Genomic DNA, 64,511 nt, shown 5'->3' on the forward strand with positions numbered 1-64,511 from the left:
AAAGATTATACCTCTGGGGCTGACACACACACACACACACACACACACAGTTGTTCATATACAGACAGAAACACACACACACACAGTTGTTCATATACAGACAGAAACACACACACACACGCAGACCTAAATCACACAAATGCACACAACCAAACAAATGCTGAACTTTGAACAGTGAGGTGAGACTCATGCAGGAAAACAGAGGACTTCACAGTAACACTGTTAACATAAAACTTTTTAATGCTGTTTGATTCCACTTTTCTACTGTGTGACCAACTTGTCTATTAACTTTATTGCAAGCATTAATAAATAAATAAAAAAAATAGAAGAAATCAGTTTTTTTCTCAGAAATGGGATGGCACCCTGTTCTAGCCCAGAACCATTGCCTCAGACTTGGAGGTGCTAATTCGCCTCTCAATTGCTTTACTTAGCTGCAAATCACAGCAAATCAGTGCAAGCAGGATGTCATGGCTTAATGAAACCAGCCAGAGGAACAAACAAATAAAACAAAAAGAAAAACTGGGCCAACACAGAGAGACAGCCAAGCATTCACACTCACATTCACACCTATGGACAATTTAGAATCACTAGTTAACCTAACCCCACAAACTGCATGTCTTTGGACTGTGGGAGGAAGCAGAGTACCCAGAGGGGACCCACACAGACAAGGCAATAACATGCAAATCTCTGGGCAGATGATGGATTCCAACAGGTAAGTGACTGTGCAAACCATCATCCCACCATCTTTTCCCCTTGTCACCACCATGCTGCCCTCTATTTGGAAATTTTAATTTGCAAAACCATTAGAATTAATGACAAGGACCACACACTGTTGTTGGTCCCTAAACTTGGTATAGAACCATTGTGTTTTTACAAATTCCCAAGCTTTCCATGATAAACTGTAGCTCAGGAATGGAGGATAACTTATGCCCAGACTTGAATGGCACATTTGGGGATTTGTTAGACTAACATTTCTAAAAGACCCAACTTGTCTTTGACTTAGTATTTATGACTTTAGACTTAAAGGAAATAATCAAAAGGACTTCACTTTTTTCTTCTTTTTATAAATTGAATACTTCTAAATATTTCTAAATATTAATAAGCTTGATGTTTTATTTATTTGCAAATACAATGTGCTTGTATTTGCAAGTATACAGCACCCCACTGGAGCACTGCTTCCCACAAACGATAATAACAAAACTACATTATTTTACTCCCCAGGAATGAGAACAACCATTAATAAACCTGTGCCTTTCCTGCTATTACATACTGTAAAAATTGCCCATCATATTAGTACTTTACTCACTGTAAGGAGTAATAAGAAATATCTCTGGGACTCTATGTCTCCATATGAAAAAGTTTAACACCTTGTTTTACATCAGGAAAAATGCTTAAAAAATCATCATCTCAGCTGACAATGCTCCTCCATTAGCTTCACACTGAGTGTTAATAACCACAAGACTCCTTGGTGTGTTTCCCATACATCTACATCTGCCAGGAGTTTATCTCCCCACCAGTTTTTAGTCATTGAGCATCATCTGGCTGGCAATATAGAATTGTTTGCTAATAAAATGAAATTACTGCATTTAGAAAATAATCTTGGTCTAACCGCCTGTGTCTGGATTCAGCGGTGTCTTTGCATGTAATATTTATTTAACTTTAATTGTTTTCTGGGAGCGGCAAGGTTCATCAACCTTATGGAAATTTTCCATGCATATAAATTCCCATTGTGCCCCTCGTATTCTCTTTCTATCCATCTCTCGTGTGTGCCTCTGACACAGAGAGATTTTATTCCTTTGTCTTGGTGAAATCTAATGACCACTCAAGCATGGTGGGCCAATCGAGAGCTGAGGTCAAAGGGTGAAAAAAGGCTCAGGGAGGGCGTGTTCGTGTGTGTATATGTATGTGTGGATATATAGCTTTATCTCGACACGCGACAGAGGACATCAGCATGATTGCTGACATACTGACAGCATCAATGGCACCGAACTCAGATCAGCTCTTGTACTGAAGGAGTTAAACTGTGACACAGCATGTTGACAGATGCTGTCACAACACATGTCCACACTTGCTGTTGCTACACTTCAGTGTTGGGTACAAACAGAGATGGGCAGTAACGCGTTACTTGTAACATGTTACTGTAATCCGATTATTTTTTTCAAGTAACGAGTAAAGTAAGGGATTACTATTGCAAAAACGTAATTAGATTACTGTTACTTTCCCGTAGGAACGCTGCGTTACTGCATTACTAAAACCGTGATTTTAGTAACGGCAAAGAAGCTGTGTGCAGATCAACAGTGGATAATATATCGAGTGCGGGAGAGAGTATGAGCGTGCAGCATTTAAAGCGTGGAAGTACTGACCTTACTTTGAGTTTGATTCCATAAAAAGTGACAAAAACATTAGTGTCCGCTGTGCGCTTTATACGGCAAAAAAAACCCCTAAACTTCCAAGCAAGCACCGAGTGTGCTACGACGTAATGGGAAAACACAGAGAAACTCGCGGATTCTTCAACTGACCGCTGCGGCACACCTGCACCAGGGCAAACCTCCGCCTACGCCAATCCTGCTTTACAGGTGAAAACAGAGCAACAGGACTGCTAGTCTTTGATGTTATTTATTTTCTGCTGTCTTTTACTTGCATCTATTTGAAAGAGTGAGAGTAAACACAAATTTTTTATTTTATTTTATGTGCTGGAATGTGTAGAAAATAGGTTTCAATGTTACACAAATTTCTTCCAGTCAGAGAATGTTGCATATAATTAAATTTGTGCTTGATACATAAAGTTAAAAGATTAAAACTAATAAAACAAGTTTTAAAAAAGGAGACTTTTCCATTTGATTACATTTTGTAAGATGGATTATGCAGAAAAAGTAGAATTGGGCTGAAAGATCTATCGCTTTATCACCTATTCAGGTTGTAAATCGTGTTTTTAAAAAGTAACTGAGTAATTAGTTACTTTTGAAAATAAGTAATCAGTAAAGTAATGGGATTACTTTTTGGGGAAGTAATCAGTAATTAGTTACTGATTACTTTTTTCAAGTAACTTGACCAACACTGGGTACAAAATGTTCCAAGAGTAACGCACTACTGTAATCACATTACATTTTGCGGCAATGAAAATAAATTCAATAATTACCCTTGTTACAATTAATTGCATTACAAAGGCTTTTCTATCACCACCTTTATTGTTTTTTTATTAGATTTGAACATTTATTGGAGTGGCTGTCATGAATTTTCGAGCCGAGTATATCATTCCTAATGTACGCCACAATGCGTCAAACTTCTTTGGTACAACTTATTAGTTTTTCCAATGTTAGGTTTTAATGTGTTAAGATTACGCGAACATAATTTTGTGGTAACATGTTTTCATGTCATATTTAACAACATATTTTAGGTGTTTTTCTTCTTCATTGTCTGTTTGGAGTAAAATTTGCAATTTTCATGATGCATGATGTGACAGACGCAAAGTAACAACATGATTCATTATTGAAGAAGATGGTTTGTGTTTTTTTTTTTCAAAGAAAATGCCTTTCTTTATTGAGTTTTTGACATTGTCCATTAAATGTTTCTCGTATTTAACTTTATATATAACCATTTCTTAGTTTTAGACTAGTGGGCTAGTCAAATTTTTTCCCCTGTTTAGTTGGCTAAGAAATCAGTCGCCAGGAGCATTGCAAGTTTTTACTTCCTCTTTGCATGTGCTGCAGTCAACTGATTTCAGTTCGTGTGGTGGTAAAAGAAGAATGGTGGAGCGGTCAACATCTACTGGAGAGTGGGGTTATAGACGCTACTTTTATTTTTATTGCACAAAATGACAGCATCCTAACATAGAGCTAAACCAAAGAAGGTGAGAATGAGCCCAGACCAACAACCAGAACCTGAACTTCAGCAGGTAACAAAGACAGCAATAAGCATCCAGGGTTGCAGCACTGCAGACTCCATTGCCACCATCACATGTTTCTATAGTAGAAACTGTTTTCAAATTTTGCATCATTTTGTTTGTAAAAACTAAAAGAATGACCGTATGTTTGCCCTCATTAGGACCGGGATTTGTGCTGGTGTGTCGAACTGTAACATATTTATATTGTTAGCTGATAATTATGGGACAATATGTTTTGGCCATCGAGTAACAAAAGTAACGTAATAAGTAGTGTGACAAAATACTTTCTTAATACGTTTTTAAGTAGCATACAGCGTTACTTTCATGAAAAATAACGAAAGATATGTAACTTGTTACTTTTTTTTGAGTTGCGAGACCAACACCACTCAAGAGACAAAGATGCAAATATAGAGTTGTCAAACCAGGCAAAGATTGATAATTTCTATATAACGTATCCGTTAAATCACCTAACAACTCTTCACTGCATTCACTCCATTTAAAGTGTACAAGTTTTACTGAGCTATTGCTTCCATCGTCTTCTACATGCATGTGTGCCATCATCCCAGAAAGCTACAGCCTGCGGCCTTTATTAAACTGTCTCACAAAGCTCAAAGAAAGTTTCACCTAATACTGAAAATAGCAATTACGTAAAAAAAAAAAAAAAAAAAAGTAAAACCTGTAATCCTTTCATGTAAATGTGGGACCAGTGAATGGAGAGCAAATGAAAGAAAATCTTTATTTTGTATTTTGTGCCAATTTCATTACTTTACGCTTTTTTAAAAAAATAGTCCACAGAGAGGTTTTATTTATTTTTCTACACCTTCATGACATTAAAGAAAAAACAGCTAGCCATCCAAATCTGAGTTCAGAGTTTTCTTCTTCATGGTCCGAACAAACAAGTGTTTTTTCCCCTACTTTTTTGTCTTACTTTGTATTCTTGCACTAGACTGTTTACATAGAGACATTTATTTGATTAAAGCTCTGATTTCTTTGTTCATAACTTTGATATAAGGATAAATTGAGACACAATCTCAAAAGACATATGTTGTTATTGACAAAATGAGATTCTTTAAATACAATTGTCCCTCACTTTTATGTGACAACAAAGAAAAGGAGAGGAGGTGACGTCCTAGCGTGGCACGACACTCCCACCCTCCTCTGGTCCCCATATGGACCCTCTCCTGAGAGAAAAAGCTATCAGGGAGGCGTGTATGTGTGTTTTTTATGACGTGAGTGTGTGTGTGTGAGCACAACAGAGGCCAGTGCACCAGTCTGGAAATAGGGGACACATTAATCTTATTTGTCATAACCTGTCCCTTGAGACGCTGGGACCCCCGTGTCCCAATACCCACCCAGCTACACGCACGCACACACAAACGCTGACCCCCTCCTGTGTGCTATCGGTATCTGCGACAGACAGAGAGAGTGAGGCTAATTACATGTGAGAGTTAAGACGGTGGAAACGAGACAAAGACCGCGCTGGTGTGTGTGCGTGTGCGTACGTGGCCTTTGTTTGGGTTCTGATATATTTCACTTGTCCTTGCTGTTGTTATGTCTGAGTAACACAAATTACTGTTACCTGTCATTAGTCCGTGCTGCTGTCCGAACTTTGCATGTCCGTGTTATTATGTCTGTGTGTGTGGGCAGGACAAAGGGGATATTATGCAGCACTCTACTTTTCCTCCGCACCCCACTCTGTTTTACCATGGTGCTGAAATACACTCAGACTAAAGGAGAAAATATCATCAGAAGTGCAGATTAAAGCCAAAGCTAAATCAAATGCAACAGTGAGGCTGCAAGAAAAAAATAATAATTAAGTGGTAATCTTACATCTTTATCCCAATATCTGACTCCTTTTTTGTTTTAAAATCTTTAAATGTTTTCTTTTTTCGGTCTCCACAAACAGGTTATAGAAAATTATTACTATCGATACATATATTTTTTTCCTCTTCTCAAACGATGCTAAATACGTGGTTGGATACTAAACACATGTTGAAAGATGATCTAATAAATTAGAAGTCCCCTAGCTCTCATCATTTCATCCTCATGATTAAGACAGTCCAGAACAACAGGGCAAAAATTAAACTTAATGGAGTAAAAACTGTATGAATATATGAAATAGCTATATGTCAACCAGCTTTGACCATTACAGCTAGTGGTTCCTTCACACTTGGGGAAAACCGTGGTGACCGTGCACGACCAAAAGTGCTCTATCTGAGTGACATGATACTATGAGCTCTTTAAGAGAAGATAAAACCTGATTATTCAAGACTGTGTTTAAGGAGAATGATTTAACATTTTTTGGTCAGCATTTATAAATTACTTATACTTATTATTTACAAACGTTTGGCAATCATCAGTTGTAGTCAGTTTGAATTGGATTTTTTGCAATAAGGTTTCCTCCCACTAGATAAAATGTGTCATCTTGGTATTGAAAGTAGTCCCCAGAGGTTGAATGTGATCAAATGCAAGCTCAGTCTTGCATTTGATCACCAAATGTGAAAAAATTCAATGCAATCATTGGGCAATCGCTGTTTTTTTGTAGTCGCAAGGAGGTTGCCTTCCCATTTTTACATTGGTGTGAGACATTACATGCTGTTTCTGCTGTTTCTGTTTCAATTTATGTTCATTTACAACAGCAGTGGCAGTCATTTGGAAATGGGTACCATCAGGTTCTCACATAAAATCAATAACTGTCTTTGCAAAAACTAAAAACTAAACTTATTACATAAATATTACATAAATTATTAATATTTATTTATTGAAGTCTTTAAACATTTGCAGAAGAAAAATAGAAAATGCACCAAAACTGTTGGTTCAGTAATTGTTTCTTAAAAATCTAGTTTTGCAGGTTCTTATTTCACCATTCATGTTTCTTTTTCCTTTGTAGGCTCTTCAAAAATATAGAAATGATTCTATGATTCTCATGTAGCTTTGATCAATAAGTTAGAGTACTGTATACAAGCTGCCAGTCAGAGTTTGATTAGATGGACAAGCTACAGCAACATGAAACAAATGTGAAAAGCCTGAGGAAGTACTCACAGCTCTGTTTGAGTCAGCACAGCAAAAGTGACAGCTGCACAGACGGGTCAGGTCAATTCAAGCCAAGCAGAACCTCGTTTGTCCTCAGAGGGAAAAGTTAGGATGAAGAACACGTAATGCAATTTAATACAATAGAACAGTAAAGGAAAAGCAAAACAAACGAGGGGCAAAAAAAAAGATAAAGTGCAGGGTGTATCAAAAGGAATTATCTGATTTCAAAGTGCTTTAATTCTGCAGTCGTTTTCCGGTACCAATCAGAACCATGTACAGTTAGAAAAAGGGGATTCATGAGTTTCAACAACAGTGGCTGCAGGTACTCCAGACATGCTAGCAAAAGTGTTGGACAAGCATCGTCACATGATACTGTGGAGCAGGCAGGTTAGGACCCAAATGCAGGACTTGGATGCAAAACTAAATTAAAACCACTTTAATTCTGGACTCAACAAGGGAACACACCATCAGAGGCTTAAACACACACACGGGGTAATCAGGGAAATAGAGAGAACACAGGTGAACTAAATCTGACTAACAAGACAGGGGAAGCAAAACTGAACATATGCACACAAAACAGAGGACTAACAAAATAAAACAGGAAGTAACACACACTGAGACTCAGATTAACACAGCAACCAGGACTATAGGTGTATTAACAGGCAAGACAGGGAATGCAGACAGCCACAGGGACATGACTGGGGAGACTGGAGGTAAAATAAACACGGACCCAGTGAGGACAGAACACGAAGACGAGACTAAGACAAACTATAACTATAAATAACAAAGGTACTAAAGAAATAACATACTCAGGAACTAGAACCTAAATTATCTTATACTTTCCAAGAATTAAGTTCAGAACAAAACTCAAAATACTGGGTCAAAGACTCCAGACCACGACAGAGGGGGCACACTGAGCATTTGTGAACATTGTAAGTTTTGTATGTAAAACTTATTTTCAGTCATATACTTTCAAATTTACCACAAGTTTCTACGTCATTACTTAAAAAAATAGCCTTTTGATTCATGATGATTGTTCAGCTTATGAACAAATGTTTTGTGTGTTGGTTTTGGGATAGGAAACCAAACAGACTGTAATACTTGAAACACTAATTATTTATTTAATGACTTTCTCTGCACACAAAGAGATAAATAAAAATCAAATAAAAAGTCAAAGCCTTTGTAACTCAATAGTAAAATAAGAGTTTTTAACACTACAGTTTGGTCCAGAGAGCCACTAGCACACTAAAACACTGAGTAACTTTGGTACTTAGTGTGACAGACTGAGGTCATTAGTAATGCATGGTGCATCCATGCTTTATTTGCAGTGCCCTTAGATGCATGTGTCACAATTATAATTCTCCTCTGATGTCCCACTTCATGGATTTAAACTACATAAAATTTGAAATACAGAAGTCAGTGGATAAAACGTTTATATTACATAAACAAACAGCTACAGATTCTGATGAGCCTATTGGGAATATCCAAACTGACTTTTATTTCAGTGTGAGTTAGACTTTAAGGTTAATAACCTGGATATTCCTTTTGTCTTTCTCTCATTCTCTGCCTGTCACCTCACCCGATCGCTTATCGCCTGCCCACCCCACTTCTCTCTCTTCCTCCCCCTTCAGGCCAAACTGCAGCTATCAGATTACTCTCTGCTTGGCTCTTTTCAATTAGACTTGCTCAATTTCAGCCCTCTGTTTGTGTGTGTGTGTTTTCCTGTGTTCAGTGTGTATGTATCAGTGTGTGACACTTTAGGAAAAGACACCATGGTGAATTCTATTAAGAAACCGCTCATTTTCCAACGCTTGCCACGCAGCAAGTGTCCACCCACTTTCTCTTCTCTTCTTTGACTAACTCTGTTAGAGCGTGTGAGTGCATTAGTGTTGACAGCTGATTGCATTATAGGTGACATCATAGCCTAAACACAAATACACACACTCATATATTCACAGGGAGAGAACATTTTTTTAAAAGTTCACATAACCTTTTGTTTCGTATTGTTTTACTCCACAACAATTGCGCACATACATGAGAAAATTAGTGCATTTTGACGCAAATCTAATATAATAACCTTTAATGCCTGGATTTTTGGCTTTAACCACATCTTTTTAAACAGTATAAAGAGCTGAATTTTCTGTCCTCAGTGTCAGAAGACAAAATAAAACAAAGATAATATCACGCCAGCATAAAGTCAGTGGGTGTGAGAACAGGCAGGGTCAGTCCATTTGTGGTGGACCGCTCAACACAGAACCAAACAAAGTGAGAAAGCTTTTCAATCATATTCTCCGAAAGAGTGTTTAACATTCAGATGAATGAATGAGAGAACCCTGGTATCCAACTCTTAGAGTCAAACAGTTTTCACAAGACTTTCTCATCCATCCATTTTCAGGACGACAGGCATTTTTACATCCAGTCCTCTGAAAATCTCTGTACACTCCTACTGCTTCTATAGGTTTTAAGTGGGTAAGTGGCAGTAAAGTGTTGCTAATCAAACAGGCTTGATTAACTGAACAACAGTAAGTGAGCACTTCTATAAAATCAGTTTGGGCAGTTTGCTTCCCAGTCTTCCCCCGAGTGGATGTTCCACCAAACTCACCTCAAGGTCAGACCATGCAATGTTCAGAGAAACAGTAACTAACACAGTGGTGGAGGGGTGAGGATTTAGGCTGCCTCTGTAGTAACAGGACATGGGATCCTAGCAGTCATTGAGTGAGCCATTAACTTCCCTGTGTTTTCTAGAGTCAAAGGTGAGGCCATCTCACAGCTAAAGCTTAGTAGAAACTGAGTCATGCGACAGGACGATGATCCCAAGCACAACTGCAAATCTACAACAGGATGACTGAAAAAGAAGAGAATCAAGGTGTTGTAATGCCCCAGACCTCAATCTGATGGAAATGCTTTGTGGAACCTTAAGAGAGCTTTGTATAAATGAATACCTGCATACTTCATTGAACAGAGTCAATGTTGTAAGGAAGAGTGGATCAAAATTCCCCCATAATGATGTGAGAGACTGATAAAGTAATACAGAAAATGATGAATTCAAATTATTGCTGCTAAAGGTGATTCTACAAGCTACTGAACCATGGAGTGTACTTACTTTTTCACAACTTCGTCCCGCTGCTAAGCTTGTGACAAGTCAAACTTGGTGTTTAGCATCTCTGCTTATCCTTTATATACAGTCAGCGGGCAGGTAACTATGTTTAATATGCTCACACAGAGTCTCTGGTGCCTCTAGTTATCTCGTTTTAAATGTGTCTGTGGTGCAGAGTAATATCAGTGTTGATAATGTTCTGGCTGCATGACACCAAAGCCAGTTTTTTTTCAGACAAGATAAGGTGTGTGTATGTGTGTCTCTGTGTGTGTAGTCTATAAGACAGCCTGGGGGTTAATTAGAGAATAGTAAACAGAGCACATGTGGCAGCTTAATATCCCCTCTGCCTTACAGCTCATTTCACACCCCAACTGCTCTGTTGCTCTCTTCCTGTTGTGTGTGTGTGTGTGTGTGTGTGTGTGTGTGTGTGTGTGTGTGTGTGTGTGTGTTTATCTGTATGGTTGGGGTCATGGGCGTTCCCTCGCCACCTATCCCAGAGGCACTCACCCCTCCCTCCACGCCTACCGCCACACACAGCTGGTGTGTGCTGGTGCAGGTGTGTGTGTGGTTTGGAGGTAATTTAAACCAGATGAGGTGGTGTCTTTCATTCTGTGGCCCTGTCACTTCATCAATATCGAAAAGATGGAGGGACGGAGGAATGAGCAGGATGGCTGGATGACAGAGAAGAAAGGGGGGGACAAATGGTCTCTTGGGAAGAAGACAAAAGGCTATCTCTATCTCTCAATCTAGATGAGATATTAAAATATGTATAACTTACTGATTAAAGCATAATCATAACTTATGCTATGAAAAGCTATAGAGGTTTAGAAGATATGGCTTATCATTTTAATGTACCAAAATAAAAAGAAAAAATGGCAACTTGCACATACCGAAAAAATTAAATTGTATATATAAATTAAAAAATGTAAAAGCAAATAGTTTTTTGTATAATGTGCATTGTTGTTATTTCTTATATTTTGTTCTTTTATGATTGGATAGATCATAATGATGTCAGCTCTCTTGCTTCCACCAAGCCATTTATTTTATTTGCCTAACACTGAGCAATGCTAAAAAAACTTTTCAAAATTTTTATTTGTGGTAGAGTAACCAATGAGAAAATATCCTGCAGCATGAAAAGCATTTGGCTGGAAGATTACAAAAACCTGTTAATAAGTAATGTTTATGGGCTGTACAGGATCCTGCAAATGGCTAAGATACTCCTATATATATATATATATATATATATATATATATATCGCATCGATAAGGTAAAGTCAACTTAAGCTTGTCTCAAAAACACGTGAAAGGGGCAACAGCAAGTCCCGACCCATGTGCACCACGTTCATTAGTTTCTACTGAAGGCAAAGATCTTAAAAATGATTGAATGTTGATTGAATTTAGAATATTTCCATTCTTATCATTTAATAACCACAGATAAAAGTTTGGCCATTGTTAATTGAAACAAACTTCTGAAAAAAGTAAAAAACTTCCCCCACGACAGCAACGCTACTGTGAGTGGATCGGGAGTTCTCGTTGTTGGAGCTGAAGGCGATCATATTTATCCATCCAACACATGCTTCCTGGCACTCTCCCCTGCGTCTGTTCCTCGTCAAACTACATCTTATTATGCCTATTATTTCCTAATTATGAACACAAATTTCATAGGAGGTCTAGCTGCAGCATTTAAGGCATTTACGCTTGACAACAGGGTGCATTTTCCCCGGAGCATCGTAGTCTGAACTTCAGCAGTTCTTGCAGCATGAACCAGCGACCGAGCAACAAAAGACCAATCTGTTAGACCAATAAATGAGCAGTCAGGTGTGTGTGTGTGTGCCTCCGAGCAGTAAATGAACACTCTCTCTATCTCTCATCTATCAATGGCTTGACACCAGGAGCAGCTGTGAGTGCGTGCATGCACACAACCACATTCACACACATTCACGAACACACGCAGGCTCTCCCTACTACTTTAGCAATTTGGGATAATTAGCCTACTATACAATGTCCGCCTGTGGTCCCACGGGGTCCTGTGGGCAGTGTGTGTCTGTTTGTGTGTGTTGGTGCCTGGTAAGGATCAGCTGTGTTAAGCATCCCGTGACATCTAAACTACTAATTCATTGCTACATTAACGGCATTGATTAACATACGGCTACAGACACACTGACACACACACACACACACACACACACACACACACACACACACACATGCATGCATACACATACATCTGGGGAATCCCTTGTGATGCCTTTAGCTGTTTTTCTTACAGGCTGCAAGCAGATTTTGTTAGTTAGTAGATCAAAAACCAATAAAGACACAACAAATACTTGAAATTGTGCTTTAAAAATAAGTATTGTATTTTGAGAAAATGATTTACAGGCTCCAGAAAAACTGAAAAATCTCAGTCTTTTGGGCAATCAAAGATTTTAAGCCACATCTAATTTCTTTATAATTTGCAAAGAAAACAGGAAACAGATGTAGGCAATGTGTGTAAGTGTAGATGTAGGCAACGCATGCAATTTTACATTCTGCTTTAATTCAAGATAAAAGCAGAGTATGTAAAATTGTAACTAGCTTGAAAATCAATGTTGGGCATGACCACTTTTATTCTTCAACACAGCCTGAACTCTATTAGTCAAGCTTTCTTGTAATTAAGTAAGTACTCTTCTTGAAGGCCATTCAAAGCTATTCTTTGGATGGTGGCTGCCTTTTGTTCTGGTCTCTCAGGCACTCTCCAGTTTGTTGTACTTCTCTCCTGAACCCCGTACATATTGATGATTTGAACCAAAATGTAAAATTTGGATTCATTACTCCATAAGACCTGTTGCTGCTGATTTTCAGTACCTCAGCTTCTTCCCCCTGTTTCCTAGCAGAAAGGTGGCTCTTACCAGCCACCCTTCCACTGAGACCATTTCTGATGCGGCTTCAGTAAACAGCAGATGGATCAGTAGCTTCGCTCAGGTTCTGTATCAGGGCTTTTCCCTTATTTCTTAAGGACATGACCTTCAGATACTGTTCATCTGCTGTAAATTCTTTTGTTCTCCACTTGTTCAGTGTCCTCAGTTGTTTTTTGTCCTCACACCATGTAGAGATATGCATGTTTTTAGTGGGTAGATCTTTGGGAATTACCTTGTTGATGTAATTTTTGACATTTTCCATAGATTCCATTAAAGAAACAGAACAAATGATATGTTTTTGTGTTGTGTTAGATGCCTTTTTATGCCTGAGTGACTCATAGGTTACTGTTAAGTGGTTTAACCTCCTAGGACCTGGCATCCACGTATGTGGACATCACATTTTGGGTTATTTAGACCAAAATACTCAATTTTGCTCTACAAGGGCCTGATATCCACTTATGAGGACATTATACTGCTACTGTTCTATCAAAATTTTAAGCGAATATCCTCACATGTGGCTCTTATTTTTCTTAAAAACAAAAATAAGGTAAAAAAAAAAATCTGGTAATTCTTTGTTTTTACATTCATCGGGCCCCAATATGCCCAAATATCAACGAGAAATTAAAAATGCATACTGTGGAAGAGTTCAGGTCTTAGGAGTCTAATAAACAAAAAACATTCTTGTGAAAGGGTTTGGGTAGACCTACTGTTTTGGAAATATGTAAAAAAGTAGCCAGTGTTCAAAGAAAAACATTGAAAGACCTTCAGAAAAACTGGAGAACTGTTGCTTTAAAATATTACGAGGACGTCTATCTCAGGGAAAACAAAATATAAAGAAATGAGGGGTGACTTGAGACTTATTCTACATTTAAATTCTGTAACTTAAAATTCCTCCATTTTTGAGTATCAGTGAACATCCTTACATAGAAATGAAAGAATAATTGATGCTCAGAAAATGTGCCATTTTTCAGCTTTTTGAAATATTACAGATTACTGTAATAACCCAGGTCGTAAGACAAGAAAAAGACAAACAAACAACAAACCATTGTGTGTATATTATTTCATCATAAACTAGCTTTCATAATAGTGCACATTAAATCCTAATATCAAATTTATATTTTTTCTATACATGGAGATGGCATTTATAGCATCATTGAAATGAAACAGAAAATATCTGGGTGTTCTGTTTGTGCCATTATATTCACGTTTAAAGTGATTCTTTCTTTCTTTCTTTCTTTCTTTCTTTCTTTTTTTTTACAGTGGATGCTAAAAAATCTCAAATGAAAGACTTAAACGTGCGGCTGTTGTGGCTCTTGAGAAGGAGCTAATCATGATTGAAGAGCAGGAGGGAGCAGAAAACATCTGTTTGTGTTTGGTTTCACAGCCAATGACCAGGCAAGAGAGCGAGAGAGTTTGAGTGTGTGTATTTTAAAAGAAAGTGTGTGTGTGCACGCATGTAAGATGGAAAGATAATGATGTGTAAATATCTGTCTCTGCTGCTACTGAGCCTCGGTGTCCTACTGTGACAAGAGCCAGGTGCTGATGGGAGCGACAGAGAGAGAGAGAAATCAAGCAGCAAATCAATAACATCTTGATTGGAGAAGATTGCACTTCTCATTCCCCCTTTTCCTGTGTATATATCTAAGTGTGTGGATGTTATTTTTTGTCATGATCTCCAAAGGCCTGCCCCCCACCCGCCTCTCTCTCACACACACAGTTATGCTTCTGTTACTACAGAGGACATTACAATGACTTTCATTCACTTCCTGTAATCTTAAAATAACCATAACCCTTCGCACTGGTGTCTCAGTCACTTAAGAGGCCGTCTAATACCACTATGACTACAAATTCTGATTTTTACGAGCTGTAAGACGTGACCATCAAAATTAAAACAAAAAGGCTTGAAATGTTTCACTCTCCATATTTGAAAGTTATGTTTTTGGATGAAATTATTAAAAAATGTAAATTAAAATCAATTAGTTGTTTTGCCCACGACGTTTTTCTAAAATCTTTGAAATGAAAGCCAGGAAGGGAAGGATCAGCCTTTCTTAAAAGAGAATGAATAACAGCAGGTAATCAGAGAACTGTTGATTGCTGTTAGCACGGCCCAATGTTGGGGAAAACCTTCTTGAATAAAGATGTTGGTAAAATATAAAGTGGGCAAGGGGAAGGTTTTATGCTCTCAACCAAATGAGAGTCCTGGAAAAAGCATTGAGAGTTTCTCTAAGATTGATGGCCAGCTGAGACATGGGACAGAAGAAAAAAACAGAGGGATTAATATTAGCTCTGATTTCCAATAAAAAAGGACAAAAAGTTTTAAGTCTTCATTAGACTGAATGGCTGTGGCAGGAAGCTTTGCGTATAATAACTTCTGTCTTCTCTTAGGCAGGGATTAAGAAACAGGACAAACAACGGCATGGAGGAAACAAGGGGTTCGATATAATATTCAACCCCCTTTCTACACACATCTTTTTTGGTTTATGTAACATGGTGTCAGTTGTTATTGTTACATTGTTATTTGTTACAAGGAATTTAACAATACAGACAGCTTTCATTATACCTGCTTTACCAGTGATGCATAGAAGCAGATAAAAACATTGCTTTTCTTTACATATAAACGATGTGCACAGTAAATATGTCCTCCTGCTCTCTTAGTCCTCATTTTAAAATAATTCCCAGTCAAACACACCCAGCAATCAAGTTAGATCACTAGATTTATTTGCAAAAACATTTTCAATTTAAAGCAGTGGGGAAAAAGTTGTTTGGTAGATGTTTATTGATCAGGGTGTGAGCTTTCTGTCTTTGACCTTATTGCTCTGTCCAAAGCCTGCAGAGGCCATTGTTCCTTTCATTGACCTTCCCATAAAACATCTGTTTGCATTTTCTCCTGCCTCCTCTCTCTTCTAACAGCCTGTTTTTTAAAGCACCATCTCTCTGCCTTATCTTTTATCTTTCCCTTTCTCTCTCTCTGAGACAAGCTGAGACAGAAAGATTCAGACGAGGAGAAAAAAATCAGACAGTGATGGAAGTAAAGATGGAGCAGGGGAGGTAAACATACAGAAGAAATAAGCGATAGGAAGACAGCGCTCCATGTCTGTGATCTCGGTATGAAGCTGATCCCTGCTTGGCCCAGTTCTTTACCTCACTCTGTCTCTGTGCTTTTTTTCATCCGTTTCCCCCACTATTTGATTATTATTTCATTCTGTCATTCACTCCTGCGTTTGGCTGATTAATTTTTAAACCGAAGATTGCAACTAAAAGAACTCAGTTCGGTATTTAAATTTGGGTTGTGACCTCCAGAATTTTCTCCTGCCTAATCTCTCTTCTTTGTCATCCTTTTCTTCTCACTGCAGGTAGTATCCGCTGCTGACATATGCTACTGCACCCCACAATTACTGTCACATTTGCTGGAGATAATGAAGAAATGAGTGAAATGATAAGGAGCTAGGGTGTGATGAGATTTTATTAATAATGCCTCAAGTATTTGTCAGATAATAATGCTCACTAACAGATTGAGTTTTAGTCTTATTTTGGTTTGTTTTTTTTATTTTGTCTCTCTGAAGCGCAGCACCTGCATTCTCAACAGCCTGTTTTTAAAAATACAGTCGAGCGAAACAAACGAGCACACTGTGCAGCAGCATGAAAACACAACCAACAACCAGTTGCCTCAAGTTGTAGTCAAAGTTGCAGGTGAGCTGTTTGGGTTCATTGACTTTTTGGAGGTTACTCTGAGCTGTAACTGTAAGCAGCTTGGAGATTGAAGATTGACAAAGGAAGATGAAAAAATAACAAAAAGGGGATTTCAAAGTTTCCTGTTTCAAATTCTCGCCAAGAATTACTGCTTTACAAAACGTATTTTTAATAGAGGAACAATGAAGAGAAATAAGACATCATCGTCTGTTTAAAGTTCTATATAAAACAAGCATTTTGACTGTCAGTTTATACCTCACTGGTTTAACCCCTGTTTTGTGTTTTATTTATTTATTTCTTTGCTGTAACTTTCACTATTTGAGAACTAAATGCTTTTTCTTTGTTTCTTGAAGTTATTATTATTTTTGATTTCTTGTATTTTAGTTTATTTTTGCATCTCCTGTACTATCCTGTATCATATTGTCAAGCCTTCATCTCTGTGTTCCCTGTTCACTTACTTCCTGATATATTGTGTTTGTTCCTTGTCTCCTGTGTCATGTATTTAATTTTACTTCCTTTGTCTCATTGTCTTGTTTTATCTGTTTGGCATTCCCCACATCTGGAATTGATAGCCAGGATCTTGTTCTTGCCATTTAGCTGACTTCTCAGGACTTGCGTGACCCTCTGGAGGTAGTTGGTACCGGCCTCTTTGTGGTTCACATTTGCCTGTGGGAGCCCCGGGTACTTGTAGCTGTCCTCAACTCCTGCAATGTTGCCTTCTGGTAGTTCAATCCCCTCCCTTCTGATTACTTTTTCTCTTGTTGTTACAATCCGACTACACTTCTCCGGTTGCTCTAAAACTGGCAACTAACTGTGAGTGGTCACAGACCTGGCCCCAGTCTTTGATGCAATGATTTCAAAGGAAACAAGTTTGCAAGTTCATTGCGCATGGTTGCTGTGGTCTCCAACCACCATTTCCCTTGGTGTGACTGTAGAATTAATAAAGCTGTAATGTTGTGTAACTGCTTTATCAACCTCATTGTATCGAAGCTTGTTTCTGTCACTGACAAAAAAAGTTCTCCATAAGCCAAAATTTCTGTTTATTATCTCAAAACTGTGAGTTTATGATCTCAGAATTTTACATTTAATAATGAATATCCTGAGAAAAATATCTTGAAATTGAGAACTTGAAATTTTAAGGAATTACATCAAAATTTTAAGGTAATAATCAGTTTTGACTTATGGGTGGCAAAAACAGTTTTTGGTGGCAGAAGTAAGCTTACATACTATTGAGAAAATATGAAAGTTGAAGAAAATTTTTCTGACTGGTGATCCCAGAAACTTGCTTGGTCGCTAACAATTTTTTTTGTTTTCAAAAATATAAAATTGAATAAAATAGAATAAAGGAAGACCTTATCAAGAAACATTCATGTGACTGATACCTTCAAAAATCATTCCAACTTGAATTAAAAATGATCAGTTTCATCCAGTTTAATATCTGCAGGTAATGAGTTTTATGTAATGATTTCCCAGCTACTGTAGCCTGTCCAGAGAATGTTAGCCAGAAAACCCCACTAAGCCACTGACTACCTCAGGGCTGCGCTCGCTGTTCCAGGCTTTGTGGATAATATTTAATGGAGTGATCAGAATTATCATTATGTAATTATAATTAGTTTTTTAAAACATGGAAATAGCTATCAGATAACAACATAAATTGGTTAATTTTGAACTCAGAATGTGATGCATACTTTATATTTTAAAAAGTGTCTTTTGCCATCATTGTACTTTTCTGCTGTTTTTGGTTCCCTGCGTTTTTTTAAGGAGCGTCTCACATTACTCCGCAGGGTTTCATAAACTGCTGATTAGTGAAAAAGGAGTAAAGAGGAAACAACAGGCAGCTTTAGAGTCACTTTTATAACTGAAACGTCTATAGATATAAACAGACTCTTGAATCCATCATCGCATTCATGTGCATTTACATGCACCTATAAGAGTTTTATTATTATGAGCAAAGGATCTGTGCACCTCTCTGGACTGTTTCACACCTCCCTCCTCAGCCTCTGTGTTTGACCTTGTTGCTGCGGACCATGGCAGAGGGGGGGATGGGAAAAGAAAGCACAAGATTGAGCTTGGCGGTCAGATCTCTCCGAGTTAACGAGCTGTCATCTGCAGATTGAAGTTCGCACACATTCAAACAGGCCTTGAGTTCACGTGCCGCTGACCCTCCCAACTCACGCTGCCCACTTGAAGCATGTTTATTCATAGAAATTTAGTGTAACCTCTCCTGAGTGTTTGACTTCAAATTTTCTATCCAAATATTGAAGCTCGCCTTTGGTCTACATGTTCACACACGCACACACACACACTCAAGGCTGACTTAGGGTCACAGTTTTGACCTTTATGGTCAGAGGTCTCGGCCAATCAAGAGTCTAAATGTGAAAAGGAAAGGGGCGATGGACTCCCCTGACTGTTCATTAAAGCTCCCACTCTCTCTTTCTGTGTGCATGTGTCAGCAGATTTAGATCCTTTCCATTGGCACCATAGAGACAGAGTGAATAGACTCTAATGATTGATTTTATCTTTTCACCCGGTCTCTGCGTCTCTTTCTCTCAACATCAAAGCTGAAATTAGAGTCACAGTCATGAGTTACAGGACGTGTTTCATACAGAGTTGACTCTGTGTGACCCCCTTTTTTCCTCAGGTTGCAAATCAGATATGATGCATGAAAGTCTTGCTAAATACATCCACAAATCTGGATCCTTTGGATGTTTTTAACTATCAAATGAATGTATGTTCTTTAATATCAGAGAAGCGCTTCTGGATTTATAGATATTTCGGTATGATTATCAAACTCCAAACCTTCCGAGCCATCTTTTTCTCTATTTTTATCAAATGTATGCAAATGATAGGTTGAAAAAGAAGCCGAGATCCTCTGCTTGATGAAGCGAGTTTTCATTAGACATTGCAGCAAATTTGTGGAAATCACGGTTACTGTCGATTGGAGGCGTTCAGTGCAGTGGTGTCTTTCTCGGCTCCTTCCCACGCAGTGATTGTGCGTCAAGAGGCCAGTGTATCATCAGCTGTTTGCTACTCTAGTTACTGTTCCACCGAGTTGTCGTTCTTGCCTGGTAATGATCTTCAGCTTTTATTTTCCAAGCTGAGGTCTATTAGTTCTCTATTTAAAACCCCAAGGGAGGAGGAGACCTCTGCATGTGCAGCTATCAGCAGGGAGCACATCGGAGTCTCTGCAGGTCTGACGGTCGCTGATAAGAGCTGCATGATTAACACCCACACACTCGCACACACAAACCCACGCACACACACATGCAGAAGGGCTGGTGGTGGTAGTCTATTGTTGGGGGAACAACAGACGTCTGGGTGTGCGCTGATAATCAACCATCAAACCAGATTTTTACAAAGCATTTTCTAGAAAAGCGTGACAACATGGAAAAGCTCTACTTCAGCTCGACACAACAGAATAAAAACATCAAACCGATTTGGAAACACGCAGCAGAAAAATGCTTTAACCAAATAAAACATCCACCAGTTAAGATTATTTTCCAATAAAGAGCTGCAGTGTAAACCACAGTGTTAATTTTTAAGACTAATTGGAATTGAATAATTAAGCAATTATGTTGTATTATTTGCTCAGGTGCCACTCTACGGTCCTGTATAACAATTGTGGGCTAAAAATCAAAGTAGTTGTTTACTTGTTAATTCACCTTTGGAGCTACAGTGTGGAGAACAAAAGTCCTTTGCACAATATATCAGACGAGGATTAAACATTTGCACGGAGCAAAAAGGTCAGAGTGACTTTGGTTGCTGAAGCTGACTTTTTACACCCCAAATTCAGTTAACTTCTCCACACCGGTTTCAGCACGGCCTCCCATTAACTGAGCTGACCTAAGCTGACTTAACCAGACTTCCTCTGAGCTTTCAGACAGAGCTGAATGAGTCTGGGCTAAGAAAAAAAAATCCCTCATAAGTACTCAACTCTAAAACCATTAAAGCATGTCTTTCTAAAACTTTCCTGTCATTTATTCCTCATTTATCCTCTGATCCTTTCTTCTGTTGTCTTGACTCCTCCAAAGTCCGTCCGCGGCTCTACTAGGCTCCCTTTTCCTAATTTATCCTATACCAGCTCCCCCCTTCCCCCACCTTCGGAGCTGTTCTGGGCCCCTTGTGTCATGGAAATCCTTTGTTCCCCCTGCGTCCTTTAACACATGCACACACACATGAACACAGATGGAGTGGGTCAGTCTATTTAGGCAGTTTCATTATCTATCTAACAGAGATGCTTCTTTTGTTGGACATTTTTTGACAATCAGAAAAGTGAGCAGGGACATCTGTGAGTATAAATAGCCAGTTTTAATACACTTAATGGAAAGTTGAATAAGAGAAAATAAGAGGCAGAAATATCTCACTATCTTTAAGATAGAAACTGTTTTTTTAAATCCTCTTTTATTCACTTTCCCATGGGCAAAGAAACACAATTTTTATGCCCTGATGTATAAAGAAAATGATAAAAATTAAACATTTTTTTGATTTCATAATGATATCAAAGCCTTCTATCTCTTATCAGCCAGTCTGAACTTTTTTGAAAAGCGGTCAGTGAGGTCTGTGTGGTTTCTGTTGATTGGACACATAACTTCCTCCTTTCATCTTTTTCTGTGTGAAGGAAACCAAGATATGAGGCAGCTGCTCTCTGCGAGAGTGGCTGAGGATATAACTCAGTGGAATAACTGCATGGCTCTGCAACTCTGTGACAAAGGAATCAGCAGTATTACTCAGTGGGAAAAAGAGGTTCGCTGGAAATGAGGAAAAAATGAGTGTGAACGATTGTCCTGTGTGTGTGTATTTGTGCCAAAATTCTATATGATATCCTCCTCTGATCTGTTTACTGTCTTAGCTGACCAAGACATTTTTGTGCAATAATCCGCCCACTATATTGCATATGAGATTAAGATTCCCTATAAATAAATTGACATTGACAACAACAGAATATATTACGACTCTGTCATCTGCATCATATCACTGTGTGTGGATGAGTCCTGTTTCAAGCCTTGTGTTTGACCCCAAATTATTTTTAAAGTCTTCTATCTGCCCTGTCTGTAACTTTCTCTGCGAAGTCCTTATCGCCAAGATCTCATTCAGGATCGTCAGTAACGCCCCTGGGCTTCTAATTATGGTCAACAGCACCAGGCCCCAATTTGAAAGGATATTGCAGAGAGTAATAACTGCAATCTTAATGGTCACAGCAAAATAAAAACTGCATTTATAGAATCATCAGTCAAATCTATTAAAAAATGAAGAAAAAAAAACACCTAACAACTTTGAGTTTGTTAGTGCCACCCATCGATCATATGTGACATCACTGCCTTTGAACTACAACTAAACACTTTAAAGCTTCAGAGTAAGCGCTTTGCCCCACGCAGTGTTGTGTTTTGGGAGCCTTTCTTAGCAAACCGCACCATTAAACCACAATAAAATCCACAAATACAAATATCAGATAATTAGTGCTAAGCCAGGCCAATAAACTACTAGATATTCACAAGCACAAACTTCTTGGATGTCCTGTACTGTATTATTGACAGATAATTCCAAAAAAACCCCACAAACAGCACAAAACACAGTGGAGAAGGCCAGGTCAGTGACTCATATTAGACGACACTGCAGTTTGTGAAATATAGTCACAAAATGTAATCTACTGATTTGTGTTTCTGGACATAAACTTTACAGCTTGTTCTTGTTCCTAAATACCAATTTCCCAACACTATTTTCAAGTCCCTGAACAAAATCTTTCATCACATGTATTGATTAGTGTCCATGTACACAAAATGAATACTTTCCCCTTTTAAAAGGAAAAAAACATTTTGTTGCACACACAAGTTTAAGTCATAAATATGACAGAGTTTCACACATAGTTTTTTAATAAGCTTTTATAAGTATGTCATTAATTAAGCAATTATTGGTTGGCTAAGTGTAGGCATTACCTACAGCTTGGTTGCAGTTAGAAGTAAATAGAGAACAACTGGGTTAGGTTTAGGTTAGGCACGACAAAGGACTTGATTACTTTTATAATTTGTACCTATTTTTGTATTTTATAGTGACCAGCGACTACAATTAAGAATGATTCAATTTTAGGGATTAAAAACTAGTTGGTCAGGTTTAGAAAAAGATCGTGGTTGGTGTGAATTAGAAACCCAGCAGATACAGATCGGCTCTAGCTGCCTAAGTTGGCACATCTGTTAATCAAAGCAGCCAAATCCTAAACTCCAGTATCCTGTTATACATGCACATAAAAAGAATTACTCAATATAAACAAAACAGAAATGTAAAAAATAGTTGTTATGAGGATTCTTGCTTTAGAGACAGCCTCAAGTGGCCACAAGAGGAACTGCATGTTCCGGCACTTTCATGCTGGCTTCATTTTTCAGCCCTGGAGGTTGCTGTTTGGTTAGCCTACTGATGCACAGTGTACTGGGACAATTTTATGCTCCAAGTGACTCAATGGTTGTTAGTTGGGATGGTATAAAACTGACATTTGGCTTTGACCGAATCAGCGGTTGATCTTGTTCAAAGTATTTATCAGCTTGACTTTAGTTACTGCACACTGCACATCTGTTGGTCGTAGGAAATGTGGGGCTTTGGTGCTGCAGCTCTAATATGGATGTAGAGGGAACATGGTAAATACGGAGACTTTTATTTTAGACTATTATTGAGATAAATGAGCATTTCTTAATTCAACACCAGCCTTGGAATAGTGGACTCTGCCTCAAGCAATGATACTTTTACAATATTGAGAAAAGCTGACTACAAATAATGCCAAAATAGTGATACGTATAATAAAATCTTTGGAATTATAACTTTAATGAAACATAAAACAGTGAGTGATGTGGCACTCAGTAGCACAAAGACGGAACAAAGTGATTGAAAACCTGTGATGGGCGATTTGATTTTCACTGTATGTTCGCACAGCCTGAAAACGGCTGATTCTCCTGCAGCTCAGATTTAGTTTAGAGGCCATCAGTTGTCATTCTGCCTTCAAATCATCAGGTGCAGGACTTAGATTGGATCTTTTTGTTGACACTGCTTTGTGCTCAAAAGGGATGTTCGAAATTAGCATGAAAGGAGGTATGTGAGCTGCTGATATGACCTGACCTGATTTGAACATTTTGTCTGAGATCACAGCGCTCCCCGGAGGGTTAAGACGGACATATTTTCCTTTGTTGTACTTTGTGGTATTAGTGTTAAAATCTGTGCCAACATCCCATTTTTTGCAGTATAATTCTTTACTCTGCTTATAATTGTAACACCTCCTCGCCTGAGTGACCTCCTCCAGCCTGTTCACCAAAAATCATTTGCTATCGATACATTGACTTTTCTGTCTCATCCAATAATCTTTTGTGATGATTTTGTTTTTAATTTTAAAGACTGTGTTGGGAGAACACTTGATTATATGCTTTAAAAAAGTTTGAATAATCCTCTCAGGACTGTGCAGCTTCCTAAAAACCAAGTCTGTGTGTGTGTGTTCGGCTGCCTGTGACTTTTGCATTGCTCGTTTTGATCTCAGACAACAAAAACCCCTCAGCCTATTTTATTTTTGTGTTTTCGGGTCAGAGCTGTAAAAGACTTTGTGGATAAAATTCTCCAGTCTTAGTTGGATTATAACAAGCCATAGTAATGAAGGCGAAACGTGGCAGGAGAGTTGAATTTGTAATGAAAAACAAGAGTCCTCCAACTTCTTTAATCCACTGTGTGTCCTAAACAAGACTTGTATTTTATATTTATTTATTTATTCAGAGACAACATACTCATATCCAAATCTCACACATTCATTTGAGAAGGAAAAGAGTAATTAATAAATAAATCTTAAGGGGGGGAAACAACAAAACAGAGCGAAGCCAGACGTGCCAACAGTGTTTCATTAGGGAATGCCACGACTGCAAATATACTGTTGCTCACACAAACACAACAACAGCTTAACAAGATAGCACAGGAGGTTTAACAAGCAGGTTACTTCCTTGCCTCTTGGGCTGATAAAAATGTTTGTTTCCATGGCAACAAAGCATTGTTATTTTACAATCCACTCTTAACTGTCACCCCTTCAACTTTTTCCTCCCTCTCATATTTCTCTGTTGCTTCCATCACAGCATCTCCCTCCTTTTTTCTATCCCCGTGTTTATCCTTTTATCTTGACCTGCATCTCTGCCTCTCCCCCTCTTTTCTCTCATCTCTCCCTCCTCTTCCCCCCTCTCTCCTTTCTCTCTCTTTCTCTCTCTCTCTCTCGCTCTCTCTCCCTCCCTTCTTATTTTTCCCTCTACCCATCTCTACTTCCTTCATTATAAAGCTAAGAGGATTTGGTGGTGTGTATGTGCGCGCGTGTGTGTCCCAAGACCCAATTAACCCCATGAAAATCTTCTCACTGCTGAGTTGTTGCACAAAATGAGAGACGTTTTAAATAACTAGCTTTAGGTGTAGTGTTTTCACATTTGGCAAACGGAGGCAAATTGTTCAAAGACAGACACGTTGAGCATCATGTGAAAATGTCTGTTTTCCCCATATCAAGTACGGCGTGCTGACCTAAAATTGATGTGCACGTGGCTTCAAATCAGAGGTGGATCAGTTTGCAAACATCAAAGTTAAACATCTTTCCATCTCAAGAACATGACAGACTATAAAAACTGTCAGCTCTCTAATTTTAGCTGATTTTCACTCACTTATCTTGTTTTCTTTGAATGCTGAAGATGTGACATTAAATAAACCTGAGTTTGTGAGAAAACGCTTTGAAGATGTCTTAATTTGACAGGAAATTGATCACTGCTGCTCCTGATTGCATTCATCCCAGCCACAAAGACACCAACATACAAGGATTTTTTAACACTTCACCGGCAAAAGCTACTTATTTGTAAATTTGTATCAATATAAGAGAAAATATCCAGTGAGCAGCACTTCTCTGGCCATAAATGCATTGTTGATGCCAGAGATCAGAGTTTCGCAGTGATAGGAAGCCAACGGTAACTCAAAGTAACCACTTATTCCAACCAAGGTATGCAGAAAAGCATCGCTCAACATACAACATATCAAACCTTGAAACAGATGGGCTACAGCAGCAGAAGACACACCACGTGCCAAGTTGTCCAGATGACATCCTTGGGGAGGTATGGAGATGCCTAGGAGAGATAGCAGTGCACTTTTTAACCAGATTATTTAACACAATCTTGAAGAATGAGCAGAGCTGTAGTAACAACAGAGGAATAAAATTTGGGGGCCAAAGTCAGGAGTAGGAGAGAAGTATGTAATGGTGGTGTGGGACAGCAATACAGTGGTGAGGTGTGCAGTGGGAGTGACAAATGGGTTCAAAGTTGGAGTGGGATTACATAAGGGATCAGCTCTGAGCCCCTTCTTATTAGCGATGGTGATGGACAGGCTGACAGTCACCAGTCTGTGTGGACTATGATGTTTGCAGATGACACTATGATCTGTAATGAGAGTAGAGTGCAGGTGGAAGTAAACCTGGAGTTGTGGAGGTATTCTTCTCTGGAGAGAAGAAGAATGAAGGTCAGTAGCTGTAAAGCTGAACATGCAAGATATAGATAAAATAAATAAATAAATAAATAAATAAATAAATAAATAAATAAATAAATAAATAAATAAATAAATAAAAGTGGATGAATTTAAATAGCCGAGGTCAAAAGCCGACTTCAATAGACAGTGCACAAGAGAGGTTAAAAGGAGCGTGCACAAAGGGTTGGAATGGGTGGAGATGAGTGTCAGTGGTGATTTGTGAAAGAATGATAGCAGCAAGAAGGTTTAAAAAATGGTAGTGAGACCTACTATGATGTAGAGTGTGAAGATTGTGGTGCTAACAAAAAGACAGGAATCTCCAAAATGAACAGATGATTCTGTTCGTCTGGACGTAGCGTTTTGTGGGAGAAACGTTTCGTCACTCATCCAAGTGACTTCTTCGGTCTGAGCTGACTGCAGGTTTCCCCAATCTTAAAAAGACAGGAGGCTGAGCTGGAGGTGGAAGGATTTAAAACGAGTACATCAGAAGTTACAGGTCAGGCTGAGCAATTTTGGAGACGAAGTTAGAAAAGGCAAGGTTTGGTTTCGATGTGTGCAGAGAAAGGATGGTGAACTGGTCTTTACTGTCCTGAAATGATGTGTTACATAAACCATCATCACACATGCAAGCCTAACCGCAGGTTTGAGGGAATGTAGGTGACTACACCTGGCTTTTGCTGAACTGTGTTTGTCCTACTGTGAATGTTGCATTAAAGTAGCCTTCTAAATGCCACTGTATTACTTGCTCTCAGTGTTTAATAATTTCTGAACATCATGATGCTGATGCCCAAGGACACTTTGTGCCAGGCCAATATTGACACCCTGGGTGTAAGAATGGGTCGAGCACAGTGACTGAAGATGGAGTTGCATTTGTGATGCCCACTGGCCTCAACAAAAATTTTCTTCTCTAAAATGTATAAATACTTAAAATGTTTTTCTTTTGGATTCTTCACAATGCCATATGAGGATTGTTGGAGCATGTGCCTGTGGAGCAGCTTACACTGGAATGAGTCAAACGGCATCTTGCAGTTTCCTTAGTACATGAACATGTAAAATAGTATATGATGTGACGCAGGGCTAGGTGTTCAACTAATACACAGTTGTGCAACTAAAGGGCCACCTGGCAGCACAATGAGTCGTCAAATCAACACGGATGCATTATGACTCGCAAGGAAACAGATTCTTATTAACAGTAATATATCTAACATACATCTAATATATCTAATAACTGCAGAAATAAAGCAAACATTAAATATTTTTTCACTGTTTAAAATGCATCTGAATGCTCCCATTCTGTGAACAAACATTTAATAGTCCAATGATACCAGGGAGGACACAGTAAAAGCATCTTTAATCATTTTACCACACCTCAGAACCAAACACCAACACACACACGCACGCACACACACGCACAGACACACACAGTTAAAGGTGTCTGGGGGCCATTGAAGGTATCAGGTGTGAGCCAGCTGTGAACGCAGACTGGTTAATAAGCCGTCTGTGTTTGAATTAATGATTCATAAACCTGTCTGTCTAAATGTGTTGCCCCAGACTTGTGTTTATAAATGTAGTTTTCACACCCCGAAAGGAACAAAACACAAGTAAATGTTAAAATGATGTTTCATAAAGAAGCCTTCTTCATGCGATGCCACCCTGTTTCCAGCAGGCAGCTGCTTTATGCTTGAAACATATTTGCATGTACAGCTTCCAGTAAAAAAAGAAAAACGAAGCATTTTTGGTGGCTTATAATTAAAATTTATACAATATCAGGCTTTCATAGCAGGGCAGTACCAGCGTGTAACTTTTCATTTGCATGCTGAGCTGTCCATGACAAGCTGGAAAAAAATTGTCGGAATCTGTATTATGCTGGGGAGAGAGATCAGTGATATCATTAGACGTTCGGATCATTGTCTAATGGCAAATTCAATTTAGTGTAAAGAGATAAGATGAAATTGCAGAGACCTGAGACACACAGAAAATCCAAGAAACACAGTTGTTCAAAGACTTGAAAAATGAGAAGATTGTTCAAAATCCTTACTGCTGCTAGAAAACTTTGATACAGTTCAAAGTAATTCAATTTTCTGCTGTTCATTCTTTTCTCTGACAGAGAGCTGCACTTTCTCTTCTTTTATTGCCAAGGCTTGAAATATTAAGTGAAGGACATGAAGGTGGTGTTATACTGTAACAGATGCATCTCTTTCTCATACAAGCCTCACAGTTTGTCTTTATAATCACCTCTTATACACTACTATTAATTGTATTAGATATAAATATATAATTGTTTCCAGTATTGTTTCTTCTGTTTCTTACTTGGACTTGTTTTGTGAAGTTACTCAACATTTTTCAAAAATATTGGATCACTGTGACATTTCATACCAACTGAAATCTACTGTGGTCTCTTCTGTTAGCCGTGACTGAGACTGTCCTCCCTTAAAAAACAATCTCAGTGGCTGTTTGTGCAGAGATCATATTACATGCCATTGTTGTGTTTTATTTTTTCATTTTTACTCGAGAGGCGTTGCATGATTCCCTCTACAGAAACACAATTATTCAAATCATAGTTTGCTGTGGACCCTCACTTCATTCACTGTCTGCAAAAAGCCATTTTAACTATAAATAGTTTACAAGACGGATGTATACACTATAACATCAGTGACTGGTTTGTGAGGCCCCATTATGAAGGTTTGACTGTTTTCGCTGTTGACGTCTTGGTGTATTGAAACCCATAAAGTCCATAAAGTCACCTGGAAAGTGTCTACTGAGTCAAGCTGTGTTCATTGTACGATAAAGACCCTACACTGATACAGATAAAACCCCAACAATCAGACCACCATCTATGAACAAACACTTGATGACGGTGGGGAGGAAAAACCTCCAGCAGAACCATTATATAGTGCTTTTCTACTCACACTTTAACTTAAATTTAAAAGCACTTTATTCTATACACACAAGTTCTTAATCTACCTCACATCCACGGCCTATTTAACATTGACAGTTATTCCAACACAGGGGTGGTCGATATAAAGCAGAATATGCCAGGCAAAGACTCCAATCAGGCTCACTGGCTGATTTTGAAAAAAAAAAAAATGAAGGAAAAGATAAATTTGGGAATTTTAACTGCATTTTCCTACATTTTCCAATTTTTCCAACTGATAAAGACCTCCATTCATAATACATTTTCATCATCTACTATAGAAGATTTTTTTTTTTTTTAAGTCAGTTTTCTGTGAATTAACAGAAATGTTCTGTTTTATAATTAGAATAAAGTCTGGGAAATGAGCTACCAGAACTTTCTCTAATTTTACACATTTATTTCTTACAATTTAAACAGTATTGAAAACAGATTTCTTTCACTTACTACAAAAACATTTCTGTATCATGTGCAAAAATCGAGGTCATGCTGAAATTGCACTTTTTTTCTTCTATTAAGATATCTCGGGGTTTAAATGTGTACTTAAAGTTCTTTAAACTGTCAGAAGGGGGAGTTTTACTGGTCCAGCATTCTTAAGATCAAAGTGGGCTGCATGTGGCCCACAGTGTAAAATAAGACTGACATCCCTGACCTAACACGTATGCTTTTGTAGTGTAGGAGGAAGCTAGAGTACCCAGAGGAAACCCACAGAGAGAACCAGAAAGTGAACAGTCAACCAAGAGACTCAGACCAGTAGTCCAACCACCGCAGCAGTATGCTACCTGCTAGAAGCACTGTCTTGTTCATTTCCCCTTCCCTTTAATCCATTATTCGTTTCACTGGCTTCCCATCTCAAACAGAAGGTTTACGTAAGTGCGTGTCCTCTGTGCTCACAGAGCTGTGTGCCGAATGCTGCAGTCCATTCCCAGTTCACAGTCAGAATATTAAGTGGAAAATTCAGGTAAAATGACCACATTAGATATCAGATAAAGATATTTGTGTTCAAGTGACAGAGCCCTCTAATGGGAACGGTCACTATGACAGAAGCAAAGGAAGATTTCAGGTGCTGCAGTCAGAGTCACAAAGTTTGAGTGGGGAGAACATGAAAGCATGGTTGACAAATTTGGGAATTTGCATTGAATAAAGAGTAATGACAAAGACAACCATGAGAGACTTGCTCCATTAAACGGACCTCACCCTGTCTCTGTCATGGTACTGGGACTGCTTCATTGTTTATTGGATTTTTCTCCATGTTTCCTGTTTTATTTTGAAGGAGTCTTGTGTTCTTTGTTCATCGTATTTAGTTTAACTTCCCCTGTCCCATCATTAGGTTCATGTCAATCGGCTGTTTCCCCCACCAGTTCCCACTTCCCCTGATCACCTCCTGTGTGTATTTAAGTCCTCTGTTTTCTGTATGTCTTTGTCATGTCTTTGTTATGCACACCACAGTCATAGTATTTCATGTTTTTTCATAGTTTTCTCTGTTTGATTATTTTTGTCATATGCCATCAGCCAAAATAAAGACTCCCCTTTTTGTTTCACCTGCAACTCCTCTCTCAGTGTCTGCTTCTGGGTCCAATCAAAAAAACACACCGGCATACCCCGCCATGACAGTCTCAGAGATTTTGTTCAAGAGAAGAGGGTGATTGTCCAGTTTGAGGGTAAAAACCCTCATCAGGTACCATCAGCCGTAATAATGTTGATATTCTGAACCAGTCCTAGCTTCTATCAGGTTAGACAATTTAACATTAACCAAATGACTAAACCTAACTGAAGCTTTGCTGTCGCAGCAGTTGCAACATGAGTTGTTTTTCGAACAGTTATTTTAACAGCATTACTATGATTTTTTGTTTTGGGGTCATTTGTGGAGGAATTTAAATGCAGTAGAGAGTTGGGGTTTGAGCGTTTAAAAGCTTCACTGGAGATCTGCATTTTCTGCTGTTGTAGCTGGTACTAAAAACCAATGAGTAAGATAATTCTCAAATATTAGAAAGTTTTCAAGTGCAGCATGGGATTCATTAAGGGTAATGTGATTCCCAGTTTAATATCAGTCCTTGCACAATCAAGGCAGAGACATATTTCCCAGATTTGGACTGGATTGGTTTTCTGTCGTCATGGATACAAATATTGCAGTATTATTGGTTTTATTGAAACTACAATTTTATCACATTTTTAACCACTATAATTGAATTTGCCACCACAGGGTGGCTTAGAGAAGGCTCCAACTCAAAAAAAGAGGTCAGGAAATGGAAGTGTGTTCTTTTAAACTGTTGAGTTCACAGCATCAGCCTCATAGCAAGTCTGTTCATATGCATCTAAACACATTTTTATCCATCAGCCGGTTATTTATTTATAGTAATGTATATATATTTATATATACTCAGCACTGGTTTTGTGCTGAGGCCAATATTCTCATACCTTACTATTTTACTGGTGTCAACACGTATTAAATACACATGGCCTTTTGTTTTGGACTGGGAAACGTAACATGCAGCATGTTACGCTGGTAACAGTGAGTTTCATCGCTCATTAGTACAGCCCATCCTAGAGGCTGTTGGGGCCCCAGGCAAAAATTCACCAGCGTTCATCACCATTATGTTACCAGGTTGACTGCTTATGAAGTGTTAATATTGTAAGTACTAATTTTTACTCTGCCTGCTTGCTATACTAACACATCGACAATCAGTGCCTTGACTCTGAATCCCAGTTACTTGTGCTTGTCTTGGCTGTACCATGGGCAAACATTAACTAAGGTTAAATATCAAAGTAAACAAAAATAAAGTCACACTAATGGAAGTTATTCAAATACCCTCCCCCCCAAATTTAGTTGCCTGATAACACCATAGGTCTAGAATCATTCTATATTGACACAAATATGTTATCAGTTACCTAACACTGCAAGTAATTTGGTTTCTTTGCACTAAGGCGGTGACATGTGATGATAAATCTTCTTGGGAAAATAAGGATGTTTTACGATTTTCCCTGTTCACAAATAGGTCAAAGGTCAGTGTCAATTATAGGAGCTGTGGCTTGAAGAAAGCTTTGCTCCAGGACACAATCATTCACACTTGAACTTCAGCCTACTGCTTTGCACCTCTTGGCCACTCGAGCAGATGACTTCTGGTCTAAATTTTGACTTCTCCCCTCAACTCTCTTTAGGCTCCGCTCTTTTCCCTAAACAAAACAAAAATGACATAAAATAATTCTTGGAGTGCGGTAGTCATCTTGAGGGTATCAGGTGCTCTGTATGGCCCTACCCTAATGAGCCACATGTGACCAGTTAAAAAGGGAACCATCTGATCTGTCCATTCGCCTCATTACCGCCCAATACATATTAATGTTGAGGGTCACATCTTATACATACAACATACATATTCATAGCACACATGCAGGGCCATATATGTATCAGTGACATGGACATGATGGGCTTACAGATGATTTCCAGTTCCTTTCTTTTATGTTTTGTCATGATGGCCAGGTATCTGCTGGTCTTTGTACTTCTGTTGTATTTTCTTTTGTCAGACTGTGTGCCGCACACATGTTAATGCTCTGAACATGACAAACGGCGTCTGTGGTACTCAGTCATCATTGTATTGCACAGGGTTACACTGATTCGAGTTGCTGGTTTGCAACTCCTTAAACCAGAGCTTGTGTGGTCATAAGATCTGAGCAGCTCAACAGACAAAGAAATGTTGTCGAGATTCCAGGACAGAAAATAGACAGAAATGTATGAAAAAGACAGAGAAATATTACAGATATTTTTCTTTTTTATTCCTTTAATCATCTTGAGACCCTTCAGATCTATCTCTGGACCCCTTGGGGGTGTACTCTGAAGCTACAAAGGCATTTATGAAGACAAGGGTGTTATGGGTAACAGTGGGTCACGAATAAGCCAGTGTGCACAACTCCCAAATTACATAAAAATTGGATCTGAGAGTTAAACAAGCTGATAAATTGAACCAGCTCCCTTGGAGGCAGACTTGAAGCGGAAAAGCAAAAGCATGTCAGCGTCACACTCACAGTTCTTAAGGTGTACAAGTAACGCACGCACACAACTCTGAACGACTCTGTGCTTGTTTGCATTAGAGGAAGTGTCAGCCTTTAGACAGTGTTCTCCACCGCTATCATCTAAGCACAAAACAAGGGAATAGCTTTTGTGAAAAATGTATTCACTCCTCTAGTGGAGTGCCTCAGACTGAGAGACCCCCCGTGACAGAAATGATGTCATCTCTTTAGCTCAAATGCATGTTATCATGTATTTTTACTTTCCCCCCAAACAAGGATGGATACTAGCCAACTGAAGTAAGCTTTTTCAAAGGTGGTGGAAAATTACCCAAAAAAGTAGATGAAATGATCATTTATTTCATCTAGAAGAAAAAAATGACTGGGAGTAAAGATGTAATCAGACAATGCACATACAGGTACTTTGAAAAGTAATGACAACATATTTGCCATATCTTCATGTGGCCCCGTTTTGTGATTACTGCCCTTTAATAGTTTAATTCCACAATACCAGCACGATACCAGCAGACCCAGCAGTCTTGCTCAGCATACTATTAGAAAAAGATAATTAAATGCACAACTAGATTTAGGCTAATGCTACAAATTTGTGCTAGTTGAAGCCAACGTCAGTGTCATCCATCACTACGTTTATCTGTTCGCTGTGAGCTGCCTCTCTGCAGCTCCCCTTCCCTCTTTCTTTACATTTAAACCCCATTTGACCTTCCATTTGTCCTCTATAAGACCTGTCTCTATTTATTTTTCCCCTCTCTTGCTCTCTCTCTTTGTTTTTCTGTCTTTCCCCCTCCTTCTGTTTTCTTTCCTCCCTCCTGCGTTGTATCTCTCTCTGTCAGTTTTTGTTTACAAACCCTTTCATCTGGATATTGCTTTATATGTAAAACCCCTCTATTTGAATGGAGTTTTATTTAAAACCCTGTCATTTAAATAGCTCTTTAAAAGACAGAGGAATGGAAAGTCAACAAGGACCCTACAATTGTGTTTTCTGACAGGACTCGCAAACCCGCCGACACACACAGACACACACACATGCACGCACAACGCTTGCCTGTCTACATGCATCCGAGTCTATTATTATGCTAATGAGTCTCCAGTCTCCACATGTCCCCACAGCCTCTGCACACACACACACACATACACACACAGACATATTTCGCTGAACTCAGCAGTATAGCTGCACTCGTGGCTAGCAGGGAAAATCACGAGGAATGGACAATTTCACCATCACAAAAACAGATGGGACAAAATGGGCAGTGTGTGTCACTGATCATCATGGAAAGACAGAGAGAAATACACTTACACGTCCGCTGACACATATGTACTGAATACTTACTTTTCCTTGGATTGTCTTGCTTTCTATGAATCTGGAACTTTCTCTCCAGTGATGAAGCATTTTATAAAAGAGAAAGATAAAATGCTCAACAAGTAGGAGGCTGTGCACCTGACAGTATGCTGACAATATGGCTCTACTATCAGCAAGTGCAGCTATTTGTTACTGTGTATTACGAGTCCAGAAATGCTGGGACGCTGTAGATAAAGTGGGAATAAAAACAGCGTGCAACAGTTTGCAAATATCTAAAACCAATATTTTATTCACCATAGAACTTTGAAAACTTACTGATCAATTTTGAATTTGAAAGTAGAATAAAGAAGAAGGGCCCTTTATTGTCATTGCACATGTACAAGAAAAGTGTGGGTGCTCCACACCAACTGTGCAGGAATAAAATATAGATAGTAAGACATGCATCTCAAAAAAAGTTTGGACAGGGCCATGTTTAGCACAGCAATTTCTCCAGATGCTCATAATCTTTTGACGACATTATGTACTGTAGATCAGCGGTCCCCAACCTTTTTTGTGCCACGGACCGGTTTATGACCGACAATATATTCACTGACCGGCCTTTAAGGTGTCGCGGATAAATACAACAAAATAAAACTAGTACCGGTACCGAAAAAAGAAGATTTATTCATAACACACGTGAAAAGACCCAACGATAAAAACGATAACAAAATAACGCTCAAAAACGAAAATACCCCTGAAAACCATACATTTCACACCTGAGCCTCAAATCTCGCGGCCCGGTACCAAACGACTCACGGACCGGTACCGGTCCGAGGCCCGGGGGTTGCGGACCGCTGCTGTAGATGACATTCTACAGTACATAATAAGATATTCAAGGTATTTGCAAGTTTTCATTGAAAAACCTTATTCTGAAATTGTAGTTGCAGTTTTATTTTCCAGTTGTTTAACCCCTCTCCATCTTTACTTCTGAGAAACTCCCAGTCATCTTTAATACCCAGTCATGTTATTCACCTGCTGCCAGTTAACCTAATGCACCAAATGTTCACCCATTTGTTTATTTTTAGCACCACTTATTTTTCTAGCATTTTCTTGTCCCTGTCCCCAAAAATTAAAACTAAAACTTAAAATTAAATGTTATATGTTCTCAGTTTAAACATTTACTATGTTTTCTATGTTTGATTATGAACAAAATATGAATTTATTATAATTGCAAATGTTTGCATTTTGCCCTTATATTTTACCCAGTATTCCAAAACAAATATAATATTGAAGAAGTTTAAAATTATACTGGTGAGTAGTACAGCCCACCCAATTTGTTTAAACGGATTCTGAAGAATATAACTTTACTCACTTGCTCCTGCTGATAAATTAAGGAAGCTACTGCTATACTTCAGACTTGCCAGGCGTATCGTTGGAGTCATGAGAAAGTGCTCTGGCAAGTTCTGAGGTTTTCTCATCAATGTACTGAGAAGAGATTGATGAGAAAATGTCATATTATAAAATGTTTTCTCAATCTTCAGTTTTGAGGTCTGAGAAGTTGTTTGCTTAAACTGAAAGTGAGCAGCAGCAGTCTCTCGTGTTTTATTAACCCATCCATCCACCCAACCTCCTCTCTGTGCAGGCTCTATACTGCTGTATTACATTGTTAGCTGATTTACACATTTTCGCACAAATGACAGGTCATCATTTCTATGGCTGCTAGAGGGCTTTGTCACTTGAGGATAAATATGCATCATTTTAGGAGCATTTGCTGAAACAAACAAAGGGCTTGTCACAGAGTGACTGCTGGAAATGCTTCATGTAAGACAGTTTGTACATACAGTGTGTGTGTGTGTGTGTGTGGGGGGGGGGGGGGCAGAATACAATAAAACAATGAGATGGAAACTAAAAGAGGCTGAGAGCTGCACAAGAAGATGGGTGATGAGTCTCATTTGATTCAGTGCAACATCCATAGGTTAGTTTTTTACTAAAAATGTGATTTATTTAAGAAATTCTTCATACTTTCAGAGCCTCAGATTACATAGTCAGACACATGCTATTACTCTTTGTATTTAATGTTGTAAAAGCTTACATATGAACAAGAAACCTCTTTTATGCAACGCATAGATCCTGAGGCCACTGATGAATATGCTGCTGCACTTTGATCCACACATATTTACACATACTGTACTGTGTTTTAAAATAGACACGCTCTTTCACACCCACAGGACATGCCCTCTCTGTCTCCTTTAAACATTTATCAATGAACTTTAAAAATAGGTTAACTCCAAGGACCTCACCAAAGAGAACTTACATAAATGCACACGTCACTGAATTACATCATACACCATCATCTCTCCTGCCAGGCTGCCTGCGTGTGTATGAATGGGGAAGGGCTTTGCATGACAATGTGTATATATGCAAGTCTGTTGCTGCCTGGTAGCTGGAGGGAAAAGTCTGTTTACATGATATTTAAAAAAAGGTGGTCTCCGTCTATTTCTCTGTCTCTCTGAAAGACCATTCAGTAAAAACACCTTCACCTCAGCTGCACTAAACAAACTCATTGGCTGATGCTGACTATGGATTTATGCGCCTAGGATCTGATTGGTCAAGAGAAGCGCTGATTTGCATAAGAGGAGCTTGATTGGTTGATCGCAGCGTAAAAGCGTTGACCTGTGTGCGGGGCTACATTAGAAGTTGGCGTTGAGCGGTTGGTTTGATGGTTTTCGGTCCCTAGGAAGGACTACAAATCAGGCGGGCACACAAACGTTTCCCCTTAAAGCAACAGTTACTGAACTTTTTATAACATAACATTTTTATACGTCATGAGCTTAACATGCAAAAGCAAAAGATTATCTATAGAAACAACACAGTGTAACAGATTAAAAAGAAAACTTTCCTGTCTACATAGACGCAATCTTTGCTTTCCAGTTTATGGACTAATCCACCCATCCTTGCATCCATCCAAACATCTTTCACTGTCATAATCAGAGTGTGAGAGCGGGCAAGCACAAGAAACTATCGAAATAAAACCCTCCCCGGCTATCACAGAGCACCGCTGCTGTTGGTCCAACAAGACAAGATGCTCTTTTTTTTTTCTTTTTTCTTTTTCTTCTCCTGATGAATAAAATTTAGCTCCAGCACACACCCCAACCCCCCCCCCCCCCCCCCAACCGCCCCTGGCCCCTCCTTCTCGCGCCCTATAAAGCCGCAACAGCTGATCCCGTGCACTACAGAGAGCCGCAGCTCCGCACGCGCGAGGAGTGGGGAGAAGAGAGAGAGAGAGAGAGAGAGAGAGAGAGAGAGAGAGAGAGGAGGAAAGAGAGAGGGGAGAGAGTGAAACGAAGAGTTAGCGACCGGAGAAGAGCTGTTCTGGTCTTCCAGCCGCAGTTTTTAAAAACAAATCTGAGCAATATTTTATTTATTTTAAATGAACTGTGATGACGTTTTGGCTGAGTTTGTGATATTCGAGCTGGGGTTTGAAGTCCTGCGAAGGTCTCGAGAGGTTTCTTGGACTAAACTGTCCCGACCTTTAACCAAGCGCTGCAACTCTGCTGCCATACTCCTTCCCGCTTCTTTGAGCGGCACCCAAATGTTTGTTTATTTGTTTGGGGTGGTTTTTTGGTCAAAAATCGTCAAGTCGTTGACTCACCTGTGTTTGGATTGCTACTTTTGAGCAGAAAGACCCCTTAAAACTGCTCGTTTCGCCTTTCTGTTCCTCTCCTTTCCCTCTGGAGCTGAAGGGGCAACAGCGGTTTGGCTGTGGCACGCGGTGTAAAACAAAAAAAAACAAAAAAAAGAGGGGGGGGAAGAGTCTCGCGACGGGAGGAGCTGTCCGGTGCTGAAAGCACGAGCCTGGACGTTAGGAAGTGTTTGTTGGGAGCTGTCCGCGTGCTGAAGACCAGCGGTTTGTTAGAACGAGACCATAATCTTTCTTTTAGAAGCAACGGATTTAAGCACGGCACGAGGGACGTTTTTAACGGAGCAGCCATACAGAAACTGACTTATATTCTTTTATTTTCCAGCCTTTAGGACTCCACAGGTCTTCCAGTGGCAAGTTAATGGGATGAAAACAGATCGCTTTCTCCACGAGATCCGGCTATTACTTGCAGACATAGCCTATATTTGACAAACCACCGCAAAAAAAAAAATATAAAAAAAAAATATTAATATTATGTGTGGTAAACATGCAGAAGCACACGAGGAGAGCTCGGTTTCTTTGATCTTTAAAAGCCATGTCTCCACTTTTCCAAGGTGTTTGACGGAAGGGAGCAAGCGTAGCTTTAGTGGCTGAATTAAAGTAAGTAAATAAAATTACACGGTTAAAATAAAAATCAGCTGATAGGTTGTGAGTTTAGACTGAAGTTGGATAGAAAAGCGTGTGTTTGTCGTGCAAGTGTAGGAGCCATCATGCCTCGGTCTTTCTTAGTGAAGAAAGTCAAGCTGGACGACTATTCGGCTGCCGATCTGGAGAGCTCGTATGGTCACAGCCGAAGAGAAGAGCTCAGTCTGCGATTCCATCATCATGACAAAGGTTAGTCACACACCTACACACACAAACACACCCGAGCACACACACACGCGCGCGGAGACAGGCGCCCATTTAAAGCCTGCCGTGCATCCCTCTGAGAATGTTTTCACCCTCAGATTTAAAGCATTAGTCATGACTGTTTCAGAAGGAAGAGGAGAAGGGAATTACAGGGTCAAACTTCGGTCATAGCCCCCCCAAAAATATACCATTTCCAACACTGTAATTATACTCGGTGAAATGCTCTGGTTCCATGAAATAGTCTTATGTAGAGAAACAAATGAGAGGAAACCTACACTCTCAGTCTGATAAGAACCTCTTGAGACTTGGGGCAATAAAAGAGACGGTTTAATAATAATACAAAATAGGTCATATAAGGTAATATATGTGCGATGCACATTGGATCTGACTGCAGTCAGGTCGGAGGTTAAGAGCTTTCTATATAGGCACTTCATGAGGCTGAATTGCTCTGTATTATTTATGGTTTTTAATGCTCAAGGAAAGGAAGTCACATCTGGAATAAAAGATAATTTAAAGAAAACAGGAGAGAATGCTTAATGGAATTTCAGGTTTGCTTTGCACTCCCTCTACAACCTGTTATAGTTTTTAAATGTACCTGTAGGATTTCGCATCTCCCCCTGCCTTTACTCTTACACAAAGCATTAAAACACACACATCCAGCTCTGAACAGTTGCTGACATTAACATGTTAGTGCAGAAAAATATATTTTTCCCGAAGGAGCATACAAAGACTGTGGCGGAAGCAACAGGGAGCCAGTGAGCGCAGGATCATTGCAGAAAACCATGCTAAATGATTATGTTAATGCATTATGTCAGCAGCACACATACATTGGGATACACCGTTGTTCTGTTGCCAATTATATTATTCAAATCAGCCTTCTCTCCAGCACCTGTGAGTCACCTTCAAAGATTTCTGCAATCATGCCCAGCTACACTGGCTGCCAATGGTTCCCACGCACTGTATAATCTGGGGTACACGGGGAAAATACGATACAAAGTCAATGAAAAGGGCAGTATTTGGGTCAAATATTCAGTGGAAAAGTGTGGAAATCTTTTACAAAAGGAATACTTACCTAGCATTTCTACTCAGAAGTCATGCATTTGCTATGGTCTGATAATCTCGGAAGCAAAACCACAGAAAACATGCCATATGCACTTTAACAGAGATGGGAGCTTTTATCTATGTCAATATGCCCTTGACATTAAAGATACGATACTGGATAAAATTACTATATGCTATGTAAATGGGTCACAAATCCCCAGAGTAAAATTGCTATGTGTTTTTTTGCTTCATTTATCCCCCTTTGGCCCCCTTTAGCTTATTGTTTTGATTTATGTTTTGAGAGTCATTGTTCAGCATCCAGTAATGTAAAGCAAATAAAGTGGCAGATTTTGCTAGAAAAACACATAACACCCTTATAGGTCAATAATTTGCCTGGGTTGTGTGTCTGCTTTATTCTGCCCTCTAGTGGCCAAAAAAGAATGACTGCAGCTTTAAAGAGCTAAAAAAATAAATAAATCACCGTCACTGCACGGGGACAAGCGTGTAATGGAGTTAGTGCAGCCTGCTGGTTTTCGCATTGTGCCAAGGTCAAATGTAAGATGAAGAGATCCCAAGCGTTCTGATGATCTGAAACCAGAAACATGCAGCAGAGGCAGCAGCAGTAGCATTGTGGCAAGCATGTACAGACTAGGGAAGCTATCCCTTGTTATAAATATAACAACAGTTTGACTGAAGCAAATACAGCTTGTTGCACACACACACACACACACACACACACACACACACACACACACACACACACACACACACGCATGCACTCTACTGTTTCTGTCAACTCGGCACATTTCCCAGGCAGCTTGCACAGCTGAGTGCACAGCATTACCCACACACATACACACACACACACAGACAGGAAGCAGTCAGTGACCTACAAGTGTCCAAAGCACACAAGTGTGCGTCAGTTACTGCTGGTTTGGATCAAAAATTAAATTGTAGCTTGCAGCCTTTCTCCCTCTCCATTTCTTTTTCTTTCCATTCCTAATTCTCGGTATTTCAAAGACACATGAAAGTGGGATGGCTCTAGTTTGGCAGAGTATTTAATCTTTAATAAGCATTTAGAACAGCTATCAGCTCTAATGCTGCTAAAGTACTTTGAAATGAATACGGAGTTGACACAGCGAGACAGATACTCAGACAGAGAGAGACAAAAAAACAAATAGAGACAGTACACTGATGCCGAGATGCGCAGCAACAGCAACAGTCACAGTCAGAGCGCTTTAAATGAAAAGGGATGAAAGGGAATGGTCATGTTTAATTGGCAGGGATCGTGCAAAAAGGTTCTGTGTGAGAAAAAAGTATCCTAGAACCAGACAGCGAGCTTTGTTTTTGTTTCTGCCTGTCAGTCACATATGCATGGCTCAGTCTGGCTGTTAGTACAGGTGAAGGAGAGGTGATATGGTACTCACAGAATAGTCAAAGATAATGTAGATAATGGATAGGGTTATTTTGCTCACTTGAAAAGACTTCTTTTTCAGTCTGTCTCCCTCCCAAACTTTCTTTCCTTGGACGCAGGACCAAGGATTTCTGCTAATTAGTCATAGATCATATAGTTCCCTACATCACCAGCAGGACAATTTACCCTCTGTGGTGGCCAAGAAATAATTAGTTATACGATGCATTGAGATAACAGTCACTGAACACCATCTTTTTGTCCCCAGAAAGATGAACCCTTTTCATCATAGACTCTAAATTGGCTTTCCATGTCTTGCTTATCCAGCAGGTCATGACCATGGATTAGTATGCTGTTTCAGAAAATCTGATGGTATCATCATTTTTCGCTAAATCCTAGACAGCATTTTGTGCAGTAAGAGTTTGGAATTTGGTGCCATCTTTGCTAACGCAATGTTGATCAGAGCAGCGGTTCTCAAACTTCTTCTGCCACTGCCCCTATCAGAAGAAGACGTCTGTGTATAAACCCCACAAACCGTTCTCAAAGCAATCATTAACCACTGAAAGTGTAAATTTTAGTGGAATAAAGGTCAGCAGGATAGCATCAACAAAACTTAGCAGGCAGTCCCGGCAGATCAGGTGATCTCAGTGCCAGCACACATTAACTGATGACGAAACTCTGCTCTACTACACATCCAGCTGGTTATCCCACATAGGTTGTTATTTAACCCTCTGAGGTCTAAGGCAAAACTGACCTTCTGGAAAAATATCTAAAGTGTTTCTGATGCGCATCAGATTATTTACTTTGTTCCCTGATTGCCAACACTTGGGAGAACGTCTTCTTCAAGGCCCTTTGCCGATGATACTTTAGACCTCAGTTGTGGCACATCTGCAAGCCACTTTGAAACCCACCGTCTAATTTAATTCTTATCACATCTGTTGTCACTGACACTTGCTCTGTTCTGTATGCTGCTGTCTTGCTGCTGCTCTCCCCACCTCCATCTTTCCATATTTGCACATGGAAGTGCGGTGAGGTCCCAGAACAGAGCTGTGCTGCCAAATATAAATTACTACAGATGGAGAAATCAATCTTCTTTTGACTATAGTGGACCTTAATTTACTTTAGTTTCACATATTGCACTTTTCCCCACCTGCAGTGGCTCCATGCCCACCGGTGTGGCATGTGCCACTGGTGAGTCAGGGCAAGGTTAGAGAAGGGAGGGAAGCAGATGTAGGTGGTTTATCTGCAGCAGCTTGCAAGGCTATACCACCTCCAGTGCAGCTGCTGAGTATCCACTATGGTCCAGGACTGTAGCAGGACTGGAAACTGTCAGTTTGAGTGATTACGACTCTCTACAACATCTCCAAGACTCCAGCTGCTCTTAGTCAACATACCTGGTTATAAGGGTCCAAACTGAGCACTTGGTCATGTTTCAAAACTTTACTCATGCTCTATAAAACAAGACACACACACACACACACACACACACACACACGGGCACACACACAAACACAGTACTTCCTTCCAGAGTGCAATGATTGAATATTTATGATTCATGATTTTCTCTCTCCACTCCACACCTCTTCTCCCCCCCTCTCGCTTTCCCTCTATTTTCTCTCTCTATTACTTGGTCTTAATTAAATTCGAAAATGTTAAATTAGCATGAGCGCTGTGTACAGGACTGCCAAACCACCCAACCACCATCACCACATTTAACGTAGCATTACTTTCTCCCCGCTAGGTTTTTCTTTCTTCCTCCCTCCCTCTCTTCCTCACCTTAATATGACTCCCCTTTCTCTACCCTTCTACCCTCTGTCTGTTGTTCTCATCACATTATCGACCAACATCTGAGCCTTTCTCAGAACTGCATCATGAAATTATATTACCAGCAATAGTATCTCCTCTGCTGTCTGTGTCTTAATGCTCACAGAGTGCTAATTGAAATGGAGAGCTATTGATCGGCATAAATCCACAGGAGTTGCGGCCATGGGTTATTAGCTACCAGTCTCTCCTTGTGTCTGTTACAGTTTAGCCTGTTGAGTGCCAATAATAGAAATAATGAAGCAGCTGGCATCATAACGCGGCATCAAATAATTCACCAGATTTGTCAGGGGTTGTGCACAAATATGCAGGTTGCTTTGGAATTTGTGAGTCTCGGTGAAGTGTACTTCCCGATTTCCCTCAAGACGGAGACTGTCAGTGTCACTGCGCCCACTGAGTAATGCACTGGAGTAATGCACACACACACACACCCAGCTGCTGTAATAGAGATGCTCTTTGTACAGCAGTTGAGGTTTTGACAGCCCTGAGGTGTGACTGTGTGCAGCTTCAGACCTGTCAGAAAAGGTGCAGCTGATGAGGAGCAAGTGTGCTCACTGAGCCCTCCAATGAAAAATAAAGATTTCCCACTGAGGGGAAAGTGTCTCCTCCTTGCTTGTAAGGACTGAGAAGCATTTTACTGCCACTATGAATACCACAACTGTCTCCTTCTCTTTTCCTTCATTTGCTTTGCATCACCTCCAAAAACCGATGTGAAGGTATTTCTTTCGAATCGACTCGGAAACCTTTTGGTCTTTTATGGATACTGGGCATAATGGGAGTGCAGAACACATGGTGAATGTGGTTCATGTGATCCTTATTGTGGTATGATTGATATTTAGAAACTAGAGATGCCAGGGTGTGATCAGTAATGTAATGTAGTCTGGAGACAAAATGTTAATAATGAATGAACTTTGATGAACGAGTGTGATTGAGGCCTGCTGTTATACAATACAAGTTAAAAAAACAAACAATTTTCTTAGTAGTGATAGGTTCTACAGAGCCCTCAGGGTCTTGAGTAGTATCGTAACGAGTGCTATAATAGATACTCGAACCATATCTTGTATTTCTACCACTCAGGTGCTTTCTTTTTATAACTAATTGCAACAACATGGTGGATAGTTGGACGAACTTGGCACTTAATATTAATCTCTTCCATTTTTGTGCTCTGCACTTTTGACCTAAAAGGTGCAAAATGATTAACATTTGAAGCAACATAATACGCAGTCATACATTTGGGAAAAAGTTTTGTATGAGAAAATATTTTCTAGTAACTCAAAAAAGAGAACTATTTTCCTTTTACCAATCTCAGATGTGTCATTCTAGAATAAAAGAAGAAATGTTAGCTGGCTGCCTCTTTTGGTTCATGGATTAAAACAGTAGAAGGAGAAAAACAGTTCCTATGTAATGCAATGTTTGTTAGTGTTTTGACGAGTCAGGTTCTGGAAAGAATCATTAATCATCATCAGAATCAGAATACTTTATTAATCCCAAAGGAAATTATGTGATCAAAGTTGCTCCAAGACAACGAGAACAGTATGATGTTGTCCAAGAGGAAGCAGACGGTTTTACAGTCAGTGTCTCAAACTGGAAAACTCACACTCAAGCCATTTGTGTGGATAAGCAACACTAAAGTGTAGAAAAAGCTTAATTTAAATTTTGTGGTGAACTGCCCCTTTAGGTTTTTGTTAGAGACAGGTTTGCCAGCACTCAAATATCCCTTTTGACTCTGTTTAAGCTTTGTAGCAGTCACTCGTGTAGATTTCCAAGCCAATCAATCCTCCTGCCACGATGACTTACCTCTTTCTTTGTCTCTTCAGGCTACGTCAGTGATTATCTGAGTCCTAATCCTTACGACGATGTGGTTGGAAGCGATTCATCAGTCATCTCTAAAGTACCCTCCCCGAGCCACTCATCGGTCATCTATGGCCGCATCAACAACACATATTCTGGCATCCATGGTGATATCCATGGCGATTCGGACCAGCCAGACAGTCCCCGGTCCGAAGTTTCGTCATCAGCCGGGGGATACATCAACGGCGACACAGCTGTGAGTGAAGGATACAGCGTGGATGCGTTTTTCATCATGGACGGACGATCACGAAGGAAAACCACGGGAACCCTGAGGGGAACTGCCCAGAGGCACACCTGCAGTGAGTGTGGTAAAACCTACGCCACATCCTCCAACCTGAGCCGGCACAAGCAGACGCACAGGAGCATAGACAGCAAGATGGCTAAGAAGTGCCCCACATGTGGGAAAGTGTACGTCTCCATGCCAGCGATGGCCATGCACCTCCTGACCCACGACCTCAAGCACAAGTGCGACGTGTGCGGCAAAGCGTTCAGCCGGCCGTGGCTGCTGCAGGGCCACATGCGCTCGCACACGGGGGAGAAGCCGTTTGGGTGTGCGCACTGTGGCAAAGCGTTTGCTGACCGGTCTAACCTGCGTGCTCACATGCAGACACACTCAGCCTTCAAGCACTATAAGTGCAAACGATGCAACAAGACGTTTGCACTCAAGAGTTACCTGAACAAGCACTATGAGTCGGCGTGTTTCAAGGGGGCGTTCTCCCCTCTGAGCTCCCTGGGAGAATGACTGGGGTGGTTTTAATTTGTTTACATGCAATTTTCCTGGCCTCATTCCCTACTTTTATTTCTTTCCCCCAAAAAGCAGAATCTGAGTGTAACAAGGTAGGAGTGTTTTCTCTGCAAGAATCACGAGGTATATGACAAAAATAGATTGAAGGCATCCGTTCCTATCAAGAACCCTCCAATCTCTCCTTTGTTTTATCTTCCCTCATCTGAGAGTGGAGTGAAAAGTTTTCAATGCCTAATTTAGACTGTCACCTGCGTCGATAAGTTACTTCCCGTTGAGGCTTTTTGAAATATCTGTGAAGATAAATAAAGCACAGCACATCTAGCTCATCATTTTTGAAGATACCTAGATCTATTTATGTCCATATCTACCCTCAGCATTGTGTTATTTTTTTTGTTTTCCCAATCCACCAGGAAATGACACTAAAGCACAACTCATCTCCAATCTCCAAGCATGAATCACATCATCGGTTTTCTTCCAGTGAGATTCAATGAGCTTTCAAGTTTTATGCGTTTCTAAAAACAGACCTTCATAATCTAAGGATACATGTGGTGTCCTGCTTTTACTGAGACCGACCTTGGACTGAGCTTACAAAGATAAAGCATCAAAACAAGGAAAGCACACAGCGTTTCTCCTGTGCAAGTAAACAAGATACTTGTAATGATATTTATTTATACAACCGGACACCCGCAGTATACAGTGTCTGTATACGTGGCTTCTGACATTACCACAATGAACTGTGAAGAAAAGACACACCTGTCACAATGTGGTAGTACAGGCAGTACACCTGTGTGGTGAGAAATGACGTATTTTTAAAACCGTGGACAAAAGAGCTCTTTTCTTTACTTCTAAGTAATGTTGGGATATGCGCTTACTTAACCGCAAACAGTGGACCGTTATGAGTTCCAGTTCAGGATCAGATGGCTAAAAACTCCCACTGAGCCACCAGGGTATTCCTTAACAGTTTTGCTATAACCTAAATCTGATGTTATTATTATTATTATTATTATTTTTTAATTTGTCAGTGTTGGATGGGGATGGAGACATTAAAAATGTCCTGGATTTCCTCAAAAAGGTCAAACCTTTTTCCAGTGTTGTATAATAGTTTAGTTGCATCAAGAAGCACAGCATTCATCTTTGAGGTTTTTATCTTTTTTTAAAAAAGATGTGTCTATTTATGATTTATGTATTTATGCATTTATTTACATATGCATTTACATTTGTATGGATTTGCACTTTACTTTGTTTTTTTTTTTGTTACAAATATGCCAAAGCATTTGACACTTTCTAATTAATGAATATCTTTTTACTTTTGTCAGCCACTTTAATTATTTAAACTAATGCATGCAAAAAAAAAAGAGAGGAAAAAAATAATAGCCTAATAATGGAATCTATGCCAATTTTATGAATCTTTTTTGGATATTTTTCCAAACCTCTTAGATAACAGGCAAAACCGAACAAATTTCTGTCTTGGACAATATTTCGTTGATATCCGATAGAGCAATAATGCATGATATTTTTGAAGACACGTGAGTCATAACTGCTTGTAACATCTTGATTTTTTTTTTTCTTCAAATGCCACTATTCTATGTAGTTACGAGAAATGACATTTCAGGGAGTTAGCGAACCAAGTTAGTGTTAAATAATGGCGGGTTGGGTTTGGAGCTCTAAATTTACAGGGACTGTGACGCCGCTGTGACAGCCGGTCAGAAAGACCAAATTGGAGTGAGCAGGGAGTCTGTTTTTCAAACTCAGCTGCTTTGGTACACAGTGTGGAAAACGTTGCCTCCTAGTTACAATTTTATATTGGTATCATTATAATCTTATAGACAGTTGTGTCTGTATGAGTATTAGCAGCTGCTGGGGCTTCCAGGGGTTCACACAGGTGGTTCTACTCCTTTAGACAGAGGGCTCTGGGTTGGGTCGGGATGGGTCTTTTTGTACATGGTTTATGCACTGCCTGCCTCGTATTATTATTCTAAAATATCGTAGAGAGTAGAAGGTACTGCTGTAGACCTCTGGTGCTGAAACATGGACGAAACGCAAACCCTGAACAGTTAAAACTGTGGCCACTCTTCTGCCTTGGTAGCATATTGGAATTGTTTAAGATGTGAAACAACAGCTGTGCTGCTGAACCGGCTTCTCTTTGATCCTCACTAGTCCTTGAACACAGCCAGAGTTTCTTCCTATAAGTTGGTCACAATTATTGTGCTCTCTTCTCAGTATTTTTTTTTAAATCCAATCAGAAGATCAGTTTTGCTCGAGGGCTTTACATGAAAACACCAAACTCCATTTGAAGACTCAAAGGCTCTTCCTGATTTCAGGTTGTTTTTCTTTTCATCATCTCTGGCTGTTGTGAATTTAATGTGGCAGTTCTCGATGTGATTCAGACTTTTGTTGAGAACGAAGAGGAGACATTTGGTCAATATTTCAGCACCAGAGTGCATCGCCGAACACTTAGATTCTACTATGAACTACTGTAGCCTACTATAGCCACAAGCTAGTTTACCTATTCTTATATAAAAGCACTTCCTCTTATGAATTATAACCTAAAACCTTTTCTTTCAAAGATAGTAGCACAATGAAAGAGTTTAGATTCAGGTAGACGATGCCTTGTATGTAGAAATAACCTCTTTCTCATTTTTCTACTACAATGATTCAAAGATAGAAACGGCAACAAATATGCCGATGTAACACAGGCTGTTGTCCTACACCACAAAATACTGTTAAAAATGACACTTTCAGTATGTGCTGTGTCATTTTTCTTAATATATTTGTGAACGCATCTACACCACACCTTTTTTAGAGTAAATAAAAACCTAACTATTTTGCAGCAAGAGGCCTTGTAAATAAGCACTGATGTGACTTTGGAGTCTGATTATTTCTACAGAACTGTAACGAGTGATGATGATGATGATGATGATGATGATGATGTTGGCAGTGATGATGATAATGATGAAGGGGAGAATGATGAATTCGTTTGGAGCTTCCTGCTTTGTTTTGAATTCTTCCTCTGAGGTTTTTTTTTTAGAGACCTCAAATGGCCGGTTTGAAACCATGTAAAGCACAAAGACAACACTGGGCATTTTGTTTCACTTCCTAAATAAAAAAATACTTTAAAAACAATTCTGTTTGTTTTCTCCTTCTCCCCCCCCCCCCCGATCATTATGATAGCCTTTAGTCATCATGCCATTAGGCTGAATCAGACATAAAAACACTGGAACTTCATTAGGTACACCTGCTGAACTATTTACAGTAACACAAATATCTAATCAGCCGATCACATGACAACAACTCAGTGCATTTAGGCATCTCAAGACAACGAATTGAAGTTCAAACTGGGATCCTAATGGGGAATAAATGTAATTTAAGTGACTTTGTTTTGGTATCAGATGACTATTTCGTAAACTTCTGATGTACTGGGACTTTCCCACACATCAGTTTACACAGAATAAGAGAAAAAGAAAAAACATCCAATGAGCAACAGTTCTGTTTACTGTTAAAAAAAAAGTTTTGATACAGATCATAAAAAATTCCCAAAAATTGGTTCTTAATCAACATGTCTAGTGTAAAATGCCCATAACTGTAAATAAACATGAAATTTATTTTAATTTACTTACTTTTTTGATTCATAAATTGTATTTTTCCTTATAAAAAGAATAAAATTGAATCAAATTTCACAAATATCCACTTTTTTATGCTGTACATACAAATATTTAAACATTTTAAATAGAGCAGAGAAGTTTCAGTAATTTATATAGATTTGATTGTCCATTGTTATGTAATTATAGAAGTTTTTACTCCCCACAAAGTTTTAAAGATTTTATATATTTTTTTAATGAGTATATGTCATGTTGAAGCATTAGTAAACTGAAGTAATTATAATTAATTTCACCAATGGAAGATTTTTTATTAGTTGTATATTCCTTAATATTACTGATCAAATTGGTAAAATTACAGAAAAGAATAATAGAAGATAGAAATTTTATTTTATTTTAGTCTTCAGATATCTTAGTTTAAACAATATTTATTAAATACCTTTACAGTCCAGAGTCATTAAAAATACGATCAATAGAATTTCTATAATTTTTGAATCTTTTTTTTAGTTCTGTTTAATTCAGTTTTATTCATATAGCAGAGTCACCTCATTTTACAATATCAACAGCAGTTAACTTTTAAATCAATAAAGACACAGCAAGGAAACATAGCCAGCAGCAAGTTCAAAGAACCAGGTAAAGCATGACAAATGGACTTTGGATTTTGGTGTTTATTTTACAGGAATTTTCTGTTTTTAATCATAAAGAATTTCTATTCCCATATAGAATTTTTCCATAAATAATCTATTTTGTCTGGCACTGCAGTATTTCCGACTACAGCAGCAGATTCCCCTTCTGTCAACTAAGAACAGCAAACTAAGGCTACAGTTCACACAGGCTCACCAAAACTAGAAGATTAGAAAAACGTTGCCTTTTGTAATGAGTCTTGATTCCTCTGTGAGAGTCACATGGCAGGGTCAGAATTTGGTGAAGACATGAGAGCATAGATCCATCCTGCTTAGTATAGTTAGTTCAATATGGTGGTGGTGTAATGGTGCGAAGAATAGTCTGTCGTAGGACCAACTGAGAATTGTTTAAACACCGCAGCCTCCCTGACTATTATTACAGAACATGTCGATCCCTTTATGACTACAGTGTACCCATCTTCTGATGGACAGGACAGTGCCTCACGCCACATAGCTCAAATGATCTCAAACTGGCTTCTTGAAGGTAACGATGAGTTCACTGTGCTCAAATGGCCAGCACAGTCACCAGATCTCAATCCAGAAGAGCACCTTTGGGAACAGCAAATTTACATTGTTGATTTTCATCAAACCTGCAGCAACTCTGTGATGCTATCATGTTCTTTCCAGCCACCTGTTGAATCTGTGTCATGAAGAATTAAAGCATTTCAGAAGGCAAAAGTGGTCCAACTTAGCAAGCTGTAACTTGCTCATAGTTTCTTTTTATACACTCCTTATAGGTAAGTCCCCATGCCCTTCAAAGACTATGACCTAAGTTTGTAACACTGATTTCAGTAGTCTCTGAGCCAGTGATAAGATGGAAGGATTTTAGCAAAGCTTATGTATCCTTAAGAGGGCTGAATACTGTGTCTCACAATGTCCACACTGAGCTTTATCTATAAATGAGTTGCAATGACCCTTTAAAGAGCACACTATAAAAAAAAACCTATTCCCCATCACGATTATCTTTAGAGTGATATGACATGGTGAGATTAGCCAATTGACAAATCATCAGTCATGTAAAGAAACAGCTTGAGCCCAGTGAGAACATGTTCGCTAAAAAAATATAGTAAAAGTTGAATAAATATTGTCTTTGGCCCCAGTGCATTCATTTCCAAGTAAACAGTTAATTAGTTTTTATAAAACATTAATCAATTTGATTTGCCTGCAGTTTTAAAAACTGCAGCTGATTATCGTCTACAAAGCCCTCTTGCTTTTTTTTTTTTTTTTTTTTACCCCATGGCGTCTCTGCAGAGGTCAAAATCTCAGCTCTGTTTGTGTATGTGTGTAATTTTTTTTACTGTTCAAACTGGATCTCACTCCCAATCACAGAAGCTGATGTCAGTGCAATGTCTTTAACCTTGACAACAAGGATGCAGAATTTGTGCATGTGTCCACAATGCTTGTGAATGTCTTTGCTCAAAAAACAAAAAAACAAACAAGCAAACAAAAAACAAAAGCAGAGGATTTGTAATTTGCCTCAAGGATTTTGGACATAAAAAACATTTTTAACCTTAGAAGGATTCTGACAGTAATAGGGTTTAACAGCATGTTGTATTATCGAAGTAACAAACACATACTGTAATGGATGCACTACTATTTGTTGCTCTGCTAGTTGTGTTGTCTGAAATAATTTAAATAACAACAGAAATGTTGGAAACTCATTATAAAATACTCTTTGTAAAAAATCATGATGCAATAACATTTCTTTTACCATAACCACAAGAACAGTGCTTGTGTTGTGTAGACTGTAAGCACTTAAAGTCAGAGTAAATGTACAGTGAATTGTAATGAGGTGCTGCCACCATGGACATAAATCGATTAAGAAGAACATTTGCCTGAGTTAAGCATGCATACACATAAACATGTGCGTACCTAAAAGACTGCAGTCATTCTGAGGCATATCCTCATATTCTGTAATTTTTACAGACTGATCAGGTTATTTCCCCCAAAAAGGACTACTGCTTGTGATAATATAGTAGTTAACTAAGAAATCTGTGAAAATCAAAAATTTGCTTCCATCTACATACACGGAAATTCAAATTTATCTAACCATCATAGAGTAGAAAGAAAATTTCAGAAATTCCTCAACAAATACTGACATATTTGTTGCTGCAGGATGGTCATTTGTCTGCAAAATGGCATGTAAGCTCTCAGCAACCTTGCTTTTATATAGAAATTTCACAGGCTGACAACCAATTGACAACCAGTCGGCAACTAGTTGTGCTAAGAGAGTGATTTTGACTTATTGTTACTTATTGTTACTGTTATTTATAAATGGCAGTTGTTTGCAAACATTTGCCTCAACACAGAGTTTGAGGGTGTTGCATGCTAAACCTCTCTGTGACTAGTTGTTTGCTGCAAGTACAGCAAAATAAATAAACAAAAATTAAATTAAGCTTATGGCTCCTTTCCCGGTTTTTCGGCTGCAAGCCTGTTCTTTACATAAGTATTGCTTTGCCACTCAGACAATCTCAGTGCTGACATCATTTCTCTAGTCCAGTCATATTCTTGTCTGCCTTTTTGAGCCAGTCAGCGTCCACTTGGTGGTTTAAAATCTGTGCTCTCTGTCATTCTCCCTTTCAGACTCTTATTTGTGCAACCCACCTGGTTCCATCTCCACCTCACCTGAGTTACTCAGGGCTTCATCCATCCCTCAGTTTTCATCTTCACCACCACATCTAGAATCCTCGGGATCCAGTCCTAAATCCTATCATTGCTGGGATTTCATTCTGCTATGATGGGTCATCAGAGTCTAATTGCCAAATACATTAATTAATTTCTCTATCACAATAAATCATCTTCAATTCTTCCAAATGATCTCCCCTTATTGAAATGTAATCAGTGGGCAAACAACATTTTTTCCTAGTTGCAAAGAGTTAGTCATCCTATTTTTACTGTAATATGACTGAGCCATCAGGACTCTGATATGAACAACTATCCGAGCATGTTCACAGAGACACTTATATCATGCTGATATTTAACTGATATGCACCAGTGTCTTAAATCAGATGCTTATTTACTTGCACTCACTATTCACATTCAGAAGTGGTTGAAATTGAGAAGTGTGACTTTATGCAGTTCAATGTAGGTAGAAGGTTTACTCCCAATGGTCCAAAGGTTGTGTGTGCAATGCTGCACACTTTCCCTTAGTGGGCACCACTTTGGGTACATGGAAGTGAAGGTACTACCACACTATTTTCTGCAAATAAATTGTCACAGCTAACACAACAATTATGGTCAAACACTGAGATTTGTGACACCCAATACTACGCAGTGTACACAAGACATCACATGAGCATATGGCAAACACGAGTTTGCCATATGCTCATGAGTAGTTGTCCTAATTATGCAAACTGGCACATTAGTAATGTGTACTTTGTAGGTGTTATCAAGGTAACTTCTAATATGGTTTTAAATTCTATCTTCCTTTGCCAGATTTGCTGCTAAATCTAAAATCCATAATGCATCATTTACTAACTATAATCCACCCAAGCTCCAGCACCACATTATTTTTAGCTCTAGTCTAAATTTAGCATGACTAACTCTCAGATGCTTTTACTGGAATCCAATAAACTCCTTAACAGTGAAACTTAGACCATTATCTGCCATATGGAAGCTCCCATTGACTGCATCTGGCTACCATCTGCCGACAGTATTTTAACTGTGAAGACAAATGAGCTTTTATTAAAGGTGATTGATTTTCTCCTATTGCTACTAAAGGTATTGATTTTTGTTATATTAGCTTTGTTTCACTTATTGTACTAATTCTAAAATCCAGTGGACCTTAAAGAATGCTTCCTCGCTATAATAGCTACTGTCTATGTGTGTGTACTTCACATTTATGAAATCCATATGAGAACTGTTTTATTTGCACATTGCACAACCGTTTGAATTGCCAGAGATGGAGCATCACAGTGACAATAAATGGAGGCCAGTACTATAACATAGGCTATAGTGCATTAATATCTACAGTAAATCACAATAAGTAGGTGAATGAATACTTAAGTAATAAACTGCCTTGTCATAAAAATAATTGTATGAAACATTTTTTTTTAGAAAGAATACAGATGCGTTTATCATTTATGTCATGTTTCAAACAAATGAGTTGAAAAGGAGTGTATGATTTATGAATATGAGCACACAACAGCAATTACTTCTGGTCCATGTGTGCTCAAGGCTCAGCTTGACATAACAAATGTTAACAGATGCTACAGTGCACTGGTGCTTTAAAAGAGCTATTTTTCCTTGCTTTTAGCCACACTAACAGCACCTTAACAGCATGCTTCTGGAAATGGATTTTGGTTTGTTGGTTGGTCAGTCAGTCTTTTCTTCCACTACTTTGGACTGAAACCCATACTTAAGACACACAACTAGATACAAGAAAAGGGTAAACAAACAGAGATTTGACTGAGCCAGGGGAGAGGGACAGACGGACAGAGAGCAAGATAGAAGGACTAAGATTACAAGATGAGAACCAAGAACCATAAGAATACTCAAAAGCACAAAAGAATAATACCATAAGGTTCATATTTGTGAAATATTATATATCCATTATATTTGGTAGAAGATATTTCCAGCTGCACTTAATCTGTATTCATAAGCACTGAAAGAGACATAAAAATGAAGGAAAAACCACATAGAGAGAATATTTTATTTAATGCCCCAAAGTGTTTAAATATGTTAATTCCTGTTTCCTGTGGTGGCTGACCTCACAGCCTTCAGCAGGTGGTGGTTTAAATAGTTCATACCCTGACCCTGTGTACTTCTCATTTTTAATCATCCATAAATCAAAAATACAGTGAAACTCAGTGGACCCTATAAACAGGACTGTCTTATATTTCCAGCTTGTTAAGTTTTCAATATAAAAGTAGAGGACTTTTCTTCCCTTCACTTTATGAGCTCATATATTTTCCTAAAGCAGTCTTTGGTTTTAGTATCACAGGCTAAAATTTGCCTGCACACCTGTAACATCCCTTGTGGTTAACAGCTGAAAGCTCACCCCACAGTGAAGTGGGCTTCAGATGCTGCTGGGTGATTTGTCTCATATTTATTCATATCTAAGATGTAAAGGAATGGGAATAGGCCACATGCTACATGATCTGCCCAGTCATCCATGATGCAAGTGGAGGCATCGAGTACAATCCCAGAGTTTGCACCTTAGCTGCTGCATTTAACATACAGGCATCACTTTAATGCAATCCTAGTGACTTATGTCACTAGGATTGCATATATATACATTAGCTTCCTGTTGTTATGAAGTAGTGTGTGCTGCAAGGCTTATAGTCATCAACAGCATTGTTACCATATATATTGCCCTGCTCCACACTGCTCTGTAGGAGCCAAAGGGCTTGAGTCTAAAAAAAAAATAAAAATCTGGAAAAGCCTAAAGCATCCTATTAACTGCCATGAGTTTTAAAATCTTGCCTCCAGACACTTTGTGAGTGCAGCTGCAAGAAAAAGAGCAGCGCAGGTTGTTTTAGCACATGCCCCAAATGACAAATATTGATGCTTAAATAACAAAACTCTCTAATGGCAGTAAGAATTCCCACCAAGCGTGGGGGAGGAAGTCACAGTGTCATTATTATAGAGCCATAAATACCACAGAGGGAGCTTGACACTGGACGACCCTCTTTACATCTGGTTTCTTAGTGTACCAATAATCAGCATTAGTTGATTCTGTCTCACGGGTCATGACTTCTAATAGTTTAAAATGACACTAAAAAAGGTTTTATTATCCTAAAAGAAAAAGCTCTTTGGGTCAGCTCCAGTCAAACAGCCAAAAGCTGTGCAATATGGGAAAAAATTGGTTTGTTATATACTAATTTCTATTTCTGTAACTTTATCAATGTGAAATAGGGTGTGAAATTTTCCGATATATTTATAATTAATTTAAAAAATTTTTTGAAGGGAACCGTTTATGAAAATTTGGTGTATTTCTTTATTTTTATACACCAGTAAATGGTGAAGCGGGATTTATGCTCCAGCATGGGTGGTGCATTCGCTGCCTGGAGAGAGGCTTGTTGTTGGATGTAGGCAGTGTACAAATTATGTGGTACAACCAGTCCGTGGGTCACTCTTGCTTGTACCGTTGTTGGTCCATTAGCCAGCCCCGGAGAAGAGCAAAGTTATAACATACAAACAGCTCAAGTGAAACAGTGTGTTAAAAACAATGAAAACTCCCCCTGTGCTTTCCATACTATATTTTATGATTTTTGAAGTGTTTTTTCATGATTCTCCCATTCCTGGAGAACTCTGCTGTTGCTCTCTTCCAGCCCACTTGTCAAAGTGCAGAATGGGAAAAAATCCCTTGTTTGTCACACTTAAGTCTGGCAAAGAAGTAGAACCATCATTATTATCTTTTATTTACCTTTTTTCAACATGTGAAAAAGATTTAAACATGCGGCATTTAAAGCCTAGTATTAGAGGAAATGCTTAAGTGTAAAATTGTTATTTGGAGGGTATTTGCGCCGATATATCAAATAAACTATTATATTACTATATATATTCAATGATAACAACCAAAACCTGTGTGAACTTTATCATCAGCACTAATTTTAAGTGATATACAAGTAAACGAGTGCTTTGCTTGTTGGCTGGACCGCGTAGTTTGTAATATGCAGGACTTGGATTTGTAAAACTCTAGGTTGGCTACAAAGCAGAGCCTCGTCTTGTGATTTTATAATAGAATCTGTGAGCTTAGCTTCCTACAGAGGGTGCCTACATGAAATAACAAAGAAATTTACATTACAAATTTAATATTTAAACTTCTTTAAACTACAAATTTAACATCTTAATTTTAAACCTCAAATAATTGCAGTTTTAAACACAGTCAGCACTTTCTTTTAGCTGGGCCGTTAGCAATTTGTGCTGACACAAGTGCCATTTCTTCTCTAACATGTGGATATTTATGCCTGATGATATCAAAGTGTGGTTTTAATAGTGCTTTTGAGGGCAAGTTACGTTCACTGTGTGTGTTTATGTGTTTGTGTGTATAAAAGCTTACTGTGTAATCTCATGGTTCACCAGTCTGATAGGGAACATATAGTAGTCTTTTTATATGCACATATACATGCATGCACATCTATATGCAAACACCCGAAGCATAAAGGTTGTATGCATATATACACTCATAAACTTGCAAACACAAACATTTAATCAGTGCAGTCACCTTTACACGCAGCAAAAACACATTTATTTAGCGTTATCATCAAGCACAGCGAACACTTGAAGTACATGCTCCTAGACTGAATGTCATCCATCGCTGTTCTAGAAATTAGCCCAAAATATTTGCATTGAGAAGCTAAAAGACAGTCTGTATATAAAAGACAGATGAAGGCATACCAACAGGTTTTTGAAGTGCCGTCCTGAAGACTCAACCAGTACTTTGGCCATCTTTGTCTTTGTAGTCTGAAACAGGATATGATGAGCAAGGTGTGGATGTGGTGAAGAAAAAGGGGATCCTGCATGATATATGATAAGCACTGACATATCACTCACAAGCTAGGTCCGCCATAAATCATATCTTGTTCTATTGTCCTTTCTACTCCAACTGGAACCATAATTTACAAAATGAACATCACATTGTATTCAACATAAGAGATCATAAACTTATTTACAGAGAGGAGATGCCACACCCACCCTGGCCATTAGAAAACACTGCTTCTATGTTTCATGCCTGGAACCCACATCCATGCTTTATATACAGTCTGTGGTGAAAACCTAATACTGCATAATGAAAATCTGCACCGACTGCTGAAATTTCTGTTTTATTTAACATGCTCAGCCAGTATAATTTAGGTCAAATAGCAAACAGTACACATGTCAGGATTGCTCTCCAGCTGTAGGGAACGAATGGAGTCTAATAATTACCACTGGGATGACTTGCTGATTAACAGGTACAAGATTATGTGGTGCGCTAACCTTGCAGGATGAGACCGAAAGAACAGAGGAGAAAAGAAGACAGAGGAATAGACAGAGATAATGAGACAGAGATGGAGAAAAGATGGTGAAAGTCAGAGAGGCAGTGAGGGGGAAAGAAGTGTCAGGAAACGCTGAAGAAACTCAACCTGAGCTCTAAATGGCTCCTTAACAAGAGGCTGAGACAGCAAAATGAAATTATACCCACACATGCACACACAGAGGCACATTCAATCACACACACAGACATGCACTGGAAATATAAAGCTTCCCCACTTTATTGTTGTGTACATGTGGACAAACATGCAGACTCACTTGTTTATCCTGTGCAGTACACATGTGCTCATATTGCCATCGTGCATTCACATGCGTGTTTGCACGCAAACACACATCCTTATGTACATTTTTAGGATGTAAGGTGTATCCTGACTTTGGTATGCCATGCACACATTTGCATTAACACTCTCTTTACACACACACACACTCCACATTGTATCTGTTGTCAAAAGGAGCTGATATGCACTGCACACGCACACGCACACACATGAACGCACACCCACCCCCCCAAACGCACATTTAACTTTACACACAGTGATAGGTCTTTTAAAGGGGTATTTCACACCTCATCGCATTTCAATTAGTAGGTAAGACAGACACATACTCACAAACACGCACACACACACATGCACACACGGCTTGACAGTCTGTCCGTTGGGTGAGGAAGATTCATTTGGATTCTCATCTCTCCTCTTTCCTCTTCCCTTCTGTGTGTGCCCTTTCTTTTCACTCTTCCTCTTTCTCTGCGCACCTCCTCCCATATAGTCACTTTCCTTTCTCTCTCTCTCTCTCTTTCTCTCTCTCTCTCTCTCTCTTCTTCTGTCTTTCTTTCTCTCCATATCACTGTGAGTGACAGCACTTTGACCTCACGGGTTGTCAGGGGAGGCTGTTGCACAGACGGCCTGAATAGAAGAATCTTTCCCTGGATACAAGTGTGCTGAAGACTGGAAGAATAGGAGGTCCAGCAGCCACCCATTCTACCAGGCACATAAAGTAGAATATGAATGCCACTGGGTAGCTTCAGTTGCATAATTATCAACTCCAAAAGCAATAAACTGATTATTTGAGCTTGAACCTTTTTTTTTCTTTTAACTAACAGGCTAGCATGCAAAGAGTCAAGTGCACAGAGTAGACAGAATAGCAGTGGTAAAAGGAGAAATGAGCTGTCAGATGCTGAGAGGAAGTCAAATTAAAAGAGAAGGATTATAAATTTAAACCACTTTAGCAATAATCCCTGACTGTGCAGAAACAAAATGTAAGCACAAGTACAACAAAAAAATGCCCTTGTTTAACTGCTATTCAGGGAAAATATCTAATTAGCCAATCATATGGTTGCAACTAAATGCATTTAGGCATGTAGAGATGGTCAAGACAACCCCATGAAGTTCAAACTGAGCATGAAAGCATGGATCCATTCTGCCTTGTGTTAACGGTTGAGGTTGTGGATGTAATGACGGGGATTCTTGGCACACTTTGTGATAAATGCGCCATTTCTCAAAGCTCATGTCATCTAAAACTTGATGACCTTGACAGTCTGTTAACTGCACCCAAATGGCATCCTCAACTCTGGGATGTGCGTCACAGATTAGCAGCCAATAAATCTGCAGCAACTATGTGATGATGTCATGTAAGAGTGGACCAAAATCTCTGAGGAATGTTTCCAGCACCTTGTATCTTCTGTTGTGAAAGCAGAAGGAAGTGGCAAGGTGTAACTAATCAAGTGGCTGATGAGTGCATGTCTAAGTTAAGCTCGAGAGCAGGTCTGACCATCCTGTTTTCCAGGATGGTTTTATTTATGGTTATAAAATCCATTTCTCTTACGATCATGGATTTTAAAATCATAAATGTTTAATATTTTTAAAACCTAGATGCTGCAATTTATCATTTCTTCAGTGTCACTGACTGTCTGATTATCCACGACTGGTTGAGTTAGCTGGCTCACAGAGGGAACATGTGCAATGAGTTGAACAACAGAAGCTACTCAGACACCAAACAGCATTTACATTGGAATGACTGAGTATGGAAGGTACAGTTTTGTAATGTGATGGACAGTTTAGGAAATGTTTTGGTCATTTCCTCCATTTATCTAGCCTGCAGGTTTATTTAAAACCTTTCTGATTGTCTGACCGCTCAAGTGTCTCAGTCTTTTGGCTTTGGGGGAGTTTAGTTTCCAGATCTCAGCAATATTATTACCAGTAAGAGGGCATGTCAAAACCACTCATCCTAACACTTCTTTGACCATCTCTGTTCGCAGCCTGCGATGTTCATCATCACATTGTGGCTTTACTTTATTGGGAAACTCCTCAGTAATCATCTCAGCTTGGTGTGCAATATTCCGCAATGCACTGGGGAAAAGACTTAACCCTCCGACATAAACTGGGCCAGAGACGATCGACGTTGCCAGTTTTGTTTCAGGAGAGAGCGTAAAAGCTATTTTATAGCGTGTCTGTGTGTGAGAGAGAGACAGAGGGACAGAAAGAGGATAGATTGGGAATAAATCGAATCCTTTCTAACTGAGAATCTATTGTCTGCTCATCACCTCTAAAACACACACAAACACAAACACACCTGCCTCACAGATGCTGCGAGGGTGAAACAGGTGTTAAGCACGACAGGGAAATTGATTCCACCCTTTTACTCAAAACACACCACGAACCTTCTCCTCCTCTACTCTGTCCTTCCTCCCTTATCTTTAAGCCACCACCCTCTTCTCGCTCCCCTTCTAGTCCCTTTCTTCATCCTCCAGATTCTCCTTTGCAGACTTTTCTTCTGATATTTCTTCCCTCTAGCGGTGTCACAGCTCTTAAAGGGCACTCGTTGTTACACTAAAGGCTTCAAAATGTGTGTTTGCCTCAGTACCTTACAACAAATATCAATGAATGTCAGACTCCTCTCTGTTGCTGCAGACTGGTTGCATTTACAGGACTCTCAGGCAGATGCATCATGTGAACCCTGCTCTGTTGCTTCTCACACCCACACAGATTTATTGTGTTTTTTGTTGTTTTTTCTGTGTGAGCAAAAAAAAACAAAAAACAAAACAAAAAAAGACCATTTTATGGTTGATAATATTTTTTTCTGTAATCTCTCTCTTTCTCTAATGTGTCTTTTATTGCACCAGTACACAACAAAGCCCTCAGGCGCTGCACATACACACTCTCTGCCGCCTCTCTGTACCTCACACACACACACACACACACACACACACACACACACACACACACACACAACGGGACACATAGTAATGTACGTTTGGCTTAATGGTAACAGATTACACAATATGTAGGACACACACACACACACATACAGTCTTAAACATACACCTACTTGTGTGCATAAGTAGTCTTTACACAGCTGATGCCATGATGTAAGTGTCAGTAAAGCAATAATTCTGTGTCGTTTGTCAGTTTGCTGACAGTCGCTCACACAGAACAATCACTGTTTGTGTCTTTTTAACTGGTTTTATGAGCGAGTAGCTGTATTTTACTGTAAGTCCTCGGCTACAGAGTGGGCAGACATACAAAAGAGAAACAGAGACAGAAAGTGGAGGAGACAGACAAACCAGACATTGCAAATAAGGGGAGAGAAAATGGCTCTGTGTATATGTGTGTGCGTGGATGTGTGTGTACCCTGTCGCCAGTGCTATTAAAGTTGTATTGCACAGAGCTTTTAGAGCATCAGCCATCAGCCGAGTAACTTTAGCTAATAATTTTTTCAAAACCTCTGTGCTTTGTGCATGTCAGGGCTTCCCAACGTGTGTGTGTATGTGTGTGTGTGTGTGTATCCATGTTAGTGTGTGTTTGGGTGGTTTGGGTCGTCAGTATGTACTTGCGCGAGTCTTTCGTTACATCGTGTAAGGGCACGTGCATGCATACGAGCCTTTTTAGACAGTTATTGCAAACTGTAGATGCTAGACCACATGTGAATACTGTAAAAAAATTTGGCACTGTTCCCAGCAACTGTGTTCATACTGGGTGATTTTACGCTGCGCAATTTATATCCAGTGCCAGCATCCGGTGCTAATGGAGGAAGCGGCGAGAGCTTCATGGAGAGAGGTTAAAAGTAAAGCTAACACCATGGCCTCAAAGTAGCAGGCCCTCTCTGTGAAGCCTGAGGCACATGGGCAAGTTTAATGTTGAGAACCTAATTTACATAATCAGCTATTTCCCCCTGTTGTCACTACAGTGGTACATGATGAAGTAGTTAATTTCCCAAGCAATGTGTTTTATGAAATGTTGTTCTCATTAAGTCCAAGAAGCTCATTAAAGTTACTTCACTATATGTTACACTAATTGGGGAAGTTGCTGACCACTGTGTTGGCCCACATCAGTTTTAAGTACTATTACATGCAGTAGTTGAGTAAATCAATCCAGAGTGATGGAAATTATTGAAGAGTCAGTCTTCTTTAAGCACACACAACTTGGACCTTAACTTGTGTCCCAGACCTGAAAGAAGACAGCGAAGCAAATAAAAACATGAATAAAACAAAGTAAAATAGATTAAAATGCAGCATTTTAGCACTCCTTCCTCTCTGTTCTGAGTCCCTGCTAACAGGAGAGCAGAAGCATACGCATTTACGTCACACAGGCTAAAGATAAATCAGCACAGTCAGACCTTGCTCTCCCAGATGAAAGTCCTCTGCTTGCACCATTCCTGTGCAAAAGTCTAGAGCCACCCTGATTTCTTTATACAATGCAGTTTTTCCAGTTTTTGTCTGCTTTTTCATTTTCAGTCAGTTGAGGCTGTTTGTTTTTTTGCTGTTTGTTTGTTAAGCCACTCAACATTGTGGCATGTAAAGGGATGAACCAGTTTTGTGACGATGAACAACAGATAGCTTAGCAAGGAGCCCATTTTGAACAGTTTCTTTAGAAATGTTGTTAATAACAGTCAGTTGCAAAGAATTTCTGCTGATGCCTCAGAAATCGTGTCAGTAGAAGGGCTGCAAAGAAGCCATTCTTAAGGAAGAGAAATGGAAACAACAGGGAGTGCCTACAGTCATCTGTAAAACACAGTTGAGGCTCTTTCATAGTTTGAAGCTGCATATCAGCCAGTGGCATTGGATCTTGAAGGAAAGATGCATTCATGTATTTTCTTGTGTTTATCCAATGCAGGGTTGCGCTTTGACTGGAGCTGATGCAAGCCCTCACAGGGCGAGAGGCAGGGTACACCCTGCACAGGTCACCAGTGTAGGTCACAGTATAGGTCACAGACTGGTAGTTTATCACCCACGATGGCGGTCCACGGCCTGCAATAGACTAACAAATATTGACCTTCAATCTAATTAGAATTGTAAAGCCTCTGTTTTTCCATGTATGTTTGCAGAGATAAAATTGTATGTTTGCTGCTCCTATTTCTCATTTTATAAGCAGAATATAAATAAATGAGATGTGGCTGAAAAAACTTTTGCACACTATTGCACTTCCTGCATTTTTGCCCTCCATACTGATCTGAAAAAACAGGCAAGCTCCTCTTCGCAGGTTTCTAACACCTCACAACATGGACTGGAACATACTTAGGAGTTTAGCTTTAATGTTTGCCTGTTATTAACCAAAGTCTATACTAGTAGCTTTACTCCTAACATACCCTAATCTTCACTTATTCCCAATATGACCACAGCACTAACATAGAAAATGACAGCACATAATATAACCCAACTCTTAAGGTATTCTTCCAGTATCTGTGGTTGGGATTTGCCTGTGAAGCCCATCAGTGTGGATACTCCTAAGTCATGGTCAGACCACAAAGACATCTCCACTGCATCCCCTTGCTGTGGCCTTAAGTGTTGAGATGTTTTCAGTGATAAATGCAGCATGGAGCAGATGTAGGGCTCAGTGTACAGTACAAGTGCTTCGCTCATGAATAAACTCACAGAGTGTGAAAATCAGTCACTAAACAACAGCAACCAAAAAGTAAAACTTTAACAAATAATGTTCTGCACTGAAACAACTCACTACACCTTCATTTCAGTCATTTCATGGTCTAAGTGTATGAAAAGGAACAACGATACACCCCTCTCCCAGCCTAAAATGTATCACTCTATGTATCAGTATTTATGAATAATTGGACGTGACCTTTATGTACACACAGTGTATATATATAAATTCCTATGCAGATGCACTCGAATGCACACAAAGCTCTGTTTGCCTCAAGGTGACTCTGACCAAAAACGAGCAACCAGTGCTTTGTCTGTGAGATAAAGAAGAAGACAAAAAGAGAGAAAGTGCAGAGGAGGGAAAGAGAAGAAGAGAGAGATTAAGAGAGAGAGAAAGGGAGAGGCAGAGAGAGGGGAGTGCATGCGGCAAAACAGAGGACGGACTGAAGTCATTCAAGCTTTTCTTCCCCCTGAATAATCCCAGTTTTGTCCAAATTTAGTTGGAGGAGATTGTGGAACATCCCGTCCTTGACATCAGCCAGAAAGTCATGTAAAAGCATCGACTTCTACTGAGACTGAATCGCTGCCTGACTTTTTTTTTCTTGAGCATGTTTGCATTTTTCTCTGTTTCTCAGTCTCTCTAGTTTCAATTAT

At 39.2% G+C, this 64,511-nt stretch overlaps 1 protein-coding gene across 1 annotated transcript; it reads left to right on the forward strand.

The window, feature by feature from the left end:
* The first annotated feature begins 37,558 nt into the window (after positions 1-37,558).
* Positions 37,559-48,858, forward strand: LOC146549189 (transcriptional repressor scratch 1-like). The gene is made up of 2 exons (XM_085262670.1): positions 37,559-38,851; positions 44,957-48,858. Exons 1-2 carry the CDS (start codon positions 38,728-38,730, stop codon positions 45,730-45,732), a joined length of 900 nt encoding a protein of 299 aa, XP_085118796.1. The 5' UTR covers positions 37,559-38,727; the 3' UTR covers positions 45,733-48,858.
* Positions 48,859-64,511: the final 15,653 nt, after the last annotated feature.

The sequence above is a fragment of the Mchenga conophoros genome, linkage group LG22, assembly GCF_057382185.1.
Source record: "Mchenga conophoros isolate Kocher_MC1m ecotype Shallow Benthic linkage group LG22, M_conophoros_male_GT1.1, whole genome shotgun sequence".
NCBI classification, from domain to species: domain Eukaryota; kingdom Metazoa; phylum Chordata; class Actinopteri; order Cichliformes; family Cichlidae; genus Mchenga; species Mchenga conophoros.

Excerpts from the sequence above, each read along its gene's own strand:
- LOC146549189 (XM_085262670.1), top strand. The coding sequence starts at position 38,728 with ATGCCTCGGTCTTTCTTAGTGAAGAAAGTCAAGCTGGACGACTATTCG. Across the intron at positions 38,852-44,956 it reads ATTCCATCATCATGACAAAG|GCTACGTCAGTGATTATCTG; the intron begins GTTAGTCACACA and ends TTGTCTCTTCAG.